Genomic DNA, 72,089 nt, shown 5'->3' with positions numbered 1-72,089 from the left:
AAAATTAATCACTGGGCTTGAAAAAATAACACAGAACAGCAGAGAATCTATTGCTACAGAGATTGAGGAACTAAGAAACAGTCAGGAGGAGTTAAAAAGTGCTATAAATGAGCTGCAAAATAAAATGGAGATGACCACAGCTCAGACTGAAGAGGCAGAGGAGAGAATAGGTAAATTAGAAGATAAAATTATGGAAAAAGAGGAAGCTGTGAAAAAGAGAGATAAAAAAGTCCAGGAGTATGAGGGGAGAATTAGAGAACTAAGTGAAGTGATGGCACGTAATAATATACATATAATTGGGATTCCAGAGGAGGAAGTGAGAGAGAAAGTTGCTGAAGGTGTACTTGAAGAAATCATAGCTGAGAACTTCCCTGAGCTGGGGAAGGAAAAAAGCATTGAAATCCAAGAGGCACAGAGAACTCCCTTCAGACGTAACTTGAATCGATCTTCTGAACAACATATGATAGTGAAACTGGCAAAGTACAAGGATAAAGAGAAAATTCTGAAAGCAGCTGGGGATAAAAATGCTCTAACATATAAAAGGAGACAGATAAGACTAGTGATGGATCTATCTACTGAAACTTGGCAGGCCAGAAAAGAATGGCAGGAAATCTTAAATGTGATGAACAGAAAAATATGCAGCCAAGAATCCTTTATCCAGCAAGTCTGTCATTTAGCATAGGAGAGATAAACGTCTTCCCAAACAAACAAAAACTGAAGGAATTCGTCACCACTAAACCAACTTTACAAGAGATCCCAAGGGGGATCCTGTGAGACAAAGTACCAGAGACATCGCTACAACCATGAAACTACTAACATCACAATTACTCTAAACTCATATCTTTCTATAATAACACTGAAGGAAAATGGACTAAATGCTCCAACCAAAAGACATCGGGTATCAGAATGGATAAAAAAACAAGACCCATCTATTTGCTGTCTACAAGAGACTCATTTGAGACCTGAGGACACCTTCAGATTGAAACTGAGGGGATGGAGAACTATCTATCATGCTACTGGAAGTGAAAAGAAAGCTGGAGTAGTCATACTTATATCAGACAAAATAAACATTATCTTAAAGGCTGTAATGAGATGAAGAAAGGCATTATATATGCCTATACATCAGGAAGAGCTAACAATATAAATTTCTATGTGCTGAATATGGGAGACCCAAATATGTAAAACAATTACTCACAAACACAAGCAACTTTATTGATAAGAATGTGGTAATTGCAGAGGACTTTATTACCCCACTTACTACAATGGGTAGATCATCTAGACACAGGATCAATAAAGAAACAAGGGCCCTGACTGATACATTTGATCAGATGGACTTGATAGATATATTTAGAACTCTTCATCCCAAAGCAAAAGAATATACTTTCTTCTCGAGTGCACATGAAACATTCTCCGAGATAGATCATATACTGGGTCACAAAACACCCTTCATAAGTATACAAGAATTGAGATCATACCATGCCTAATTTCAGACCACAATGCTATGAAGCACGAAATCAATCACAGGAAAAAGTCTGGAAAAGCTCCAAAAGCATGGAAGTTAAAGAACACCCTACTAAAGAAGGAATGGGTCAACCAGGCAAATAGAGAGGTAGTTTAAAAATATATGGAAACAAATGAAAATGATATGACATCAATCCAAACGCATTGGGATACAGTGAAGGCAGTCCTGAGAGGAAAATACATTGCTATCCAGGCCTATCTCAAGAAACAAGAAAAATCCAAAATACAAAACCTAACAGCTCCCTTAAAGGAAATAGAAGAAGAATAGCAAAGACACCCAAAACACAGCAGAAGAAGAGAAATATAAAGATCAGAGCAGAAATAAACAATATAGAATCTAAAAAAATTGTAGCGCAGATCAATGAAACCAAGAGTTGGTTTTTTTGAAAAAATAAACAAAATTGATAAACCTCTAGCCAGGCTTCTCAAAAAGAAAAGGGAGATGACTCCAATAGATAAAATCATAAATTAAAATAGAATTATTATAACCAATCCCTCAGAAATACAAGAAATTATCAGGGAATACTATGAAAAATTATATGCCAAGAAACTGGACAACCTGGAAGAAATGGACAAATTATGAAGCACCCACACACTTCCAAAACTCAAACAGGAAGAAATAGAAAACTTGAACAGACCCAAACCAGCAACGAAATTGAATCTGTTATCAAAAATCTCCCAACAAATAAGAGTCCAGGACCAGATGGCTTCCCTGGGTAATTCTACCACATTTAAAGCAGAGATAATACCTATCCTCCTCAAACTATTCCAAAAAATAGAAAGGAAAGGAAAACTTCCAGACTCATTCAATGAAGCCAGCATTACTTTGATTCCTAAACCATACAGAGACACAGCAAAAAAGAGAACTATAGGCCAATATCCCTGATGAACATGGATGCAAAAATTCTAAATAAGATACTAGCATATCGAATTCAAGAGCATATAAAAAGAATTATTCACCATGATCCAGTGGGATTCATTCCTGGGTCCAAGTCTGGTTCAACATTCGCAAATCATTCAATGTGATACATCACAGGAATAAAAGAAAAGATAAGAACCATATGATCCTGTCAATCGATGCAGAAAAAGCATTTGACAAAATTCAACATCCTTTCTTAATACAAACCCTCAAGAAACTCAGGATAGAAGGAACATTTTCAAACATCATCAAAGCCATTTATTAAAAGCCCACAGCTAATATCATCCTCAATGGGGAAACACTGAGAGCTTTCTCCCTGAGATCAGGAACACGATAGGGATGTCAACTCTCACCGCTGTTGTTTAACATATTGTTGGAAGTGCTCGCATCAGTAATCAGACAACAAAAGGAAATCAAAGGCATCAAAATTGGCAAAGGTGAAGTCAAGCTTTCACTTTTTGCAGATGACATGATATTATACATGGAAAAACCGATAGACTCCACCAAAAGTCTGCTAGAACTGATACATGAATTCAGCAAAGTCGCAGGATACAAGTCAATGCACAGATATCAGGTGCATTCTTATACACTAATAATGAAGCAACAGAAAGACAAATAAAGAAACTGATCCCATTTACAATTGCACCAAAACCATAAAATACCTAGGAATAAACCTAACCAAATATGTAAAAGATCTGTATGCTTAAAACTATAGGAAGCTTATGAAGGAAATTGAATAAGATATAAAGAAATGGAAAAATATTCCATGCTCATGGATTGGAAGAATAAATATTGTTAAATGTCAATACTACCCAAAGCTATCTACACATTCAATGCACTCCCAATCAACATGGAACCTGCATTCTTCTCGAAGCTAGAACAAGCAATCCTAAAATTTGTATGGATCCACAAAAGACCCCAAATACACAAAGTAATATTGAAGAAGAAGACCAAAGCAGGAGACATCACAATCCCAGACTTTAGCCTCTATTACAAAGCTGTAATCATCCAAACAGCATGTTATTGGCACAAAAACAGACACATAGACCAATGGAATAGAACAGAAACCCCAGAATTAGACCCACAAAAGTATGGCCAACTAATATTTGACAAAGCAGTAAAGAATGTCCAATGGAAAAAAGACAGTCTCTTTAAGAAATGGTGCTGGGAGAAATGGACAGCAACATGCAGAAGGATGAAACTAGACCCCTTTCTTACACCATTCACAAAACCAAACTCAAAATGGATAAAGGACCTGAACCTGAGACAGGAAAGCATCAAAAGCCTAGAGGAGAAAGCAGAAAAAAAAACCTCTCTGACCTCAGCAGCAGCAATTTCTTTCTTGACACAGCTCCAAAGGTACGGGAATTAAAAGCAAAAATGAACTATTGGGACCTCATGAAGATAAAAAGCTTCTGCTCAGCAAAGGAAACAATCAACAAAACTAAAAGGCAACCAATGGAATGAGAAAAGATATTTGAAAGTGACATATCAGACAAAGGGCTAGTATCCAAAATCTATAAAGAACTCACCAAACTCCACACCCAAAAAACAAATAATCCACTGAAGAAATGGACAGAAGACATGACTAGATACTTCTATAAAGAAGACATCCAGATGGCCAACAGGCACATCAAAAGATGGTCAATGTTGCTCCTAATCAGGGAAATACAAATCAAAACCACACTGAGATACCACCTCACCCCAGTCAGGGTGACTAAAATGAACAAATCAAGAGACTATAGATGCGAGGGGATGTGGATAAAGGGAACCCTCTTGCACTATTGGTGGGAATGCAAACTTGTGCAGCCACTCTGGAAAACAGTGTGGAGGTTTCTCAAAAAATTAAAAATAGATCTGTGCAATAGCACTTCTAGGAATTTACTCAAGGGATACAGAAGTGCTGATGCATAGGGGCACGTGTACCCCAATGTTTATAGCAGCACTTTCAACAGTAGCCAGATTATGAAAAGAGCCTAACTGTCCACCAACTGACAAATGGATAAAGAAATTATGGTTTATATTCACAAGGGAATACTACGTGGTAATGAAAAAGAATGAAATATGGCCTTTTGTAGCAAAGTGGATGGAACTGGAGGGTGTTATGCTAAGTGAAGTAAGTCATACAGAGAAAGATAGATACCATATGTTTTCACTCTTATGTGGATCCTGAGAAACTTAACAGAAGTCCATGGGAACGGTAAGAAAAAAAAGAGGGGAGAGAGAGAGAGCCAAAGCTTAAAAGATTCTTGAAAATTGAGAACAAACTGAGAGTTGATGGGGGGTCAGAGGGAGGGGCGGGTGGTTGATGGGTATTGAGAAGGACACCTTTTGGGATGAGCACTGGGTGTTGTATGGAAACCAATTTGACAATAAATTTCATATTAAAAAAAAACAACTGTAAATGGGATAGTTTCCTTAATTTCTCTTTCTGCTTCTTCATTTGGGTGTATAATAATGGAACAGATTTTTGTACATTGTTTTTCTATTCAATGAATGTGCTGAATTTGTTTAATTTTTTCTAGTAATTTTTATGGTGAATTCTTTCAGGTTTTCTATATATTGTACCATTTTATCTGTAACTAGTGAAAGTTTTACTTCTTCCTCACCAATTTGGTTGTCACTTATTTTTTGTTGTTGTATGATGACTGTTGCTTGGACTTCTAGTGCTATGTTCAAAATAAGGGATAAGAGTAGACATCCTTGTCTTTTTTCTGACTTTAGGGGAATGTTGTACTTTGTCAAAAAAATTTTCTGAATTTACTGAAATTATTATATAGTTCTTATCCTTTCTCTTATTGATATAATGTAACATGTTGATTGATTTGCAAATATTGTATGACTGTTGCATTCAAGGAACAAATCCCACGTGATCTTGGTGAATGATTTGTTTAATACATTATTGGATTGGGTAAACTAGTATTTTGTTGAGCATTTTTGCATCTGTACTCAGCATGGATATTGCCCTGTAGTTCTCATTTGTAGTGTTGCCTTTATTGGATTTTGGAATCAGGGTAATGATATCCTCATAGAACGAATTTGGAAGTTTTCTTTCCTTTTCTATTTTTATAATACTTTCATAATAATAGGTATTAAATTTATTTATTTATTTATTTATTTATTTATTTATTTATTTATTTATTTTCCATGTACAAATGGTCCCAGGCCCACCTCTTTTTTTTAAATATGAAATTTATTGTCAAATTTGTTTCCATACAACACCCAGTGCTCATCCCAACAGGTGCCCTCCTCAATACCCATCATCTACCCTCCCCTCCCTTTGACCCCCCATCAACACTCAGTTTATTCTCACTTTTTAAGGGTCTCTAATGCTTTGCCTCTTTCCCTCCCTTTTTTTTCCCTTCCGCTCCCCTATGGTCTTCTGTTAAGTTTCTCAGGATCCACATAAGAGTGAAAACATATAGTATCTCACTTTCTCTGTATGACTTATTTCACTTAGCATAACACTCTCCAGTTCCATCTACGTTGCTACAAAAGGCCAGATTTCATTCTTTCTCATTGCCAAGTAGTATTCCATTGTCTATAGAAACCACATTTTCTTTATCCATTCATCAGTTGACGGACATTTACGCTCTTTCCATAATCTGGCTACTGTTGAAAGTGCTGCTATAAACATTGGGGTACACGTGTCCCTATTCATCAGCAGTCCTGTATCCCTTGGGTAAATTCCTAGCAGTGCTATTCCTGGGTAATAGGATGGATCTATTTTTAATTTTTTGAGGAACCTCCACACTGTTTTCCAGAGTGGCTGCACCAGTTTGCATTCCCACCAACAGTGCAAGAGGGCTCCCTTTTTTCCACATCCTCTCCAGAATCTATAGTCTCATTATTTGTTCATTTTAGCCACTCAGACTGGTGAGAGGTGGTATCACAGTGTGATTTTCATTTTGTATTTCCCTGATGAGAAGCGACGTTGAGCATCTTTTCATGTGCTCTTTGGCCATCTGGATGTCTTCTGTAGAGAAGTGTCTATTCATATTTTCTGCCCATTTCTTCACTGGATTGTTTTTTGGTGTGGAGTTTGGTGAGTTCTTTATATATTTTGCATACTAGCCCTTTGTCTGATATGTCATTTGCAAATATCTTTTCCCATTCCGTTGGTTGACCTTTAGTTTGGTTGATTTTTTTCCTTTGAAGTGAATAAGCCTTTTATATTCATGAAGTCCCAATATTTCATTTTTGCTTTTAATTCCCTTACCTTTGGATCTGTGTCAAGTAAGAAATTGCTGCGGCTGAGGTCAGAGAGGTCTTTTCCTGCTTTCTCCTCTAGGGTTTTGATGTTTTCCTGACTCACATTCAGGTCCTTCATCCATTTTCATTTTATTTTTTGAGTGGTGTAAGAAAGTGGTCTAGTTTCATTTTTCTACATGTTGCTGTCCAGTTCTCCCAGCACTATTTGTTAAGAGGCTGTCATTTTTCCATTGTATATTCTTTCCTGCTTTGTCAAAGATTAGTTGGCCATACTTTTGTGTCTCGTTCTGGGGTTTCTATTCTATTCCATTGGTCTATGTGTCTGTTTTTGTGCCAATACCATGCTGTTTGGATGATTACAGCTTTGTAGTAGAGGCTAAAGTCTGGGATTGTGATGCCTCCTGCTCTGGTCTCCTTCTTCAATATTACTTTGTCTATTCGGGGTCTTTTGTGGTTCCATACAAATTTTAGGATTGCTTGTTCTAGCTTCAAGAAGAATTCAGGTTCCATGTTGATTGGGAGTGCATTGAATGTGTAGATGGCTTTGGGTAGTATTGACATTTTAACAATATTTATTCTTCCAAACCATTAGCATGGAATGTTTTTCCATTTCTTTATGTCTTCAATTTCCTTCATATGCTTTCTATAGTTTTAAACATACATATATTTTACATGTTTGGTTAGGTTTATTCCCAGGTATTTTATGCTTCTTGGTGTAATTATGAATGGGATCAGTTTCTTTATTTGTCTTTCTGTTGCTTCATTATTAGTGTATAAGAATGTAACTGATTTCTGTGCATTGATTTTGTATCCTGCGACTTTGCTGAATACATACATCAGTTCTAGCAGAATTTTGGTGGAGTCTATCAGCTTTTCCATGTATGGTATCATGTCACCTGCAAAAAGTGAAAGCTTGACTACATCTTTGCCAATTTTGATGTTTTTGATTTCCTTTTGTTGTCTGATTGCTGATGAGAGCACTTCCAACACTATGTTAAACAACAGGGTGATAGCTGTCATCCCTATCGTGTGTCTGATCTCAGGGGGAAGCTCTCAGTTTTTCCCCGTTGAGGATGATATTAGCTGTGGGATTTTCATACATGGCTTTGATGATGTTTAAGTGTGTTCCTTGTATCCCGACTTTCTTGAGGGTTTGTATTAATAAAAGGTGCTGAATTTTGTCAAATGCTTTTTCTGCATCAAGTGACAGAATCATATGGTTATTCTCTTTTATTAACGTGAAGGATAACATTGATTGATTTCAAATATTGAACCAGCCATGGAGCCCAGGAATGACTCCCACTTGATCATGGTGAATAATTCCTTTTATATGCTCTTGAATTCGATTTGCTAGTATCTTATTGAGAATTTTTGCACTTATACTCATCAGGGATATAGGCCTGTAGTTTTTTTTTTTTTTTTTTTTTTTTTTTTTGCTGGGTCTCTGTCTGACTTGGGAATCAAAATAATGCTGGCTTCATAAAATGAGTCTTGAAGTTTTCCTTCCCTTTCTATTTCTTGGAACACTTGAGAAGGATAGGTATTATCTCTGCTTTAAACGTCTGGTAGAACTCCCCTGGGAAGCCATCTGGTCCTGGACTCTTATTTGTTGGGAGATTTTTTAAGGACTGATTCAATTTCTTCGCTGGTTATGGGTCTGTTCAAGCTTTCTATTTCCTCCTGATTGACTTTTGGAAGCATGCGGGTGTTTAGGAATTTGTCCATTTCTTCCAGGTTGTCCAGTTTCTTGGCATATAATTTTTCATAGTATTCCCTGATAATTGCTTGTATTTCTGAGGGATTGGTTATAATACTTCTATTTTAATTTATGATTTTATCTATTGGGGTCATCTCCCTTTTCTTTTTGAGAAGCCTGGCTAGAGGTTTATAAATTTTGTTTATTTTTTCAAAAAAACCAACTCTTGGTTTCGTTGATCTGCTCTACAATTTTTTTAGATTCATTATTGTTTATTTCTGCTCTGATCTTTATTATTTCTCTTCTTTTGCTGTGTTTGGGGTGTATTTGCTATTCTGCTTCTATTTCCTTTAGGTGTGCTGTTAGATTTTGTATTTGGGATTTTTCTTGTTTCTTGAGATAGGCCTGGATAGCAATGTATTTTCCTCTCAGGACTGCTCTCGCTGCATCCAATGTGTTTGGATTGTTGTCTTTTCATTTTTATTTGTTTCCATATATCTTTTAATTTCTTCTCTAATTGCCTGGTTGACCCATTCATTCTTAGTAAGGTGTTCTTTTACCTTCATGCTTTTGGAGGTTTTCCAGACTTTTTCTGTGGTTGATTTCAAGCTTCATAGCACTATGTTCTGAAAATGTGCATGGTATGACCTCAATTGTTTTATACTTATGAAGGGCTGTTTTGTGACCCAGTATGTGATTTATCTTGGAGAATTTTCCATGTGCATTTGAGAAGAAAGTATATTCTTTTGCTTTGGGATGCAGAGTTCTAAATATATCTATCAAGTCCATCTGATCCAATGTATCATTCAGGGCCCTTGTTTCATTATTGATCTTATGTCTAGATGATCTATCTATTGTTGTAAGTGGAGTATTAAACTCCCCTGAAATTACCACATTCTTATCTATAAGGTTGCTTCTGTTTATGATTAATTGTATTATATATTTGGGGGTTCCCATATTCGGCACATAGACATTTATAATGTTAGCTCTTCCTGTTGGATAGACCCTTTACTTATTATGTAATGCCCTTCTTCATCTCTTGTTACAGACTGTAATTTAATGTCTAGTGTGTCTGATATAAGTATAGCTACTCCAGCTTTCTTTTCACTTCCAGTAGCATGATAGATCATTCTCCAACCCCTCACTTTCAATCTGAAAGTGTCCTCAGGTGTAAAATGAGTCTCTTCTAGACAGAAAATAGATGGGTCTTGTGTTGTTGTTTTTTTTTTTTTATCCATTCTGATACGCTATGACTTTTGGTTGGAGCATTTAGTCCATTTACATTCAGTTTTTATTGAAAGATATGTGTTTAGAGTCATTGTGATATCTGTAGCCTTCATGCTTGTAGTGATATCTCTGGTACCTTGTGGTCCTTGCAACATTTCACTCACAGAATCCCCCTTAGGATCTCTTGTAGGGCTGGTTTAGTGGTGATGAATTCGGTCAGTTTTTCTTTGATGGGAAAACCTTTATCTCTCCTTTTATTCTGAATTAAAGATTTTCTGGATAAAGGATTCTCGGCTGCATATTTTTCTGTTCCTCACATTGAAGATTTCCTGCCATTCCTTTCTGGCCTGCCAAGTTTCAGTAGATAATTCTGCCAATACTCTTATGGGTCTCCGTTTGTAAGTTACAGATTATTTATCCCTAGCTTCTTTCAGAATTTTCTTTTTATCCTTGTATTTGCCATTTTCAGTATGATATGTCGTGCAGAAGATCGATTCAAGTTATTTCTGAAGGGAGTTCTCTGTGACTCTTGGATTTCAATGCCTTTTTCCTTCCCCAGATCAGGGAAGTTCTCAACTACATTTTGTTCAAGTACACCTTCAGCACCTTTCTTTCTTCTTCTTCTTTTCTGGAATTCCTGTGATACGGATATTCTTCCGCTTGATTGCATCACTTAGTTCTCTAATTTTCACTTCATACTCCTGGATATTTTTATCTCTCTTTTTCTCAGCTTCCTCTTTTTCCATAATTTTATCTTCTAATTCATCTATCTCTCCTCTGCCTCTTCAGTCCATCTTATTGCCACCTGCATTTTATTTTGCACCTCATTTACAGCATTTTTTAGCTCCTCCTCACTATTTCTTAGTCCGTTGATCTCTGTAGCAATACATTCTCTGCTGTCCTCTATGCTTTTTTTCAAGCCCAGCGATTAATTTTATACTATTATTCTAAATGCTTGTTCTGTTACAGTGCCTAAATCGTTTTTGATCAATTTGTTAGCTGTCGCTAATTCCTGGAGTTCCTTTTGTGGAGAGTTCTTCCGTGTGATCATTTTGGGTAGTCTTTGCAGTGGCTCCCAACTGCAGGGAATTTCCCCTCTGCTGTTTGGAGTAACTTGTGTTGGTGGTTGGGACTGCGGTCAAACCAGATGTCTTCCTCCAGCCCACCGTTGAGGCCACAGTCAGACTGGTGTGTACCTTATCTTCTCCTCTCCCAGGGGCAGGACTCACTGTGGAGTGGGGTGGCCCCTGTCTGGGCTACTTGCACACTGCCAGGCTTATGGCCCTGCTTTGATGGAATCTGTTGTATTAGCTGGAGTGGATCCACAACGTGCATAGGAGCAGGAGGGGCAGTCTTAGCTTGCTTTTCCTTTGCTGATCTGTTGCCAGAGGGGCCCTGAAACACCGGGAGGGAGGCAGACCTGTTGGGGTGATGGATCCACAGAAGCATAGTGTTGGGTTTTTGCACGTTGCAAGCAATTTCATTGACGGGAACTGGTTCCCTTTGGGATTTCGGCTGGGGGATGGGAGCGGGATATGGAGCTTGCTGGTGTCTTTGTTCCCCGCTGAGCTGATCTGTATCTTCTAGGACTCAGCAACTTTCCCTTCCAATGTTCTCTCATCCTCCCTGCTCTCCGAGAACAGAGCTGTTGACTTTAACATCCCAGATAAGTCCTGCTGGCTGTCAGAACTCATGGTATCATGCCCTTCTGTTTTTGAAAGTCAGACTTTGGGGGCTCTGCCTTGATGGGCAGGTTGCCCCTCCACCGCCCAGGTTCCCTCCTACCAGTGAGTGTAGCAGGCACTGCCTCTCTGCCCTTCCTACCCTCTTCCATGTGCCTCTTGTCTACCCTTGGCTCCAAAGTGTCTGTTCTGCTAGTCTTCTGGTGGTTTTCTGGGTTATTTAGGCAGATGTGTGTGGAATCTAAGTGATCAGCAGGACAAGGTGAGCACTGAGTCCTCCTACACCTCCATTTTCCTCTCTCCCTCCAGTATCATAATTTTTGAATATGAAAATCCAGGCGTAGATTTTCTGAGTTATATGACTGCTGCATCATTTATAAGAAATATAATCTTGGTCCAGTTACTTCTGCTCCATGTGCCTCTGTTTCCTCATCCTACATGTTTTGAGTCCAGAAGGGGTAGCAACCTCAGGAGGCTTGCCAGGGATGCTGAAATGTCTTCAAATTTGTATTTCTTACTGCTTCAGTGTTGGTAGTTTACATGTTTTAATTAATTAAGAATTAATACATTTCTTCTAGGTTGTCCAATTTATTGGCATATATTTTTTGATCATATTCTCTTATGATTGTATTTCTGTGTTGTTGGTTGTTATTTTTCCTCTTTAATTTGTGATTTTATTTATTTGATTCCTTTCTCTTTTTTACACGGTAAGTCTGGCTAGAGACTTATAAATTTTCTTGATTTTTTCTGCAAACAAACTCCTGGTTTCATTAATCTGTTCTATTTTTGTTTTTTGTTTTTACAACATTTTTTCTTGCTCTAATCTTTATTATTCCATTCCCTTCTTCTGCATTTATGTTTGTTGTTGTTTGTCTAGTTCCTTTATGTACAATGTTAGTTTTTGTTTTTTGTTTCTTGCTTCTTTTTTCCCTTTATTCTTCAAAAATTTATTTATTTAAATTCAAGTTAGTTAACATACAGTGTAGTATTGGTTTCAGGAGTAGATTGCAGTGATTCATCACTTACATATAACACCCAGTGCTCATCCCAACACGTGCCCTACTTAATGCCTATCACCCATTTAACCCTGTATTGCTATAAACTTCCCTCTTTGCTGCATCTTAAAGGTTTTTTGACCATTACGTTTTAATTTTCATTTGTTTCCATGTATTTTTTTAATTTCTTCATTTATGTCCTGTTTGACCCATTCACTGTTTAGTAGCATGCTATTTAATCTCCATGCATTTGTGATCTTTCCCAATTTTTTTCTTGTGGTTGACTTCTGGTTTCATAAGGTTGTGGTTAGAAAATAAGTGTGGTATGAGTTCAGCCTTCTTGAATTGGTTGAGATTTGTGGGCTCGTATGTGATGTATTGTGGAGAATATTCCATGTGCACTTAAACATAATGTGTATTCTTCCATTTTAGAGTGGAGTATTCTGAATATTTCTGTTGAATTCATCCATTCCAGTGTGTCATTCAAAGCCCTTGTTTCCTTGTTGATTTTCTGTTTAAATGATCTCTCCATTGATGTAATTGGGCTGCCAAAGTGTTTATCAATATTTTTATAGGTTAGTTCCTTTATATTTGTTCTTGCTGTTTTTTATGTATTTATAAGCTGTATATTAGGTTTGTAAACATTTACAATTGTTTTCCTTCTTGCTGGTTTTTTCCCTTTATGATTATATCGTGTCCTTCTTTGTTTCTTGTTATAGTCTTTATTTTACAGTCTATTTTGTTCTATATAAGAATTGCTTGTTCAGCTTTCTTTTGACATCATTTGCATGATAACTGTTTCTCCGTTCTCTCACTTTTCATCCGCAGGTTTCTTTAGGTCTAAATTGAATCTGTTTTTAAGCAGCATATAGTTGGGTCTTTTTTTGAGAGAGAAAAAGAGAGAAAGAGAGAGAGAGAGAGAGAGAGAAGGGCAAAGGAAGAAGGAGAGAGAGAATGTTAAGCAGGCTTCATGCCCAGTGCAGATCCCAACATGGAGCTCAGTCTCACAACTGTTAGATCATGACCTGAGCTGAAATTAAGAGTCAGATGCTTAATTGACTGAGCCACCCAGGCATCCCATGAGTCGTGTTCCATTCAGTCACATTATATCTTGTGATTGGAGTGTTTTGTCCATTTAAATTCAAAATAATTACTGATAGATATGTATTTATTGTCATTTTATTACTTGGGTTTTTTTTTCTTTTTTTCTGAAGATGTTCCTTGATCTTATTCTTGTCTTTCTCTCTTTTGTGGTTTGTTGATTTTCTTAAGTGATATTTGGATTCCTTTCTCTTTAATCTTTGTATATTTATTAGTGAATTTTGATATATTATTACCATTAAGTTTGTATATAATTTCTTTTTTTTTTTAACATTTATTGTTGAGAGACAGAGGGAAGCAGAGCATGAGCATGAGAGGGGCAGAGAGAGAGAGGCACACAGAACCTCAAGTAGGCTGCAGGCTCTGATCTGTCAGCACAGAGCCCTATGAGGGGTTCAAACTCACAAACAGTGAGATCATGACTTGAGCTGAAGTCGGATGCTTAACCGACTGACCCATCCAGGTGCCCCTGTATACAACTTCTGAATTCAGCACTCTGCATTAACTTGATGGTCAATTAAGTGAACCCATTATTTTCTCCTCTCCTCCACACCTTTTAGGTGTATGTAATTATATTTTGTATCCTTTTTTTTTGTGAGTTCCTTGATTGATTTTTTACAGAAATATTCACCTTGACTGCTTTTGTGATTCCTAACTCTCTAATATCACTTTTGGTCTCTACTTTTCACTCAAAATGCTTCTTTTAATATTACTTTCTGAGCTGATTTACTGGTCATGAACACCTTTAATTCTTATTGGTCTCGGAAACTCCTCATCTTTCCTATTCTGAATGACAGCCTCGCTGGATAGAGTATTCTAGGCTGCAGATTATTCCTATTGATTACTTCCCTTCTGCCACTCCCTTCTGGCTTTCAAAGTTTCTGTTCAAAGATATTCTCCTAGTCTTATGGGTTTTCCCTTGTAAGTTACTGATATCTTTCATCTTGTTGCTTTTAAGATCTTTTTATCATTCTATTTTTCCAATTTAATTAAAATATGTCTTAGTGTGGATCTACTTATGTTGATTTTGATGGGACTTCTCTGTGCCTCTTAAATCTAGGTATCTGTATCTTTTCCAAAATTAGGGAAGTTGTCAGCTATCTTTTCTTGATATAAGTTTTCTGTCTCCTCTCTCTTTTTTTCTTCAGAGATTCCAGTAAAAAGAATGTTATTACGCTTGATGGAGTTACTGAGTTCCTGAATTTTACTCTCGTTTTGTGTAATTATTTTGTTCTGCTTGATTACTTTCCATTAATCTGTCTTTTGGGTCTCTAATTTGTTCCCCTGCTTCTTCTATCCTGCTTTTCATTACAATAAGCATGTTTCTAATTTCATTTACTGAGTCCTTTATTTCTGCTATGTTATTCATTGTCTCTGTGTTAAGATTCTCACTCATGTCTTCTGTTCTTCTAAAGATTCTAAATATTCCAGTGAATATTCTTATGATCATTGCTTTAAATTCCTATTAGGCGTGCTATTTATATCTGTTTCATTAGATATCTTATTGTGGCCTTTTCTTTTTCCTCATTTGGGATAAATTTCTATGTCTCTTCCTTTCATCTCCCTCTCTGTATCTATGTGTAAAGAAAGTCAGCTTTGTCTTCTACTCTTGAAAGTAGTGCTTTTATGAAGAAGAGTTCTTGTTGTCTCCCCCACCCAGTGCAGTGTGCCCTGTTCACCAGAACCTAACACTTTGAGAGAGGATCTTATGAATGTTCAGCAGAACCAGACACAAAGATAATCCAGATGTTGGGACTATGAGACAAATACAGTACATAAATTTTAATTTGGTGATATCAAGAGTAATGGTGGTGTAAGATCCTCCAAAATTCCTCTCCTCCTTAGAGCAATGAGATCAAAGACAAAATATGTCAGAAATCGCACTTTCAGATCTGTGTAAATTAACTAAATATTTTTCAGAAATCCAGGGAGTACTTTGAAAATAAAATACTAAATCTTGTCAGTATCAGTGAATTTCATGACATTTTGACATAAGTTACTCTCATCTCCTCACCTCATTTCCTCAGTAGCCTTGAAATACTACTACCTACAGTTGCAGTGAAAACAATCACCTTGGCAGCCACTGTAGGAGGCCGAATAGCTTTGGAGTTCCTGCAAAGTCTCCTTCCAAGTGAGCTGTCATGATTTGATCAATCTAGTGTTTCCCTGGAATAGTCTACTTACACAACTTATCTCTATTTTTCCTTACTATGGGTTTGTTCAATGCAAAGAGATTTTTCCATGGGGATGTTTGGTACAAAACAAAAGTTGGCCACAATTTTTTTTTTTATCACAGCCAAAGAGAAGCAACTAGTTATATAAATATACTTAAATGTTAGTATATATCAATATATACATACCTATTAATAATTACTATGAATGTAAATGGGCTGTATGCTCCAATCAAAAGACATAAGGTGATAAATTGGATAAAAAGCAAGACCTATCAATACGCTTCATACAAGAGACATATTTCTGATCTAAAAACCCATATAGATTGAAGGTGAAAGGTTGTAAAACTGTTTATCAAGTAAATGGAAATAAGAAGAAAGATGGGATAGCAGCACCTATACCAGACAAAAGAGATTTTAAAACAAAGACTGTAACAAAAGATAAAAAAGGACACTATATAATCATAAAGAGAAAAATTGAACATGAAAACATAGTAATTTTAAGTATTTATGCATCCAACGTGATAACACCCAAGGACACAAAATAGCTATTAACAAACATAAAAGAAGTAATCAGTAATACAATAATAGTAAGAAACTTTAGCACCCAACTTTCATCAATGGATAGATCATTCCAACAGAAAATTAACAAAGAAATGATGGCTTTGAATGACATATTGGACCAGACGGACCTAGCAGATATATTCAGAACATTTCAACTTAAAAAACAAAACAGAATACACATTCTTTCAAGTTCCTATGAAACATTTGTCAGAAAGGGATCACATATTAGGGCACACAAAAAATCTCAACAAATTCTAAAAGACTTAAATCATATCACACATCTTTTCTGACCACAACACTATCAAACTATAAATCAACCACAAGAAAAAAATCTGGAAAGAACACAAATACATGGAGTTTAAATAACATGATACTAAACAATGAATGGATCAACCAAGAAATCAAAGAGTAATTCAAAAATATGTGTAGACAAATTAAAATGAAAATACAAAATTCAAAAATCTTTGGGATGCATCAAAAACTATTCTGAGAGGGAAGGTAATGGCATTACTGGGCTACCTCAAGAAGCAAGAAAAATCTAAAATAAACAACCTAACTTTACACGTTAAGGAGCTAGAAAAAGAACAAACTAAACCTCAAACCAGTAGAAGGAGGGGAATAACAAAGATACGAGCAGAAATTTAAAAAATAAAAAATAAAAAAAACACAAAATAACCCAATAAAGGAAAAAAAAGACACATCAATGAAACCAGGAGCTGGTTCTTTCAAAAGACAACAAAATTGAAAAACTTTAGCCAGACACATCAAAAGGATGAGAGAGAGAGAGACAAGGAGAAAGAGAGGAGGGACTCAAATAATCAAAACCAGAAATGATTGAGGAGAAATAGCCAACCCCACAAAAATACAAAGGATTGTAAGAGAATATTATGAAAAATTATATGCCAAAAATTGGGCCATGTAGAAAAAACATATAAATTCCTAGAAACATATAATTTCCCAAAACCAAGTCAGAAGGCAGTACAAATTTTGAACAGACCAATTACTAGCAACTAAATTGAAACAGCAATAAAAATCTCAAAACAAACAAATGTTCAGGAAGAGATGGTTTTACAGGTAAATTCTACCAAACATTTAAAGAAGAGTTAATACCTATTCTTATCAAACTATTCCAAAACATAGAAAAGGAAAGAAAATTTCCAGATTCATTTTATGAGACCAACATTATCCTGATATTAAAACCAGATAAAGACATGACTTAAAAAAGAACTACAGGTCAATATCCCTAATGAACGTAAATACAAAAATTCTTAATAAGTTACTAGCAAACATAATCCAACAGAACATTAAAAATATCATTCACCATCATCGAGTGGGTCTTATTCCTGAGTTGCAAGGCTGCCTCAATATTTGCAAAACAAAACAAAACAAAAACGACATGATACAACACAGCAATAAGAGAAAGGACACCAAAAAATCATTTGATGAAATTCAACATCCATACACGATAAAAACACTCAACAAAACATGTTTAAAGGGAACATACCTCAACATAATAAGGCTGTATGGGAAAAAGCTACCATGAATACCATGCTCAATGGGGAAAATTTAAGATCTTTACTTCTAAAATCATGAAAAAGGAAAGGATTCCCACCCTCACCACTTTTATTTAACATAGTACTGGAAGTCCTAGCCACAGCAATCAGAAAAAAGAAAGAAATAAAAGGCATCCCAATTAGTAAGGAAGAAGTAAAATGTTTGCCATTTGCAGATGACATGATACAATATATATAAAACCCTAAAGACGCCACCAAAAACTACTAGAACTGATAAATGAATTCAGTAAAACTTCAAGATAAAATAATCAATGTACAGAAACCTGTTGCATTTCTATACATTCATAATGAAACAGCAGAAAGAAAAATTAAGAAAATAATCCCACTTAAAATTGCACTAAAAATAAAAAGGAAGAAACTTCACCAAGAAAGTTAAAAACCTATACTCTGAAAACTATAAAACATTGATGAAAGAAACTAAACATGACAGAAACAAATGGGAAAATATTTCATGCTCATGCATTAGAAATACAAATATTGCTAAAATATCCATGCTACCCAGTCTACCAATATAATGCAGTCCCTATCAAAATTCCAATAGCATTCTTCAGAGAACAAGAACAAACAATACTAAAACTTGTATGGAACCACAAAAGATCTCAAATAGTAAAAGCTATCTTGCAATAGAAGAACACACTTTTTCCTGTGGTTGATTTCAAGTTTCATAGCATTGTGGTCTGAAAGTGTGCATAGTATGATCTCAATTCTTTTACACTTATGAAGGGGTGTTTTGTGACCCAGTATGTGATCTATCTTGGAGAATGTTCCATGTGCACTCGAGAAGAAAGCATATTCTGTTGCTTTGGGATGCAAAGTTCTAAATATATCTGTCAAGTGCATCTGATCCAATACATCATTCAAGGCCCTTGTTTCTTTATATATTCTCTGTCTAGATGTTGTACCCATTGTTGTAAGTGGAGTATTAGTGTCTCCTGCAATTACCACATTCTTATTAATAAGGTTGCTCAACCACAGGAAAAAGTCTGGAAAACCTCCAAAAGCATGGAGGTTAAAGAACACCCTACTAAAGAATGAATGGGTCAACCAGGCAATTAGAGAAGAAATTAGTAGATAAATGGAAAGAAATGAAAACACAACAATCCAAACGCATTGGGATACAGCGAAGGCAGTCCTGAGAGGAAACTACATTGCAATCCAGGCCTATCTCAAGAAACAAGAAAAATCCCAAAAACAAAATCTAACAGCACACCTAAAGGAAATAGAAGCAGGACACCAAAGACACCCCAAACCCAGAAGAAGAGGAAAAATAATAAAGATCAGAGTGGAAATAAACAATATAGAATCTAGAAAAACTGTAGAGCAGATCCACGAAACCAAGAGTGGGTTTTTTGAAAAAATAAACAAAATTGATAAACCTCTAGCCAGGCTTCTCAAAAAGGAAAGGGAGATGATGCAAATCCATAAAATCATGAATTAAAATGGAATTATTTCAACCAATCCCTCAGAAATACAAGAAATTATCAGGGAATATGATGAAAAATTATATGCAAACAAACTGGACAACCTGGAAGTAATGGACAAATTCCTAAGCACCCACACACTTCCAAAACTCAAACAGGGAAAAATGGAAAATCCAAAAAGACCCATAGCTAGTGAAGAAATTGAATCACTTATCAAAAATCTCCCAATAGAACCAGATGGCTTCCCTGGCGAATTCTACCAGGCATTTAAAGCAGAGATAATACCTATCCTTCTCAAGCTGTTCAGAAAAATAGAAAAGGATGGAAAACTTCCAGACTCATTGTATGAAGCCAGCATTAATAAGATTTCCAAACCAGACAGAGACCCAGCAAGAAAAGAGAACTACAGGCCAATATCCCTGATGAATATGGATGCAAAAATTCTCAACAAGATACTAGCAAATCGAATTCAAGAGCATATAAAAAGAACTATTCACCATGATCAAGTGGGATTCATTCCTGGGCTGGTTCAACATTCGCAAATCAATCAGTGTGATACGTCACATTAAGAAAAAAAAAAAAAAAAAGATAAGAACCATATGATCCTGTCAATCAATGCAGAAAAACCAATTGACAAAATTCAGCATCCTTTCTTAATAAAAACACTTGAGAAAGTCGGGATAGAAGGAACGTACTTATATATCATAAAAGCCATTTATGAAAAACCCACAACTAGTATCATCCTTAATGGGGAAAAACTGAGACCTTTCTCCTTGAGATCAGGAAAACGACAGGGATGTCCACTCCCACCGCTGTTGTTTAACATAGTGTTGGAAGTTCTAGCATCAGCAATCAGACAACAAAAGGAAATCAAAGGCATCAAAATAGGCAAAGATGAAGTCAAGCTTTCACTTTTTGCAGACGACATGATACTATACATGGAAAAACCAATAGACCCCACCAAAAGTCTGCTAGAACTGACACATGAATTCAGCAAAGTCGCAGGATACAAAACTAATGTACAAAAATCAGTTGCATGCTTAAACACTAATAATGAAGCAACAGAAAGACAAATAAAGAAACTGATACCACTTACAATTCCACCAATAACCATAAAACACCTAGGAATAAACCTAACCAAAATGTAAAAGAACTATATGCTGGAAACTATAGAAAGCTTATGAAGGAAATTGAAGAAGATACAAAGAAATGGAAAAACATTCTGTGCTCATGGTTTGGAAGAATAAATACTCTTAAAATGTCAATACTACCCAAAGCTATCTGCACATTCAATGCAATCCCAATCAAAATTGCACCAGCACTCTTCTCGAAGCTAGAACAAGAAATCCTAAAATTTGTATGGAACCACAAAAGGCCCCAAATAGCCAAAGTAATTTTGAAGAAGAAGACCAAAGCGGGAGGCATCACAATCCCAGACTTTAGCCTCTACTACAAAGCTGTAATCATCAAGACAGCATGGTATTGGCACAAACACAGACATATAGACCAATGGAATAGAACAGAGACTCCAGAATTGGACCCACAAATGTATGGCCAACTAATCTTTGACAAAGAAGGAAAGAATACTAATGGAAAAAAAGACAGTCTCTTTAATAAATGGTGCTGGGAGAACTGGACAGCAACATGTAGAAGGTTGAAACTAGACCACTTTCTCACACCATTCACAAAAATAAACTGAAAATGGATGAAGGACTTGAATGTGAGACAGAAAACCATCAAAACCCTAGAGGAGAAAGCAGGAAAAAACCTCTCTGACCTCAGCAACAGCAATTTCTTACTTGACACAGCTCCAAAGGCAAGGGAATTAAAAGCAAAAATGAACTATTGGGACCTCATGAAGATAAAAACCTTCTGCACTGCATAGGAAACAATCAACAAAACTAAGAGGCCAGAGATGGAATGGGAAAAAATATTGGCAAATGACATATCAGACAAAGGGCTAGTATGCAAAATCTATAAAGAACTCACCAAACTCCAAACCTGAAAAACAAATAATCCATTGAAGAAATTGGCAGAAGACATGAATAGACACTTCTCTAAAGAAGACATCCAGATGTCCAACAGGCACATGAAAAGATGCTCAACGTCTCTCCTCATCAGGGAAATACAAATCAAAACCACACTCAGATACCACCTCACACCAGAGTGGCTATAATGAAAAAAATCAGGAGACTATAGATGCTGAAGAGGATGTGGAGAAATGGAAACCCTCTTGCACTGTTGGTGGGAATGCAAACTGGTGCAGCCACTCTGGAAAACAGTCTGGAGGTTCCTCAAAAAATTAAAAAAAATCTACCCTATTACTCAGGAATAGCACTGCTAGGAATTTACCCAAGGGATACAGGAGTGTTGATGAATAGGGACACTTGCACCCCAATGTTTATAGCAGCACTTTCAACAAAAGCCAAATTATGGAAAGGGCCTAAATGTCCATCAACTGATACGTGGATAAAGAAGTTGTGGTTTCTATAGACAATGGAATACTACTTGGCAATGAGAAAGAATGAAATCTGGCCTTTTGTAGCAACGTGGATGGAACTGGAGAGTTATGCTAAGTGAAATAAATCAGGCAGAGAAAGAAAGATACCATATGTTTTCACTCATTTGTGGTCCCTGAGAACCTTAACAGAAGACCAGTGGGGGAGAGGAAGGGGAAAAAAATAGTTAGGGAAGGAGGCAAACCATAAGCGACTCTTAAATATTGAGAACAAACTGAGGGTTGATGGGAGGTGGGCGGGAGGTAAAAGTGGGTGATGGGATAGAGGAGGCCACCCGTTCTGATGAGCACTGGGTGTTGTATGGAAACCAATTTGACAATAATTTCATATTAAAAAATATAAATAGAAGACCAGATCTTGAGGTATTACAATCTTTGATTTTACAATATAGTGCAAAGCTTTAGTAATCAAACAGTATGGTACTTGTACAAATATGGAACAGATCAATGCAACAGAATAGAGACCTCAGAAATAAATCTATGAATACATGGTCATTTAATCCATGCCAAAGGAGGCAAGAATATGCAGTAGTAAAAAGACCTCTTTAACACATGATACGGGGAAAATTGGATGGCCAGATGCAAAAGAATGAAACTGGATTACTTTCTTAAAGTACTACTTACTTAATCCATTAAAGTAAACCTAAAATGGATTAAAGACCTAATTGTGAGATCTGAAGCCATAGAAATCCTAGAAGAGAGAAAAGGTAGGAATTTGAATGACATTAGCAGTAGCAGCTTTTTTCTAGATATGTGTCCTAAAGTAAGGGAAACAAAAGCGAAAATAAACTTTTGGGATGACCTCAAAATAAAAAAAAAGCTTCTGCACAGTTAAGGAAACAACTAACAAAACTAAAAGACAGCCTACTGAATGGGAGAAGATATTTTATATAATATATCTGATAAGGGGCTATATCCAAATTATATAAAGAAATTATACAAATCAACATCAAAAGCACAAATAATTCAATTGAAAAAGTGCAGAAGATATAAACAGACATTTCTCCAAAAAAGACATTTAGATGGCCAACAGGCACATAAAAAGATGCTCAACATCACTAATTATTAGAGGATTCAAATCAAGTCCATAAGATATCACCTCACACCTGGGTGAATGCCTAAAATAAAAATAAATAAATAAACTCAGTAAACAAGTGCTGGTGAGGGGGTGGAGATAAAAGAACCCTTGTGCACTCTTTGTGGGAATCTAAGCTAGTGCAGTCACTGTAGAAGATAGTATGGATATTCCTCAAAACTTAAAAGTAGAATTACCATATGATCTAGTAATTCTACTATTTGGCATTTACCCAAAGAATATAAAAACACTAAATTTAAAAGATATATACATCTCCATGTTTATTGCAGCATTATATATATATATATATATATATATATATATATATAAATATATATATATATATATATATATATAATGCTTAACCATAAAAAGAATGATATCTCTCCTTTTCAAAAACATAGATGGATCTAGAGAATATATTACTAATTGAAATAAGTCAATCAGGGAAAGACAAATACCACATGATTTCAAACCTAGAATTTTTTTTCAATATGAAATTTATTGTCAAATTGGTTCCCATACAACACCCAGTGATCATCCCACCAGGTGCCCTCCTCAATACCATACCTGGAATTTAAGAAACAAAACAAATAACAAAGGAATAAATAGACAACCAAAGAGACAGACTTCCAAATATTGAGAACAAACTGGTTTTACCATAAGGTAGGTAGGTGGGGGATGGGTGAAATAGGTGAAGGGTATTTTAAGAGTACATTTACCATGATGAACACTGAGTAATATATAGAATTGTTGCATCACTATATTTTACACCTGAAACTAATGTAACACTGTACATTAATTATACAGAACTTTTAAAATAATGAAATAATTTTTAAAATAAATGGACTAAAGACTCCAAAGAAAAGGTAGAGATTGGCAGAATGAATATAAAAAGCCTGATCCAAATATGTGCTATCTACAAGTGGCATAGCATATATTAGATTTAAAGACTTTAGATTCAAAGACTCAAAGATTCTGAAAAAATGAGAAAAATCAAGATTGCTATAGTATCAATGTTCATGTCCTTCCCCAAATCATATGTTGAAATCTTAATTCCCAAGGTCATAGTTTTAGGAGGTGACATTTTTAAGGTTAATATGTAATGAAAGCAGTATTCTCATGACTGGGATTGATGCCCTTACAAAAGTTTAATGTCCTTTCCATTATGTGAGGATACAGTGAGAAGTCAACAGTCTCCAACATGGAATAGGGACCTCAACAGGTCCTGACCATGCTGGCACCCTGATCTTGAACTTTCAGTCTCCAGAACTGTGAACAAAGCCACCCAATCTATAATATTTTGTTGTATCATCCTGAGAAGACTAAAATAATGGTGCAAACCAAAACCGAAAGAGAATGGCAGTTGTTATATTAATATCACACAAACTAGAATCTAAAAGCAATTGTTTCTATAGGGAAAAAAGACATTTTATATTGATAAAAGGTTCAATCCATTAAGATTATAAAACAATTATGAACATATTTCCACCTAACAAGAAACTCTGAAATACACTTAGCAAAAACTGACAAAATTAAAGAAAGAAATAGACAATTCAATGATATTAGTTGGAGATTTCAATACCATACTTTCAACAAAGGATAGAACAACTAGACAAAATATCAACAAGGGAATAGAAGACTTGAAAAATAACATAAGCTAACTAGACCTAACAGACACTCCACCCAACAAGGGAAGAACATAATTCTTTTTCCCAAGTGCACATAAAATATGTTTCAGATAGTTTGTATGTTTCTAGGAATGTGTCAATTTTATCATGATTATCTAATTTAAGCCACATGGAATTTATCCCAAGAATACAAAGTTGGTTCAACATAAATAAATAAATCAAAGGAATTCACCATAATGAATAAAAGTCAAACCATATCATTGCAATAAATGAAGTAAAAAAACAGTTGAAGAATCCAATTATTTTTCAAGATAAAAACTTTGAACTCCAAAAATAGAGTTTTGATTTCTTTTTACATTTATTTATTTTTGAGAGACAGAGAGAGACAGAGCACAAGTGGGGGAGGGGCGGAGAGAGAATGAGACAGAATCCAAAGAAGCTCCAGGATATGAGCTGTCAGCACTGAGCCCAACACGGGGCTCAAACTCACAAACTGTGAGATCATGACTTGAACTAAAGTTGGATGCTTAACTGACTGAGCCACCCAGGCACCCCCCAAAATAGAATTTTGGAAAGGGAAATTCCTTACTGTGATAAAGAGCATCTTAAAAAACACAGATAACAGCATACACATGATTGAATTGTGAATAACTGAATGTTTTTCTTCTAAGATCAGGAAAAAGACAAGGATGTCCACTTTTATTGGTCCTATGCAACATTGTACTGGAAGTTTTAGCAAGAGCAATTAGGCAAGAAAAATAAATAAAATTCATCCAAATTTGAAAATAAAAGATTAAACTATATTTTCAAATGACATAATCTTATATATAGAAAATTTCAAGCAATCCCATCCCACCCCACGACACACACCCAAAACTGTTAGAGACAATAGAAAAAGGTCAGTAAGATGCAGGATACAAAATCAATATACATCTCAATTTTATTTCTATTCACTAGAAATGAACAGCTCAAATGTGAAATTAACAATACAATTTCACTTGCAATAGCATCAAAAAGAATACAATACTTAAAAATAAATTTAGCAAAAAGTGCAGGTCTTGCACATGACCACAAAATATCACTGAGAGAAATTAAAGACCTAACTCAATGGAAAATCATCTCATTTTCATGTATCAGATGAGTTAATATTTTTAAGATGGTAATACGCTCCAAAATGATCTATAGATTCTCTTCTAACTTTATCAAAATTCCAGGTGACATTTTTTGCAGACGTTGACAAGCCAATTTTAAAATTCATTTAAAAATGCAAGGACCAAAATAGCCAAAGCAAACTCAAAAAAGGAGGACAAAGCTGCAGGACTAACACTCCTTGATTTCAAATTTTACTATAAAACTGCAATAATCAAGATTGCATTGTATTGGCATGAAGGTATCTATATAGATTAATGGAGTGGAATTGAGAATCCAGAGTAAACCTATATATTTATGTTTCATTGATTGTTGACAAAGATATGAAGACAAGTAAACAACAACTAGTGCTTGAAGGATGAGGTTCACATGAAAAATGATAAATTTAGAAATCTATTTCACTTATTATACAAAAATTAACTCAAAATAGATCAAAGATCTACATGTAAGAACTAAAGCTATAAAAACTTTAGAGGAAAACATAGTAATAAAACTTCATTACTTTGGATTAGGGAATATTTTTTAGATAAAACACCAATAGCACAAGTGACCAAAGAAAAAGTAGATAAATTAGATGTTATCAAAATTAAAAATTTTTCTTCTACAAAGGACATTATCAAGAAAGTTAAAAGACAATCTGCAGAATGGAAAATAATTCCAAATAATATATCTGATAAGTCACTATTATTCAGAATATATAAAACTCTTCCAACTCAACAACCAAAAGACAAAAAGCTAATTGAAAATGGGCAAAGAATTTGAATAGACATTTTCTCAATGATTATATACAAACTCTCAATAAGCACATTAAAGGTGAATGCACAATATCATTAGTCAGTAGGGAAAAGGAAACCAAAAGTACCATAAGACACCATTTCATGCTCCTTTAATGAACAATTGAAACAATGAAAAATAACAAGTGTTAGAGAGGATATGATGAAATTGGAACTGGTATACATTACTTGGCAGGAAATGTAAACCATTTGGCAGTTCCTCAAAAAGTTAAACATAGAGTAATCATGACTTAGCAATTCCACTCCTAGGTATATACCTAAGGAATGCAATATATAAGTCTACACAGAACCTTAAACATACGTATTTACAGCAGTATTATTTGTGATAGCCAAAATTGGAAACAACACAAATGACCACAAACTGATGAATTGATAAAAAAAAATGTGGTAAGTGCATATAACAGAATTTTGTTCATCATAGAAAGGAATGAAGTTCTGATGCATGCTATAGCCAATTTATGCAAAGTGAAAGAAGCCAAATACAAAAGGCCAATCACTCATGATTCAATTTATATGAAGTGAAAAATCCAGGTAGTCTAATTCAGAGACATGAAGTATATTTGGTATAATATACAAAATAATAAAAAGTAATTTTGTATGAGTGAGATAGAGGTTGTCAAGGGCTAAGGGTAGGTGGGGAGGGAATACAAAATATTAGAGTTTCTTTTTGAGATGATGAACATGTCTTGGAATTAGCTAGTGATAATAGTTGAACAACTTTGTGAATATACTAGAAACCCCTGAGTTGTACACCTTAACAGAGTGAATTCTATGGAATATGAATTATACTTCAATTGTAAAACTGTGTGAGAAAAGTAACTATGAATATATTAAGGTATCTAGTGCAAAAGGTAAACAGCATACATTAACAGATGACTGATTTTACCAGAGATGGAAAGTATAAAAAAAGCCAAATTTAAATCCTCCAAACAAAACAAAACAAAACAAAACCTATAATGTCAAAGATTCATTCCTTCAGTGGACTTATCACTATAATGGACACAGTTGAAGAAAAAAATCTATAAACTTGATGACAGGTCAATGGAAATTATCAAAAATAAAACAAAAGAGAATAAATTCATTAAATATTTAATCTGAGGTTATGTCTACATATTTTTGTTGTCAACATTTTTAGTTTTTAATAAAATGATGGCTATTATCATCATTTCAACATTTTAAATTTATTTTTAATAAAATTATGGTAGCCCATTTGACAAAATATAAGCCCATTTGACAAAATATCAGTCTTAGAAGCCTATATAAGACTCCCTCCTTTTAAAATTCAATATAATTTTATTGAATTTTCACAATGTTTTATTGAAGAGAAATTTAAGGTTTAAGAGATTTTGTGACTACCTACAAATGTTACACAGCTAATAAAGTGTAGATGAGGGCCATGAATCCTGATAAATACTAGAGCCCAGGTGTTTGACCACAGTATATACTGTCTCCTGGTTTTATTTGGTCTACTATATCCCTTCAAAAAGAATGATGTTAGTTTCTACTGTTGAATAGTATTTATGGCCACAAAGAGGCAATTTGAGAGCTTTTATGTATGTTTCCACTCTTTACTCCTTACTTGCCAAAATATAAGTTTTGTGAGGATAGATTTCTTTCCTGTTTTCTGTACTAATAAATCACCATAAACTAGAATGTAGCTTGGATATTAAAGGCATTCAATAAATATTTATTGTTGAAATGGATGGATGAACCCTCATCTGAGCTCAATATATAATTTCAATTGTAATCAAAGAGTATAGCTGCCCAGCCAACCTCAAATTATAGCCAATGGTGACTGTGATGGCCTGTTTGATTCTATGGCCCAGATCTGGATTCTCCCCAAACTGCCTATTTTTTATTTTCCACTTTAAACTCCAGGAATAACTGATTTGACAAACGACTTTTACACTTTAGATGGAGAAATATCACATGGGTATGTGCCTTAGTATGTTTGCTGCCTTGGCCTTCTTAATGGGGACCCTGCACCTATTGAAAAAGAATGCTACTCACTGTTATTAGTGGAAGAGTAGTCTTGGAAATCTTTACTCCAATGACAAAGTTAAAATGAAGAAATGCTTCTGACCTTTAAAGTTGGAATTTTATACAGTTTTAAAACAACGTTATATATTAATCGATTTTAAATAAAAGTTAATAAAACAAATATTTACTAAGTATATACTATGTCCCAGGTATTGTGGTGGGACCTGAGGATGAATGATAATTAAGAAACTAATTTCTATCAAGGAAATCACAGACTCATGGGAGATAAAAACCAGAAGATGGTGAGTTCTTCCCTCTTCTATGTTAGTGCTAAAGAATGGCCAATAAACTCTGCTTTCAGGGTCAACAGAGTCGAGAAAAGTTTATAGAGAAGGTAATTTTAAAGCTGAGTCTGGAAGGAGGAGTAGGCATTTGCCTGGCAAATGAGTGGAAAGGGCATTACAGAGAAGGAACAGCAAATACAGGACATAAATGTTTAAAATGGATGTATTAGACAACATGAAATACTCAGAAAACTAAAGGAACATGAGACTGGAGGTAGGCAGAAATCTGCTCATGAAATATGTGGCATGCCATTTTAAAGAGAAGGAACTTTGTATTTTACCAGTGGGGAATTATTGAAGGGACATGGACATGGGAGTGGTATGTTTAGATTATTCATGCAGCAGGATGAAATGTTGAAGGCCAAAACTAGATAAAGCAGTACAGGAGAGGGAAGGGTGGATATGACATATGTAACAGAGATAGAAGCTACATGATGTAGTGATAATTTCTTAGACAGGAAAGGTAAGGGAGAAAGGTGAATTAAAGTTTCAATTTACTGCACTGAGAGATACAGAACGAGCACTTTTATGGAGTCTTGGGGAGGGAGTTAGAATGGAAAGGGAATGGAAACCAAGTGAAAAGGAGTTCATTTTTGGACATGTTGATGTTGAATTGGCTGTAGAATATTCAGGATTGAGAGCCACAGTAGGCAGCTAAAAATACAGGGTTGAAACTCAAGGGAGAGATCTGAGCTAGAGAGAAATATTTGGTAAGCATCAGCATATACATGGTGGCTGACGTTGTATGTGTGATGAGATCACTTAGAATATGTAGAGTGATAACGCAGTGGGTTGAGGGACTGCTTAAGACCATAATTACCACTTAGGGCCTGGTTTCTGTGGGACAGTGTTGCCCACAGTCCAGATGACCAGCTTACTTATTGTTTTTCTCCTGATTATAGGAATAAAAACAAAAACAACATAAACCCTAAACCCTTGTTTTCAATATAATTTTAGAGTTTGCAATCACTTTTATACTCATTATCTAATTTGATCATTATAACATACCTGAGGGGATAGGAAGGACAGAGGTTTTTCTCCCTCCCCATTAGTGATGGATTTGTATCTCCAAAACATAGTAACAAGCTTTTAGAGTACAGCCAGTTCAGAGGTTGAGGATAACCTATAAAAACCATAACTCCTAAGTATAATATACACTTTCTGGGAAATTATTTCCTTTGGCTATCCCAAGTAATCTGGGAAGAAGACAAGATGGTGAATGTTACATATTTTTATAGATCAAGAAACCAAGGTACAGAAGGTTATGCAACATGCTAAAGATGGCACAGTTCCTTGCTAACAGAGTCAGGGCTAGAAACAAGGTCTTATTAAATTCCCAATTCACCATTCTTCTCTGTACAAAACTACTTCCAGGTAAGAGGTAAAATAGAGCCCTACCATGAGAATGCTTTACTGATGTTTATTTTAAAAATCCCTATAACAAAAATATTAAGAAAGAAAATATCAAATCTCAAAATATATTTCATTTTAACAGCAAAAATATAACAAAATCATTTTTAGGTACAGCAAAGATAGAAGTGGCATCCCAACAATAATTCCAAAACAAATACCAAATAAGCATAAATCTCTTTTTAAAATGTTTGTTTATTTTGAGGGAGAGAGAGAGAGAGCAAGCAGGAGAGAGGCAGAGAGAGAGAGGGGGAGAGAGAGAATTCCAAGCAGGTTCTACACTGTCAGTACAGAGCCCAACGTGAAGCTGGATCTCATGAACCATGATATGAGATAATTACCTGAGCTGAAATCGAGTCAGATGCTTAACCGACTGAGCCACCCAGGTGCCCCTAAATAAGCATAAATCTTAAAAAGTATAGAAGTATATATTGAGTGACCATATTTCAGCTTACCCCAATTGCAGATGTGCGGGATAGTGTTGGGGATTAAATTAGTTGAGGAGCTAAAGATGAAATGGAGGAAGGAAGAATAGCCAGAGAGGCAGCCCCAAATAACTCATGGTCTGCATTCTGAAAGTTTACTATATTCTTTAGACGCTCAAAACTTAGAAATGATTTTTTTTTCTAAGAGCAGTATTTTACATCCACTTTTTTAAGTCTCTCAGGTTATACCCTGCTAGCCTTATTAGTCCCCATCATATATTAGAATTAGTGTTGCTCATAGATTTGGGCTTGAGTCAGGGCACATTTCAATAGATTAGGAGATATCCCTTCTTCCTCTTCTGGTGGGAGGCCTGTACTTATGCAAACTTTTTCAACGTGTGAAATTGCCCTTTGGTAAATTGAAGTTCTTTCCCATGATTCCCTGCTTCATTCTTCAGGCATCTGGTATCTTTGTGCTACTCTCCACAGAGTGGAGGTGTGGGGTGAGGAGAAAAAAGTAGATTTGCCCATACTTATGGTGTCTATCTTCCAGAATTCCATCTGCCCTTCTTCTGAATTTCATAATTTTATTCACAATTCCTTAACTTTTCTGCTCTCATGGTGGCCGAGCTAAGTGAAGAAAGACTTTGGGGGAAAGCAAAGTGATTTAATGCATTCAGGAATGTGAATAAATAAGGGACTGTTCTTAAACCTTCCCTGAAGTAACTGCAAGAGGATGCTTTGTTAAACTATATGACTTTTCAATTGGTAGACTTTCTGACTGTTTGACAAAATGAAATGAAAACAACAATGGGGTAGTGTGACAGAAAATATTTTTGGTTCAGGGTACAGGGTATAACCATTGGCAGTTCTGCCTTAGAGTGACATGCGCAGGCCAGGTCCAAGGGCCCAGAAGGGGTCCCACAGGACAAGCCTAGAGGGTCCTTGGCTTTTCACAGTATAGAAATCGAACAAGATCCAAGAGGAAGTGATACCAGAGTTTATTGGAGGTCAAGAGAGAATGAAGATAAACACAGAGTATCTGGAAGACAAGGAAAGGAAAGGAAAGGAAAGGAAAGGAAAGGAAAGGAAAGGAAAGGAAAGGAAAGGAAAAGGGAAAGGGAAAGGGAAAGGGAAAGGGAAAGGGAAAGGGAAAGGGAAAGGGAAAGGGAAGGGAAGGGAAGGGAAGGGAAGGGAAGGGAAGGGAAAGAAAGGGAGTCTCTTTTTTGCTTGAGGACTGGAGTTTTTATTGAGGATTGTGGTCTGGTGTACATGTCCACTCAGATATCAGGAACTGGTCAAAACAAAGATGAATGCCCAGGTGTCCTCCATAAGTCACTTATGCACTGGAGCCAGGGTTATGGCATCAAGATGTCTGGAGTCAGTGGTCTGGAAAATGCACATGATGACCTCACCCAGTCACTCCTTAGATGTTATGTATTGTGCTGGGAGACTCTGAAAAAATAATTCTTTGACTCTTAGAAGGAGGACACCCATTATTTGTACTATAAGGCATGGATGGTGGGGGAGCAGATCCTAGCAAGAATAGAAGTAGGAAAAGGAGCGAAAATCATTTCTACATGGAGTCCCTTCAGATTCCCTATCTTAGGAGTGAAACCCAGGCAACTCTTTAGCTTTTCCTGTTTTTCATAGCTTCCTCCTTTCTTTCCTTTTACTTCCCTCCCTGAGGACATATATATTCCTCCAAAGTGGTCAGATTTTTAAAAAACAATGGCAGAAAGCGGTCCTCCAGTGGAGTGATAATGTGCTAGGTCAACCCCACTCAAAATTTTGCATTTATCAGTCTAAAACAGGGTCCTTTGAAAGCACGCTGTAAAAATAAGGGACTCCAGTAGAGTTTTGGGGACAGTAGGTCTCTGGGTAAGTGGATTGGAAGACACAGTTGAATGACCTAGGTTATCCTAGGCATGGAGGTGAGGTGAATAGTAACTTTTACTAGTTACTTGACATATCAACATGATAAAACCACCTATCTATTCCAATTTCTGACAGAAGCGTTCAATTAGAGCCTTATATCCCCAAAGTCACAATACAGAGAGTTTTTTCACCATGATTAATCTGAAAAACAAAAACAAAAAAACATCTCTCAAACTGTTTTTTTAAGTTTGTTTATATATTTTGAGAAAGAGAGAGAGAGAGAGAACACAAGCAGGGGAGAGGCAGAGAGAAAGGGAGAGACGGAGAATCCCAAGCAGGCTCTGTACTGTCAGCATGGAGCCCAATGTGGGGCTTGAACTCACTAACTGTGAGATCATGACCTGAGCCGAGAAAACAAGAGTTGGATGCTTAACCAACTGAGCCACCCAGGTGCCCACCCCCAGCTGGTGAAAAAGGGAATCCTGTAGCTTGGGGAGGATGGATGCAGTCTAAAAGAGAGGATCAATTCACTTACATATATACTTTTTTAATAATGTTAGATGATAGCATTTCAACTTGAAAAGAGCAGCATTTAACATCACCCCACCCTCTATGTCCCCATATATCTTGCCTATTTAAAATTGCTTTTAACGTTTATTTTTGAGATAGAGAGAGAGAGAGATACAGAGAGAGAGAGAGAGAGAGAGAGAGAGAGAGCAGAGGAAGGGCAGAGAGTGAAGGAGACACAGAATCCAAAGCAGGATCCAGGCTCTGAGCTGTCAGTGCAGACCCCGAGCTGGGGTTGAACTCACAGACCCTGAGATCTTAACCTGAGCTGAAGTTAGAAGCTTAACCAACTGAGCCCCCCAAGTGCCCTTTCTCCTATATCTTGCCTATTTATATGAGAAAAGCACTCATGTAGAATAGTGGGTGGAGCACTGAACTGGGTGTCAAAAGAAACTGTTTCTTTTTTTGCTCTTCCAAATTTTTATTAAATACCATATATTTAACATACAGTATAATATTAGTTTCAGGCGTTGGAATTAGTGGTTCGCCACTTACATACAACACTCAGTGCTCATCACAAGAACCCTCCTAGTACCCACCACCTATTTAACCCATCTCCCCACCAACCTTCCCTCTAGCAACCCTCAGCTTGTCCTCTATAGTTGAGAGTCTGTTTTATGGTTTCTCTCTCTCTCTTTTGTCCACATGATCATTTGTTTTTGTTTCTTAAATTACACATATAGAAATGAAATGAAATGTAGTGAAATCATATGGCATTTGTCTTTCTCTAACTGACTTACTTCACTTAGCATAACACTCTCTAGCTCCGTTTATGTCCTTTCAAATGGCAAGTTTTCATTTTTATGGTTGAGTAATATTCCATTATATATCACACCTTCTTTATCAATTCATAAGTCAACAGACATTTGGAATCTTTCCATAACTTGGCTATTGTTGATAATGCTGCTATAAACATCAGGGTGCATGTATCTCTTCGAATTAGTATTTTCATATCCTTTCGGTAAATAGCTAGTAGTGCAATTGCTGGGCTGTAGGGTAGTTCTATTTTTAACTCTTTTATGCTAAGTTTATTAATTCATTTTTGAGAAAGAGTGAGGGGGAGGGGAAGAGAGAGAGGGAGAGAGAGAATCCCATGGGCCTTGAACTCAGGAATGCTGAGATCATTACCTGAGCCAAAACCAAAAGTCAGACACTTAACCAACTGAGCCACCCAGGTACTCCTATTTTTTTAAATTATTTGAGGAACCTTCACACTCTTTGTGCAGAATAGCTGCACCAGTTTGCATTCTCACCAACAGTGTAACAGGGTTTCTCATTTCTCTACGTTTTGCCAACACCTATTGTTTTCTGTTGTTGATTTTAGCCATCCTGACTGGTGTGAGGTGATTTCTAATTGTACTTTATTAAATATTTTCTTATTTTTATTTAAATTCTAGTTAGTGCAATATTTCATACAGTATAATACTGGTTTCAGGAGTAGAATTCAGTGATTCGTCACTTACATACAACACCCAGTGCTCGTCACAACAAGTGCCCTTCTTAGTACCCATCACCTATTTAAGCCACCTCCCACTCACCTCCCTTCATCAACCCTCAGTTTGTTGTCTATTTTTATATTTTATTTTTATTTTTTTTAAATTTACATCCAAATTAGTTAGCATATAGTGCAATAATGATTTCAGGAGTAGATTCCTTTGAGCCCCTTACCCATTTAGCCCATCCCCCCTCCCACAACCCCTCCAGTAACCCTCAGTTTATTCTCCATATTTATGAATCTCTTCTGTTTTCTCCCCCTCCCTGTTTTTATATTATTTTTGTTTCCCTTCCCTTATGTTAACCTGTTTTGCCTCTTAAAGTCCTCATATGAGTGAAGTCATTATTTTTGTCTATGACTGACTAATTTAACTTAGCATAATACCCCCCAGTTCCATCCACATAGTTGCAAATGGCAAGATTTCATTCTTTTTGATTGCCAAGTAATACTCCATTGTGTGTGTGTGTGTGTGTGTGTGTGTGTGTGTGTGTGTGTGTGTATAAAGAAGATGTGATATATATCACATCTTCTTTATCCATTCATCCATCGATGGACATTTGGGCTCTTTCCATACTTTGGCTATTGTTGATAGTGCTGCTATAAACATGGAGGTGCATGTGTCCCTTTGAAACAGCACACCTGTATCCTGTGGATAAATGCCTAGTGGTGCAATTGCTGGGTCGTAGGGTAGTTCTATTTTCAGTTTTTTGAGGAACTTCCATACTGTTTTCCAGAGTGGCTGCACCAGCTCGCATTCCCAGCAACAATGCAAAAGAGATCCTTTCTCTGCATCCTCTCTAACATCTGTTGTTGCCTGAGTTGTTACTGTTAGCCATTCTGACAGGTGTAAGGTGGTATCTCATTGTGGTTATGATTTGTATTTCCCTGATGATGAGTGATGTTGAGCATTTTTTCATGTGTCGGTTGGCCATCTGGATGTCTTCTTTGGAGAAGTGTCTATTCATGTCTTTTGCCCATTTCTTCACTGGATTATTTTTTGGTGTTGAGTTTGATAAGTTCTTTATAGATTTTGGATACTAGCCTTTTATCTGATATGTCATTTGCAAATATCTTCTCCCATTCTGTCGGTTGCCTTTTAGTTTTGCTGATTGTCTCTTTCACTATGCAGAACCTTTTTATTTTGATGAGGTCCCAGTAGTTCATTTTGGCTTTTGTTTCCTTTGCCTCCAGAGACGTGTTGAGTAAGAAGTTGCTGTGGCCAAGATCAAAGAGGTTTTTGCCTGCTTTCTCCTCGAGGATTTTAACGGTCTAATTGTAGTTTTCATTTGTGTTGCCATGATGAAGAGTGATGTTGAGGATTGTTTCACGGGTCTTTTGGCCATCTGTATATCTTGTTTGGAAAAATAGTTATTCATTTTTTTCTGTTCATTTTTTAATTGGTTTAATTGTTTTTAGGTTGTGAATTTTATAAATTATATATTTTGGATATTAACCCTTTATCAAATATGCCATTTTCAAGTATACTTTCCCATTTTGTAGGTTGCTTTTTAGTTTTATTGATTGTTTCCTTCACTGTGGAGAAGCTTTGTATTTTTATGACATCCCAGCAGTTTATTCTTGATTTTGTTTCCCTTGCCTCAGGAGATGTATCTAGTAAGAAGTTGTTACAACCAATGTTAAAGAGGTTACTGCCTGTGATATCTTCTAGGATTTTTATGGTTTCTTTTCTCACATTTCGGTCTTTCATCCATTTTGGATTTATTTTGTTTATTGTGCAATAAAGTGGCCCAGTTTCATTATTTTTCATGTTATTTTACTGTCCAATTTTCAACAAATGGTGTTGAAGAGACTCTCTTTTTCTCATTGGATGCTATTACATGCTTTGTGGAAGATTAGTTGACTATATAGTTGTGGGTTCATTTCTTGGTTCTCTATTCTCTTCTATTGACCTGTGTGTCTGTTTTTGCACCAGTACCATACTGTCTTGATCACTATAGCTTTGTAATATAACTTGAAATCTAGCATTGTGATGCCTTCAGCTTTGCTTTTCTTTTTCAAGATTGCTTAGGCTATTCATGGTCATTTGTGGTTCAACACAAATGTTAGTATTGTTTGTTCTAGCTTTGTGAGAAGTACTGTTGGTATTTTGATAGGGATAGCATCAAATTTGTAGATTGCTTTGGGTAATATAGAAATTTTAATAATATTTGTTCTTCTAATCTATAAGCATAGAATGTCTTTCCATTTATTTGTGTCATCTTCAATTTCTTTCATCAGTGTTCTATAGTTTTCAGAGTAGAGATCTTTTACCTCTTTGCTGTGGTTTATTTCTAGATATCTTATGGCTTTTCATGCAATTATAAATGGGACTGATTTTTGATTTCTCTTTCTGCTCCTTCATTATTGGTTTATAGAAATGCAACAGATTTCTGTACATGGGCTTTGTATCCTACAACTTTGCTGAATTTGTGTATCAGTTGTAGGACTTTTTTGGTGGATTCTTTTGAGTTTTCTATATAGGGTATCATGCCATCTTCAAATAATGAATGTTTGATTTTTTCCCTGCCAATTTGGATGCCTTTTATTTCTTTGTGCTATCTAATTGCTGTGGTTATGACTTCCAATACTATGTTAAATAACATTGGCGAGACTGTACATCCCTGTCTTTTTCCTGGCCATAGAGCATAGAGGAAAGACTTTCAGTGTTACCTCACTGAGGTGTGTATATATATATATATATATATATATATATATATATATATATAATGTTTTATATATGTTTTATTATGTTGAGGTATGTTTCCCATATCCCCACTTTGTTGAGGGTTTTATCATAAATGCATATTGTACTTTGAAAAAGTCTTTATCTTCATCTAATGAAAGGATCATATGGTTCTTATCCTTTCTTCTATTAATGTAATGTATCATGTTGATTAATTTTCAAATATTGAACCACCTTTTCAGCCCAGGAATAAATTTCACTTGTTGGTAGTGAATGATTCTTTTAATGTACTCTTGTATTTGGTTTGCTAGTATTTTATTGAGAATTTTTACATCCATATTCATCAGGGATAGTGGCCTTTTATTCTCTTTTTTAGTGGAGCCTTTATTTGTTTTTGAATCAGGATAATACTGACCTGATAGAATAAATATGGACGTTTTATTATCATTTAATTTTGTCAGAATAGTTTGAGAAGAATAAGTGTTAACTCTTCTTTAGGGGTGTCTGGGTCGCTCAGTCAGTTAAGCATCTGACTTTGGCTCAGGTCATGATCTCGCTGTCCATGGGTTAAATCCCCACGTCAGGCTCTGTGCTGACACCTCAGAGCCTGGGGCCTGCTTAAGATTTTGTGTGTGTGTCTCTCTCTTCACCTCCCTTGCTCACACTTCATCTCTCTCTCTCTCTCAAAAAAATATAATAAACATAAAAAATTTAAAAAGTTTTATGGCGTATTGTAAGTACTTTATGTGTTTTATGGTTCGTTAACATTACATTGAAGTAGAACATATATTAATGGCTACAGAAAGTTGAGTATGTTTATAGGACACATGGTAGGAGACAGGAAAGGATGAAAGACTGAGAAGAAAAGGTAGATTAGAAATATTGATAAGGCAAGGTCCAATTTCTGGTGGAGGATTTAAGGGGAAGAAGTTAAAAGCACAACTGAAAGATTAACTGTGAATAGGAAGAGGGTTGTTACTTCATTTTTTATGTATTTATTTAATTTTTGAAATGTTTCTTTATTTTAAGAGAGAAAGCACAAGTGGGGAGGGACAGAGAGAATTACAAGCAGGGGATGCATGGCGCTAACTCACAAACTGTGAGATCATGAGCTGGGCCAAAATCAAGAGTCAGACGCTTAACCAACTGAGACACTAAGGTGCATTGAGAGCTGTTTTAGATTTGGGAGAAAGTAGGTGAAGTGGTTATAGTCATAGATAAACAAATGTGTATATAGTAGTTACTTTGTGTTAGTTTTATTTTTCTCTGTGAAATATGAGGTCAGATTGTCTGCAGAAAGCAGGGTCCTTGGGGTTGTGGGAGGTTTTTGTTGATTCCCATTGTGATTAAGTGGGAACTGACATGTGACAATGAAGGAATATCCATTTAGCAATGAGTGCCCAGGTAAAATTAGAGACTGCACATTTTTAACAGCAAAAATGTGTACTCTGGTTGGTTTTCTCCAGCTTTAGGAGATGTTTTAGTTAATCCCATTGTGGGTGCTGAAAAGAGATGGTGAGGCAGAAGTTAATGAGATGAGACATTAGAGGATGTTGGCAACAAAGAGGATTGGGCTGAGTGGGGAAGGAAGTGAAACTCTGAGGATGGACAGGGAGAAACAGAGGGGCTAAGAGAATGGAATGAATGGGATAGTTGAAAAGCATGGATGAATAACTGACTAGGATCTGACACTAAATACCTTGTGACTTTGGACAAGTCAACTCCTTAATGGGACCCCAGTGTCTTTTGTTAAAATGAAAATGTTCGAGTATGGGATTTCTATTACAATCCTTTTCAGATTCAGAAGTCTACTTTTTTTCTTCTCCTATCGTTGCACTGCCACCTAGTGTATGTAAAGGATATAGAAGGGAGGTTATAAGGAAGAAATATGAAACAATCAGTTTAAGAAAAAAAATTACAAGCACGTGTGTTTAGGGAATAGTGAGGACAGAACTGGATAGGTTATATCTTAGATATTCCCATTACATTAAAATTGGTGGCACACATACTTTTGACCCATAAATCCTCTTCAAATCATCTTCTTCCCTAATGGGTAGCATTTATTCTACCTATGTTCGAAATTGGCAGGGATGCAGGTGTGAATCAGAGAAATTGAGAGAAGCAAACGAAATGAACATGACATCAAAAAGGCATTTTAAATAAATAAATAATAAATTTAAAATATTTATTAATTTATTAACACCATGTTAACAATATGGTGCAGTAAAAAAAGCTCACAGACTTTGGATCTTCCCATATTTGGGTCCAGTGCTTTAAGAGAGAAGGGATTTAGCTTAAGTGGTGTGTTGGAGGATTGGTGGGGGGACTTCTAGTTCAGGGATGGTTTCCTTCAGGGGTAAACCAGGATTTTGAAGCAAATCATACCTGTTCAAATTGGGAAGCCAAAATTTGTTTGGGGTTTGCTTTTAGCTCTATATTCAATTTTATTTTAAAGTAAGCGAGACTATCTCATGATTCTAAAGGCCTTTGTTCCCCTATTTTATTTATTTCAGTGCACACAAATCTCTTTAATTTACAATAATAAAAAATTGCATGAATCTGTTGTCCTGTTAACGTACTTTTGTTCATCACTATTCAGATATCAGAGTCTATAGCCATTGCTTTAATTTATTTACCAAACATATTATTAAACCTTATATCATTTTTTTTTAATAACAAAAATAGCCTTTATTTCCATCATGTTTGAATGCCCCTGAGGAAAGTCTACATAAGCATGAGTGTAAAGCAATTATAATAAATAACAAAACACTTGGAAATATGCTATAATATGCCAATGAGCAATAGACATAGCAATTAAAATGAATATACAATATGCATATGCTTTCATTTTAAAAGCTAACAACTGTAACATTTACAACAAATCAGAGGAAAAAAATAAGACAGAAGCCTTTATATGAAACCTTATATCATTTTAACGATAATAATTTCCCTGAAGTTTCTTTCCTGCCGGCTTTTATGCTAAATATATTTTTCTTTTTCACACTCTTTGACCTTTGTGTTTTGTTTTACAAAGCTGATTATCCTTGCCTTTATGAAATCTCCTTCTTCCTTATATTTCTTACAAATCATACATTCTTGATTATCCTATTTTTCTATGACCATAGCTCCTTACTTTTCTTTCCTAACTTCTCATTCTCCCATCACTATATCTAGATCTTATCATGATGCTTCTTTTTCACCACTCTTCTCCAGATGCCTTTATTCTCTTGGATTTTCAAAAATCTAAGAAACAAAATACATGAGCAATCCAATAAATACAATGTCTTCAAATAGTATATCTTTATTAATAACTTCAAAATTTCCATATCTGGTCCTAACCATTGGTCTGTTTACAGAAGCCTATATTTCTACTTGATTTAATTGTAATCAGAGTTACAACTGAAATTCTTAGCTTTTTCTTAAATTAGCTTCTCTTCCCGAATTTATCAATTTTTGCAGTCCTTAAGTTAAGATTCTTGAGATTATCTCCTTTTTTAAAGATTATCTTTGATTTTTTACTGTTTTGTATGTTCATGTAATCTACAATATCCCATTCACTCCATGCAGCAAACTTCATTTTTTTTTTTCCATTTGCTTTTGCTGGTGCCATTTACTTTTGAAAGTTCCTGTTGCCTCTGTGGTTGAAAGTTTGTCTCCGATTGCATCTATTTTGGGAAACTTTCCCCAATCACTCTAACTAGAAGTGTTCCCTCTTACCACAGATGATGTCTATAATGCCTGTATGTCATACATATGCATTAGTAAATTACTAATGCTTGAGAATATTTCTTATTTTTCAAACCAATTACATGTACCTGGGAAGCAATGATATTGCCTTATCTTTATTTGTATTTCCCATTTAGTCTAGAATTTTAATATGTATATATATATATAATATTATTATATATATTATATATAAATAAATATATATATATTATTTTGTGGGAATAAAAATTGCCGTATTTATAGCCAGCTATTACAATTAAAACACTTTCTCTATTTTTAAGATTTGTTTATTTATTTTGAGAGAGAGATAGAGAGAGAAAGAGAGTGGAAGAGGGGCAAAGAGAGAGGAAGAGATAAAGAATCTCAAGCAGATCCTAGTGTATATTATTTTTGAAGATTGCATGCAGAGAATCATCTTGACTTTTTTCATCATGAAAAGCAGTGACCTACTTTAGAAGAGGAATATAAATTAAACTGTCATAGCCACATTTCCTTACTCAAATATAAGAAGGATATATTTAGTTTTAAACTATTTTTGTATTACAAAGTAGTTTATGTTTGCTATATAAATCTAAATAATACAGAAAGGTGATCAAATTCTGATGCAAGAATCACGCAAAATACTACCGCCTTTTGGTGATTCTCCTAAAATCTCTTTAAGTGTGAACATAAATATTTGCATACATATATACATACATACATACATATCTATTTATTATTAAAGGTATTATATAATTCATGTGTTTTCAAATATTTTCAATCCATACTTTCTTTTGATTAACAGGGAAACTTATGCCCTCCTGGAGTGCTATTTAAAATTTCACAACACATTTAATAACATGGCCCAAATCAATTTGAGACAGAAGTCATTTAAGAAAGGGGAAGCATTTTGGTTTGTTCTTAAAAGTTACATTTATTTCTTTAATCTTGAGATTGACATGGTTTGTTTTCCATGAATTTATTTATCCTGGGTAATATGGAACATAGGGTATAGCATAGGTATTTAAAATAATTTGATACAATCGACATGATACATCACATCAATAAAAGAAAAGAAACACGTTATTCTCTCAATAGGTGCAGAAAAAGCATTTGACAAAATACAGCATGGTTTCTTGATAAAAGCCCTCAAGAAAATAGGCATATAAGGAACATAACTCAACATCAAAAAGTCCATATACAAAAGACCCACAGCTAATATCATCCTCAATGAGGAAAAACTGATAGCTTTTCCCCTAAGGTCAACAACACGACAGGGATATCCCTTCTCACCACTGTTGTTCAACATAGTACTAGCCTCAGCAATCAGACAGCAAAAAGAAATAAAAGGCATCTAAATCAGCAAGGAAGAATTCAAACTCTCACTCTGCGACCACATGATACTCTATGTGTAAAACCCAAAAAACTCCACTAAAAATCTGCTAGAACAGGTACATGAATTCAGCAAAATCTCAGGATATAAAATGAAGGTACAGAATTCAGTTACATTTCTGTACACCAATAATGAAGCAGCAGAAAGAGAAATTTAAGTTTACAATTGTACCCAAAACCATAAAATACCTAGGAATAAATCTAACCAAAGAGGTAAAAGAGCTTTATGCCAAAAACCATAGAGAACTTATGGAAGAAATTGAAGAAGATACCAAAAAATGAAAAAAAAAAAAACATTCCATGCTCATAGATTAGAACAAATAGTGTTAAAATGTCTATACTACCCAAAGCAATCTACACATTCAATGAAATCCCAATCAAAATAATAGCAATATTATTCACAGAGCTAGAACAAACTACCCTAAAATTTGTATGGAACCAGAAAAGATCCTGAATAGCCAAAACCATGCTGAAAAAGAAAACCAAAGATGGAGGCATCACAATTTTGGACTTCAAGCTATATTACAAAGCTTAATCATTAAGACAGTATAGCACTGGCACAAAAACATACACATAGATCAATGGAAGAAATGAATCCAGAAATGTATGGCCAACTAATCTTTGACAAAGCATGAAAGATTATCCAATGGAAAAAAAGACAATCTTTTCAACAAATGGTGTTGAGAAAACTGGACAGTGACATGAAGAAGAATTAACCTGGACCACTTTCTTACACTATACACAACAATAAACTCAAAATGGATGAAATATAAGACAGAGAACGATCGAAATCCTAGAGGAGAAAGTAAGCAACAACCTCTTTGACCTTGGCTGCAGCAACTTCTTACTAGACATGTCTCCAAAGGCAAGGGGAACAAACGCAAAAATAAACTATTGGGATCTCATCAAGTCAAAAGGCTTATGCACAGTAAAGGAAATAATCAACAAAACTAAAGGGCACCTGATGGATTGGGAAAGGATTTTTGCAAATGATGTATCAGATAAAGGGTTAGTATCCCAAATCTATAAAGAACTTACCAAACTCAGCACCCAAAAAAACAAATAATACAGTGACAGAATGGGCAAAAGACATGAACATACACTTTTCCAAAGAAGATATCCAGATGGCTAACAGACACATGAAAAGATGCAAAACATCACTCATCATAGGGTCAATACAAATAAAAACCACAATGAGATAGCACCTCACAACTGTCAGAATGGCTTAAATTAACAACTCAGGAAACAACAGACGTTGGTGAAGATGCAGAAAAAGGGGAATACTTTTGTACCTTTGGTGGGATTGCAAACTGGTGCAGCCACTCTGGAAATCAGTAGGGAGGTTGCTCAAACATTTTAAATAGAGCCACCCTATGACCCAGAAATTGCACTACTAAGTATTTATCCAAAGGATACAAAAATGCTGATTTGAGGGAGCACATGCATCCCAATGTTTATAGCAGCAATATCAACAATAGCCAAACTTATGAAACAAGCCCAAATGTACATCAACTGATGGATGGATAAAGAAGACGTGGCATATATATACAATGGAATATTACTTCGTGATCAAAATGAATGAAATCTTGCCATTTGCAACAATATGGAAGGAACTAGAATGTATTATGCTAAGTGAAATAAATCAGTCAGAGTAAGATAAATATCATGATTTCACTAGTGGAATTTAAGGAACAAAACAGATGAACATAGGGGAAGGGAAGGAAAAATAAGATAAAAATATAGAGGGAGGCAAACCATAAGAAACTTTTAAATACAGAGAACAAACAGGGTTGCTGGAGGGGAGATGGTGGGGGATGGGCTAAATGGGTGATGGGTACTAAGGAGGGCACTTGTTGGGATGAGCACTGGGATGAGCACATATGTAAGTGATGAATCACTAAATTCTACTGCTCAAACCATTATTACACTATATGTTAACTTACTTGAATTTTAAATAACATTTAAAAAAAGGAAAAAAAATAAAATAAAATAATTTGATAAGCATTTTGCTGGAGAAGCAGAGAGTGGCTTAAAAAACAAATATCTTGTTTATGGCAACTTGTCGTTCCTCTGTGGCTTCAAATTGTTCAGTTCTTGGTATCAAATTTGCATATTCTTCTCAACAAATCATAAATCTTATAATTAACTGGCCCCATTCCTCCTTTTAATGTGGATATGCTGTTTTCTTTTAAGAATTTTATTGTCCTAATTCCACACTAAGTAAAAGATATATCCCACAATACAGAACATTACCTCTAAAGAGAATTTGGTAAATATATTTTTCTTCTTCCTTTTTTATTTGTTGCACCCATTATCATTTATTTGTTTGTTTTTAATTTTAATTTTAATTTTTTAAAAATATAATTTTTTGTCAAGTTAGGTAACGTACAGTGTATACAGTGTGCTCTTGGCTTCAGGAGTAGATTCCCATGTTTCATCACTTACATACAACACTCAGTGCTCATCCCAAGTGCCCTCCTCAATGTCCATAACCCATTTTCCCCTCTCCCCTTCCCCCCATCAATCCTCAGTTTGTTCTCTGTAAGAGTCCCTTATGGTTTGCCTCCATCTCTGTAACTTTTTCCCCCCATTTCCTTCCCCAATGGTCTTATGTTAGGGGTTTAATGGTGCTTATAGATTAGGTAGCCCACCCGTTAGTTTTGTTCTGTTTCCATATAAGATATAAACAACATCTCAAGCACCACACTCTTAGTTTACCTTCTCCTTTTTCTTCCTTTCCTATCTCCTACATCAGACTTCCCAATTTCATAAATCCATCTTCATTCCCCACACAGCTACTCTAGTTCAAGTGTTCATTGTGCTTCCTGTCCAAAGTGGCTTCCTACTTGTTTCTCTGTTTCCATTTTATCTCCTTACAGTATATCTTTAAAATGGAGTGACATTTTAAAACCACAAAATTAAATAATATTACACTTATGTTTAAAATTATTCATTAACCTTGGAATAAAAACCGAATTGTTATTGCCTAAAATACCCTTCATAATCTGTCCTTTGCTTGCTACTCTGTCCAAATATTTTTAAAGAGATATAGTTGATATACCAGGAAATTTTCTCTTTTAAATTGTACAATTCAGTGTTTTTGAAAAATATTTTCATGAAGTTTTGCAACCATCACCGTTATTCAATTTTAGAACATTTTCATAACTGCCAAAAAAAAAAACCACAAAGAAACAAAACAACAACCTTGTGTCCATTCATGGTAACTTCCCATTCCTCTCTCTTCTCAGCTCCTAACAACCACGAATCTACTTTCTGTCTTTCTGGATCTACCTATTCTAGATATCCCATAAAAATTGAATCATAAAATATGTGGTCTTTTGGGACTGGCTTCTGTTACTTCTTTTACTCTAACATCTGTACAAGCAAGGATTTCCATTCTCACCATTTCTATTCAATATAATACTGGAAGTCATAACCACGCAAATAAGAAATAAAGAGAAATAAAAGCACCCAAAGAGGAAACGATGTTAAAATATTTTCATTTGTATATGATATAGTCATGTAATAAATAATGTGATGTAGAAAATCCTGAAGAAAAGAAAACTGTTAGAACTAGAAAATGAGTTCAGCTAAGTGTCAGGATACAGAATCAACATACAAAAAGAATAGCATTTCGATACACACATACACACAAACACACACACACACACACAATCTGAAATGTAAATTAAGCAAACAATTCCATACTTTGGCTGTTGTAAATAATGCTGCAATAATAAACATAAAGTGCATATATCTTTTTGAATTACTGTTTTCATTTTATTTGACTAAATCTCAGGAGTAAAATTATTGAGTCACATGGTATTTCTATTTTTAACTTTTGAGAAACTTGTATACTGTTTTCCAGAGTGGCTATGCCAATTTACATTTCTATCAACAGTGTAAAAGGGTTCCTTTTTCTCCACATTCTCACCAACATTTCCTATTTATTGTCTTTTTGATTTTAGCTATTCTGACCAGTGTAAGGCAATATCTCTTTGCGGTTTTGATTTTCATTTCCCTGATGATTCATGATGTTGAGTATCTTTTCATGTCTTTTTGCCATCTGTATATCTTCGTTGGAAAAAAAATGTCTATTCAAGTTCATTGTTCATTTTATTGCAGCATTATTTACAGTGGCCAAAATATTGAGGCAACTTAAGTGGTGTCCATTGATAGACAATGAATAAGGAAGATGCAGAGCACATGTGGGTGGGGATGGCAGAATATTATGCAGCCATATAAAAGCATGAGATTGCATCATTTGCAACAACATGGATGAACCTGGAGAGTCTTATGCAAACTGAAGCAAATCAGACTGAAAAAGATGCCGTATAATTTCACTCATATGTGGCATCTTAAAAACAAAGTGAATAAACAAGTGAGTAAACAAAAAAGCAGAATCAGACCTATAAATACAGAGAACAAACTGATGGGAAGGAGTGGGAGAATGAGCAAAATGGATGAATGGGATTGGAAGATATAGGCTTCTGGTTATGAAATAAATCGCTGGAATAAAAGTCACAGCATAAGGGATATATTCAATGAAATTTTAATAGCATTTTATGGTGACAAATGACAGTGACACTTGTGAACATAGAAAAATGTATAGAGAAGTAGAATCACTGCGTTGTACAATTAAAGCTAATATAGCTGTGTGTCAACTATACTCAAATTTTAAAAAGAAAGAGAATACAATCCCACTTACAATAGTAATAGAAAGAACTTAGGAATTAACTACAGAGGATTTAAGAAAACACTTTTGTACTGAAAATTACAAAAGATTGATGAAGGGAATTAAAAAAAAACATATACATGGACAAATATTCAAGTTCATGCATTAGATGAATTACTATTGTTAAAATGTCCACATTACCCAAAGAGATCTTCACAATTTTGCTGTGTTGTATGTTCCTACAATTTACTCATTTCTTCTAGGTTACTCAAATTGTTGGTGTATAATTGTCCATAGTAATCCTTATGATTGTTTTTATTTGTGAGGTATATATAATGTCTCCTCATTTACTTGAGATTATTTATTCGAGTGTTTTCTTTTTTCTTAGTGTAAGAATTTAGTAATTTGTATATATTTTTAATAACACTTGGTTTTACGTTTTTTTTGTTTCTCTATTCTCTAATTTATTTCTACTCTTTCCTTTTAATTCATTTTTATGCTAATTTTGGCTTTAGTTTGTTCTTTTTTTCAGTTCCTTGAGGCATAAATTCAACTTGTTTATATGAGATGTTTCTTTTTTGTTAACGTGGGTGATTATTACTATAGACTTCTATATTAATGTTTTTGCTATATTCCACAAATTTTAGTATATTGTGTTTTATTTTCATGTGTCTTGGCATGATTTGTTAGATTCCCTTTTGATCTCCTCATCAACAAAATGGTTGTTGAGAGTATGATGTTTACTATCATAGACACACAAAAGAGAAAGAAGAGAAAGAAATACAAGCACAATACTAAAGAAATCCATCAAATCACAAAAGAAAGAGATAACAAGAAAGGAACAGAGAACAACTACAAAAACAACCAGAAAAATTAACAAAATGGCAATAAGTGCATACCTATCAATAATTAATTGAAATGTGAATGGACTAAAATGCTCCAATCACTGAGAACAAACTGAGGGTTGATGGGGGGTGGGAGGGAGGGCAGGGTGGGAGGGAGGGCAGGGTGGGTGATGGGTATTGAGGAGGGCACCTTTTGGGATGAGCACTGGGTGTTGTATGGAAACCAATTTGACAGTAAATTTCATATATTAAAAAATAAAAAATAATAATAATAAAATGCTCCAATCAAAAGACAGAGTCACTGATTGGACAAAAAAAATCACCCATCTATATACTGCCTACAAGAGCCTTACTTCAGACTGAAGGACACACACAATTTGAAACTGAAGTGATGGAAAAAGGTATTCCATGCAAAATGGAAATGAAAAAAATGGCTCAGGTAGAAATACTTATACCAGATAAAATAAACTTTAAAACAAAGGCTGTAGCAAGAGAAAAAGAAGGTCATTATATAATGGCAAAGGGATCAACCCAATAAAAGGATATAATAATTGTAAATACCTATGTACCCAACATTGAAGCACCTAAATACATAAAGGAAATACTAACAGATAAAGGGAGAAACTGACAGTAATACAATAATAGTAGGGGAATATAATAGTCCACTTGCATCAATAAGTAGATCATCTAGGCAAAACATTGAATTACACATTAAATCAAATGGACCTAACTAATATATACAGAACATTTTATACAAAACAACAGAATACACATTATTTTCAAGTGAACATGGAATATTCTCCAGAATAGACCTCATATTAACCATGAAATAATCCCCAATACATTTAAGATTTAAATCATATCAAGCATCTTTTACGACAACAATGGTATGGAATCAGAAATTGATCACAAGAGGGGCAACTGGATGGCTCAGTCGGTTGAACATCTGATTTCGGCTCAGGTCATGATCTCACAGTTTGTTAGTTCGAGCCCCACGTCAGGCCCTCTGCTAACAGCTCGGAGCCTAGAGCCCGATTCGGATTCTGTGTCTCCTTCTCTCTCTGCCCCTCCCCTACTCGCACTCTGTCTCTCATTTGAACATAAATAAACATTAAAACAATTTTTTAACAAAGAAATTGATTATTAGAAAAAAACTAGAAGAAACAAAAACACATATAGGCTAAATCATACACTACTAACAGTCAAAGTTTCAATGAATAAATGAAAGAGGAAATAATAGATAGATAGATAGATAGATAGATAAATAAACAAATAAATATTTATATATACCTAATCAAGAAAAGAAATAAAACTCTCAAATAAACAACTTAAAGGTATACTTAAAAAAGGTAGAAAAAGAAAAACAAACCCCAAAGCTAGAAGAACAAAGAAAACAATAAAGATCATAGCACAAATAAATGAAACAGAGGTTGCAAAAAACAATAGAAATGATCAGTGAAACCAAGAGCTGGTTCTTTCAAAACATAAACAAAATTGGTAAAACTTTAGTCACACACATTAAAAAAAAAGACAAAGAAATAGAAATAAAAAATAAAAATCAGCAAAACATGAAAGGCAAGAAAGAATCATAGAAAATCTTCAGAAACAGCCATAAAACAAGGAATAAAATGGCAATAAATACATATCTATTAATAATTACTTTGAACGTAAATGGAATAAATACTCCAAGCAAAGAACACATGGTGGTGGAATGGATAAAACTAAGACCCATCTATATGATACTTACAAGAGACTCATTTTAGACCGAAACACACCTGCAGAATGAAAGTGAGGGTATGGAGAAATATTTATCATACAAGTGGATGTCAAAATAAAGCTGAAGTAACAATATTTATATCAGAAAAAAATTGACATTAAAACAAAGACTTTAACAAGTGACAAAGGACAGTATATAATAATAAGGAGAACAATCTAACAAGAATATATAACAATTGTAAATAATTATCCACCTAATGTAGAAACACTGGAATACATAAAATAGTTACTAACAAATATAAAAGAACTAATTGATAATAATACAATAATAGTAAAGAACTTTAACACCCAACTTAAATCAATGGACAGATCATCTAAACAGAAAATCAACACGGAAACAATGGCATTGAATAAGAGACTAGAACAGATGGACTTAACAGATGTATCCAGAACATGCCATTAAAAGAGTAGAATACATATTCATTTCAAGTTAACATGGAACATTTTCCAGGATAGATCACATAAGAGCCAAAAAATAGGTTCAACAAATTTTAAAAAATCGAAGTCATGCCATGCATCTTTTCTGAACACAAGGGACCTCGACAGGGCACAAATCTGCCTGACTTTAGAACTTAAACAAAGAGCCTTATTGACCATTGAGTCTGGTCTTTCCATCTTGGTATAAAGGGAAGCTAAGTCATACATAAACTTGCCCTCTGTTGAGTGTAAGACCCAACCCTGCACAACAAGAAAATCTTGTCAGAATACCTGGGAAGATGTGTACCTCAGCAATGCTTGATTGCAGAGCCCAGTAGGCAAAGCTAATCAGCAGAGCAAATTCAGGAACCTCATTTGGCCAGGAAACATGGGGTACAGGTTGGCTGGAGTCAAGAGCACAAAAACAGAGCCTTGTCAGCCTTGCAGTTGGTTCTTCCACTCCACCCAAGCACGGGGACTAATTTACAGCCCTACCCACTGCTGGGTATAGCTCCTATCCCCAATCAACCAAAAAGTTTTGGCAGAACACCTGAGAAACTGCTTGGAGCCCACTTTCTTGCTCCACCATGGGAGTGGTGTGCATCTCAGTCATGCATGAGCACCTGAGAAGCTCAACAGACCAGAAACACTTGAGTGGAGATTTTGGTTGGCAGCACTGCTTGTGTGCAGAGCAAAACTGGTGGCACCATCTGGCCAAGAAATTCAGTGCATGATCTTGCCTGATATGTTTCCTCAAACAATGGTAGTGCAGGACTTTGGGTTTGTTCTGATGCCCTGCTAGGGCATGGAAGCTAATTCATAGCTGCACTTCTGAGGACACTATCCATTCCAAACCATATAAGAAAGGACCAGAGAATCCAGCACCTGTAGAATCCATTCCACAACTTTGCTTGGGCAGGGAACTAAGCTAGCATTACCATCCAACTGTTTCAGCCAGGAGCACCTCTCAAACTCAGAGCACATGCAGTGGCCTTATGCCAAAAGAGACTCCATAGCAAGCCCCAACTGCCCAAGGACACTAGTGGTTGACACATCCAGAACCCTGAGCCAAGTAGACTGGTGAAGAGCTGACATTACCAAAGTGAAGCTGTAAAGCCTAGAAAAGTAGAGTACTTGCTCATATATACAGATGTCAATGTAAGTAATCAAGGATCATGAAAAAGCAGGCAACCCTGATACCACCAAAGGAAATTAATAAAGTTCCAATAACTGACCCTAAAGAAAAGGGGATATATTAACTGTTAGGCAAATAATTTACAATATTCCTCTTATTTTTTTTTTTTTACAAAATCCTATTTTTTTCTTTTTTTAAAAATTTTTTAACGTTTATTTATTTTTGAGACAGAGAGAGACAGAGAATGAACAGGGGAGGGTCAGAGAGAGGGAGACACAGAATCTGAAACAGGCTCCAGGCTCTGAGCTGTCAGCACAGAGCCCGACGCGGGGCTCGAACTCACGGACCGCGAGATCATGACCTGAGCCAAAGTCAGACGCTCAACCGCTCAACCGACTGAGCCACCCAGGCACCCCTACAATATTCCTCTTAAAGAAGTGTAGTAGACTATAAGAACACAGAAAAATCAAGGAAGTTAGGAAAATAATGCATGAAAAAACCCAAAAAGTTAAAAACATAATCATCAAAACAAACAAAAATCCCTGAAAACCTCAAACTGAAAAATACAATGACTAAACTGAAGAATACAATAGAGTGCTTCAATAGCAGACTCAAGCATGTAGAAGGAAAATATCCATGACCTAGAACACAGAACATTTGAAATTATACAGAGTGGTAAAAAGAATATAATAAAAAAAGAGTGAAGAAATCCTATAGGACTTATGGGACATAACCACAAGAAACAACATTCACATTATGGGAATCCTAGAAAGAAAAGAGAAACAGAAAGTGACAGAAGGAATATTTAAAGCAATAAAGGTGCAATTTTTCCAAAACTGGGGAGAGCAGTGGGTGTCTAAATATAAGGCCTAAAGGACCCAAAATAGGTTAAAACCAAATAGGGATGCACTAAAATACATTTAAATTGAACTGTCAAAAGTCAAATACAAATAAAGAATTTGAAAATAGCAAGAAAAAAAGAAACAAGTTACATACAAGGGAACCCCTAAGACTATAAGTGGAGAAAATTTGAGAAATAATTCAAGTCAGGAGAAAATAGAAAGATACATTCAGAGTATTAAAACAAATAAAAAACAGTCCATCAAGAAATCTATACCTGGTAAAGCTGTCCTTCTGAAAGAAAAAAAGAAAGTTTTCAAAAGAAGCAAAAGCTGAGGGAGTTCATTACGACTACAACTAACTTATAACAAATGCTAAAGCCAGTTATTTAAGTGGAATAAAAATATGGCAATTAAGTTCATAGAAGCATGTGAATGTAGAAAAAAATACTGGTAAATATGAATATATAGTCAATGTTAGATTCTGTAATATGGAAATGGCGGTAGATAATTCACTTACTACCACAGTTTGCTGGTTAAAAATTAGATGCACTGAAACAACCATAACTGAAATGATTTATTATTGTATACACCATAGAAAAACATTGGAACACTGATAACCTAAAATATGAGGGGGAGGGAAAATAAAAGTGTAAAGTTTATTTTTCTTTTTCTTTAGTTTTTATTGAAATTCCAGATACCTAACGTATGGTGTAATATTAGTATCAAGTGTAGAAGTATAGAATTTTGTGATTAATAACTTACAACACCTGTTTCTCATCACAACAAGTGCACTCCTTTATCCCCATCACCTATTTAATCCCCACATTTACCTCCCCTCTGGTAAATATCAGTTTCTTCTCTATAGTTAAGAGTCAGCTTCTTGGTTTGCCTCTTTTTTTCCCACATGAGTGTTTGTTTTGTTTCTTAAACTCCACATATGAATGAAATCATACAGTATTTGTTTCTCTGAATGACTGATTTCACTTAGCATAATACTCCCTAACTTCATCTACATTGTTGCAAATGGCAAGATTTCATTCTTTTTTATGACTGAGTAATATTTCATTGTATATTGTATATATATATACATCTATACATACTACTTCTTTATATTTTCATCAGTTGAGGGACATATGGGCTATTTTCATAATTTGGCTATTGTACATAATGCTGCTGTAAACATGAGGGTTCAACGTATCCCTTCAAACTAATATTTTTGTATTATTTTGGTAATACCTAGTAGTGAAAATCTGGATCATTGGGTAGTTCAATTGTCAACATTTTCAGGAACCTCCATACTGTTTTCCAGAGTGGTTACATCAGTTTGCATCCCCACCAACAGTTTAAGAGGGTTCCCCTTTCCCTACATTTTTTCCAACACCTGTTGTTTTCTGTGTTGTTACTTGTATCCATTCTGACTGGTGTGAAGTGACATCTCATTGTGGTATTGACTTGTATTTCCCTGATGATGAGGGATGTTGTGCATCTTTTCATGTGTCTGCTGACCATCTGTATGTCTTCTTTTGGAAAATGTCTATTCATGTCTTCTGTCCATTTTTTTAATGTTTATTTATTTATTTTGAGAGACAGAGCATGACTGAAGGAGAGACAGAGAGGGAGACACAGTATCTGAAGCAGGCTCCAGGCTTTGAGCCATCAGCACAGAGCCCAACATGGGGCTCAAACCCAAGAACCACAAGATCATGACCTGAGCCCAAGTCAGATGCTTAACCAACTGAGCCACCCAGGTGCCCCTCTTCTGCCCATTTTTTTTTAATTGGATTGTTTGTTTTCTGAGTGTGGAGTTTTATAAGCTCTTTATAAATTTTGGATTCTAACTCTTTATCAGATATGTCTTTTACAAATCTCTTCTCTCATTCCCTAGGTTGCCTTTTACTTTTGTTGTTTCCTTCACTGAGCAGAAGCTTTTAATTTTGATGAAGCCCCAATAGATTATGTTTTCTTTTGCTTCCCTCACCTTAGGAGACATATCTATTGAAAAGTTGCTACAGCTTATGTCAAAGAGGTTACTGCCTGTGTTCTTCACTAAGATTTTCATGGTTTCCTACCTCACATGTAGGTCTCATCCATTTTGAAATTATTTTCTGTATGGCGTAAGAAAGTGGTGTAATTTATTTTTTTAATGTTTTATTATTTATTTATTTATTTGTTATTTATTTATTTTCAGTGATCTACAAAATTTATTTTTTTAAGTTTTTATGTCTATTTTTAAAACATAATTTATTGTTAAATTGGTTTCCATACAACACCCAGTGCTCATCCCAACAAGTGCCCTCCTCCATGCCCATCACCCACTTTCCCCTCGCCCCCATCCCCCCATCAACCCTGTTTGTTCTCAGTCCTTAAGAGTCTCTTATGGTTTGTTTCCTCCCTATCTGTAACTTTTTCCCCTTCCCATCCTCAATGGTCTTCAGTTAAGTTTCTCAAGATCCACATATGAGTGGAAACATATGGTATCTGTCTTTCTCTGCCTGACTTATTTCACTTAGCATAATACCCTCCAGTTCCAACAATGTTGCTGCAAATGGCCAGATTTCATTCTTTCTTATTCCCAAATAGTATTCCATTGTATATATAAACCACATCTTCTTTATCCATTTGTCAGTTGATGGACATTTAGGCTCTTTCCATCATTTGGCTATCACTGAAAATGGTGGTAATAAACATTGGGATACATGTGACCCTGTGCATCAGCACTCCTGTATCCTTTGGATAAATTCCTAGTAGTGCTATTGCTGGATCATAGGGTATTTCTATTCTTAGTTTTTGGGGGAACCTCCACACTGTTTTCCAGAGCAGCTGCACCAGTTTGCATTCCCACCAACAGTGCAAGAGGGTTCCCTTTCTCCACATCCTTGCTAGCCTCTGTTGTTTCCTGTGTTGTTAATTTTAGCCACTCTGACTGGTGTGAAGTGGTATGCCAGTTTGGTTTTGATTTGTATTTCCCTGATTATGAATGATGTTGAGCATCTTTTCATGTGTCTGTTTGCCATCTGGATGTCTTCTTTGGGAAAGTGTTTATTCATGTCTTCTGCCCATTTCTTCACTGGATTATTTATTTTTTGGGTGTAGAGATTGTTAAGTTCTTTATAGATTTTAGATACTAATCCTTTATCTGATATGTCACTTGCAAATATCTTTTCCCATTCTGTCGGTTGCCTTTTAGTTTTGTTGATTGTTTCCTTTGCAGTTCAGAAGTTTTTATCTTGATGAGATACCAATAGTTCATTTTTGCTTTTAATTCCCTTGCCTTTGGAGATGTGTCGAGTAAGAAACTGCTGTGGCTGAGGTCAAAGAGGTTGTTGCCTGCTTTCTCCTCTAGGGCTTTGATGGTTTCCTGTCTCACATTTAAGTCTCTCATCCATTTCGAGTTTGTTTTTGTGTATGGTATAAGAACGTGGTCCAATTTCTTTCTTCTGCATGTTGCTGTCCAGTTCTCCCAGCACCATTGGCTAAAGAGACTGTCTTTTTTTCTATCAGATTCTTTTTCCTGCTTGGTCAAAGATTAGTTGGCCATAGATTTGTGGGTCCAATTCTGGGTTCTGTATTCTATTTCATTGGTCTATGTGTCTGTTTTTGTGACAGTAACATACTATCTTGATGATTATAGCTTTATAGTAGAGGTGAAGTCTGGGATTTTGATTTTGATGCCTCCCACTTTGGTTTTCTTTTTCAACATTCTTTGGCTACTTGGGGTCTTTTGTGGTTCCATAAAAATTTTAGGATTGTTTGTCCTATCTTTGAGAAGAATGCTGGTGCAATTTTGATTGGGATCACATTGAATGCATAGATTACTATTGATTGATATTTTGATATTGAGATTTTAACAGTATTTATTCTTCCAATCTATGAGTATGGAATGTTTTTCCATTTCTTAGTATCTTCTTCAATTTCCTTCATAAGTTTTCTATAGTTTTCAATATACAGATCTTTTATATTTTTGGTTAGGTTTATTCCTAACTATTTTATGGTTTTTGTGCAATTGTAAATGGGATTAATTACTTGATTTCTCTTTCTGTTGCTTCATTGTTGATGTATAGAATTACAACCAATTTCTTTACATTGCTTTTGTACCCTGAGATTTTACTAAAATCATGTATCAGTTATAGCAGCCTTTTGGTGGAGTCTTTCAGGTTTTCTACATAGAGTATCATGTGACCTGCAAAATGTGAAAGTTTGACTTCTTTGACAATTTGGATGCATTTTATTTCATTTTGTTGTCTGATTGCTGATGCTAAGATTTCCAACACTATGTTAAACAACAGTGGTGAGAGTGGACATTCCTGTCGTGTTCCTGATCTCAGGGGCAAAGCTCTCATTTATTTCCCCATTGAAGATGATATAAGTTCTGGGCTTTTCATATGTGATTTTTATGATGTTTAGGTATGTTCCTTTGATACTGACTTTCTTGAGGGTTTTTATTAAGAATGGATGCTGAATTTTGTCAAATGCCTTTTCTGCATCTATTGACAGGACCATATGGTTTTATCTTTTCTTTTATTAACGTGATGTATCACATTGATTGATTTGTGAATATTGAACCAGCCCTGCAGCCCAGGAATGAATCCCAGTTAATCATGGTGAATAATTCTTTTTATATGTTGTTGAATTCGATTTGCTAGTATCTTGTTGAGAATTTGTGCATCTGTGTGCATCAGGGATATTGGCCTGTAATTCTCCTTTTGTGTGTGGACTTTGGTTTGGGAATGAAGTAATGCTGGCTTCATAGAATGAGTCTGGAATTTTTCTTTCCATTTCTACTTTTTGGAACAACTTGAGAAGGATAGGTATTAACTCTGATTTAAATGTCTGGTAGAATTCCTCTGAGAAGACTTCTGGCCCAGGACTCTCATTTGATTGGAGATTTTTGATAAGTTATTCCATTTCTTCATTAGTTATGGGTCTGTTCAAATTTTCTACTTCTTCCTGTTTGAGTTTTGCTAGTGTAAGGGTGACTAGAATTGGTCCATTTCTTCCAAGTTTTCCAGTTTGTTGGCATATAATTTTTCATAGTATTCTGATAAATGCTTGTATTTTTGAGGGACTGGTTGTGATAAATCCACTTTAATCCAATATTTTATCTATTTGGGTCCTCTCTCTTTTCTTTTTGAGAAGTCTGGCTTGGTGGTTATCAATTTTGTTTATTTTTTCAGTAAAACAGCTCTTAGTTTCATTGATCTGTTCAACAGTTTTTTCTTTTCTTTTTTTTGATTCTTTATTATTTATTTCTGCTCTGATTTTTATTATTTCTCTTCTTCTCTTCTGCTGTCCTTGGGGTTTCTTTGTTCTTCTGCTTCTAGTTCCTTTTTGTGCACTGTTAGATTTTGTATTTGGGATTTTTCTTGTTTCTTAAGATAGGCCTGGATTACAATGCTGTTTCCTCTTAGGACTGCCTTTTCTGCTTCCCAAAGGGTTTGGAATGTTGTGTTTTCATTTTCATTTGTTTCCACATATTTTTTAGTTTTTCTTTAATTGCCTGGTTGACCCATTTATTCTTTAGTAGGGTGTTCTTTAACCTCCATGCATTTGGAGGTTTTCCAGACTTTTTCCTGTGGTTGATTTCACCTTTCATAGCATTGTGATCTCGAAATATGAATGGAATGAACTCAATTCTTTTATATTTATTGAGGGCTGTTTTGTGACCCAGTATCTGATCTATTTTGTAGAATGTTCCATGTGAACTTGAGAAGAATGTGTATTTTGGTGCCTTTGGATGAAAATTTCTGAATATATCTGTCAAATCCATCTGGTCCGGTGTATCATTCAGGGCCATGGTTTCTTTATTGATCCTGTGTCTAGATGGTCTATCCATTGTTGTAAGTGGGGTATTAAAGTCCCCTACAATTAACACATTCTTATCAATAAGGTTGCTTATGTTTGTGGTTAATTGTTTTATATATTTTGGTGCTTTCAAATTTGGTGCATAAACATTTATAATTGTTAGCTCTTCTTGATGGATAGACCCCATAATTATTATATAATGCCCTTCTTCATCTCTTGTTAGAGCCTTTAGTTTAAAATCTACTTTGTCTGATATAAATATGTCTACTCCAGCTTTCTTTTGACTTCCAGTAGCATGATAGATTCTTCTCCATCCCCTCACTTTCAATCTGAAGGTATCCTCAGGTCTAAAATGAGTCTCTTGTAGACAGCAAATAGATGGGTCTTGGTTTTTTATCCATTCTGATACCCTATGCCTTTTGGTTGGAACACTTAGTCCATTTACATTCAGTGATATTATTGAAAGATATTGGTTTAGAGTCATTGTGTTATCTACAGGTTTCATGCTTGTAGTGATATCTCTGGCCCTTTATGGTCTTTGCAACATTCCACTCACAGAGTCACCATGAGGATCTCTTGTAGGGCTGGTTTAGTGGTGATGTATTCCTTTAGTTTTTGTTTGTTTGGAAAAACCTTTATCTCTCCTTCTATTCTGAATGACAGATTTGCTGGATAAAGGATTCCTGTCTGCATATTTTTCCTATTCAGCAGATGGAAAATTTCCTGACACTCCTTTCTGGCCTGCCAAAATTCAGTATAGGTCTGCTATTTCCCTTATGTGTCTACTCTTGTAGGTTATGGCCCATTTGTCCCTAGCTGCTTTCAGAATTCTCTCTTTACCTTTGTATTTTGCCAGTTTCAATATGTTATGGCACACAGAAGATAGATTCAAGTTAAATCTGAGGGGAGCTCTCTGTGCCTCCTGGATTTCTATGCCTGTTTTCTTCCCCCATACTGGTGAATTTCTCACTAATTATTTGTTCAAGTACCTGTTCCAACCCTTTCTCTCTGTCTTCTTTTTCTAGAACTCCTATGATATGGATATTATTCTGTTTCATTGAATCACTTAGTTCTCTAATTCTCCCCCCGTGGTCCAGAAATTTTTTACCTCTTTTTTTTCTGCTTCATCTTTCTCCATAATTTTATCTTCTATTTCTCCTATTCTCCCCTCTACTTCTTCAATCTTTGCTATCACTGCCTCTAGTTTATTTTGCACTTCATTTACAGCTTTTTTTTTAATTTTATTTTTTATTTTTTTTTGAAATTTGCAGCCAAATTAGTTAGCATATAATGAAACAATGATTTCAGGAGTAGATTCCTTAGTTTCCCTTACCCATTTACCCCATCCCCCCTCCCACAACCCCTCCAGTAACCCTCCATTTGTTCACCATATTTATGAGTCTCTTCTGTTTTGTCCCCCTCCCTGTTTTTATATTATTTTTGTTTCCCTTCCTTATGTTCATCTGTTTTGTCCCTCAAAGTCCTCATATGAGTGAAGTCATATGATTTTTGTTTTTCTCTGACTGACTAATTTTGCTTAGCATGATACCCTCCAGTTCCATCCACATAGTTGCAAATGGCAAGATTTCATTCTTTTTGATTGCAGAGTAATACTCCAGTGTGTGTGTGTGTGTGTGTGTGTGTGTGTGTGTATCACATCTTTATCCATTTGGGCTCTTTCCATTCTTTAGCTATTGTTGATAGTGCTGCTATAAACATGGGGTTGCATGTGTCCCTTGGAAACAGCACACCTGTATCCCATGGATAAATGCCTAGTAGTGCAATTCCTGGGTCGTAGGGTAGTTCTATTTTTAGTTTTTTGAGGAACCTCCATACTGTTTTCCAGAGTGCCTGCACCAGCTTGCATTCCCACCAACAATGCAAAAGAGACCCTCCTTCTCCACATCCTCGCCAACATCTGTTGTTGCCTGAGTTGTTAATGTTAGCCATTCTGACAAGTGTAAGGTGGTATCTCATTGTGGTTTTGATTTGTATTTCCCTGATGATGAGTGATGTTGAACATTTTCTCATGTGTCGGTTGGCCATCTGGATGTCTTCTTTGGAGAACTGTCTATTCATGTCCTTTGCCCATTTCTTCACTGGATTATTTGTTTTTTGGGTGTTGAGTTTGATGAGTTCTTTATAGATTTTGGAAACTAGCCCTTTATCTGATATGTCGTTTGCAAATATCTTCCTCCATTCTGTTGGTTGCCTTTTAGTTTTGCTGATTGTTTCCTTCGTTGTGCAGAAGGTTTTCATTCTGATGAGGTCCCAGTAATTCATTTTGGCTTTTGTTTCCCTTGCCTCCAGAGACGTGTTGAGTAAGAAGTTGCTGTGGCTAAGATCAAAGAGGTTTTTGCCTACTTTCTCCTCGAGGATTTTGATGGCTTCCTATCTTACATTGAGGTCTTTCATCCATTTTGAGTTTATTTTTATGTATCTTGTAAGAAAGTGTTCCTGGTTCATTCTTCTGCATGTCGCTGTCCAGATTTCCCAGCACTACTTGCTGAAGAAACTGTCTTTATTCCATTGGATATTCTTTCCTGCTTTGTTAAAGATTAGTTGGCCATACGTTTGTGGGTCAATTTCTGGGTTTTCTATTCTGTTCCATCCTAAAATTTGTATGGAACCAAAAAAGACCCCGGATAGCCAAAGTCATCTTGAAAAAGAAAACCAAAGCTGGAGGCATCACAATCCCAGACTTCAATCTGTACTACCAAGCTGTAATCATCAAGACAGTATGGTACTGGCACAAGAACAGACACTCAGATCAATGGCACAGCTTTTTTTTTTATTTTTAATTCATCACGACTATTTTTTGGTTCCTTGATCTATAGATTATCTGCTGTCTTCTATGCTTTTTTCAAGCCCAGTGATTAATCTTATGCCTATTACTCTAAATTCTTGTTCAATTACATTGTTTGTGTCTGTTTTGATCACTTCTTTAGCTGTAATTTTTTCCCTGACATTCCTTTTGAGGAGAATTCTTCTGTTTTGTCATTTTGGCTATTATTCTGTCACTTATGTGTTTTAATAGTTTTATGTGTCCTGAACCTGTGACCACTACTATATTAAAGAAGGGTCATAGACTGCCCAGGGCCTGGCCCTTCAGGAGGTTTTTTTCTGGAGTGTGTTACTTGCTCTGTCCTGTGGCGACTCTGGTTACTTCATCTCCCTACTCATAGTAATGTTTTGGGCTCTCCACCAGGTGTGCTTTGATTTGTTCACTGAAGTAGCCCTTCAACGAGCTACAGAACTTCTCATCTCTGTGCCTCTGCCAGTGTTGCTCCTTTGCCTTCAGTGTTCTTCCTTCTCCTCCCTTCCCTCCTGCTCAAAGTCCTTTCAGCTTTCAAGGCTCAGCCAGACCTCAGATCAAGGAAGCCTTCCCTGACAGCCCTGGGCAGAATGACTGCCCTGCATGCATTTTCTCCAATGAGCAGTTACTTGTCATCCCTCATGTTCCAGTTCCCATCCACATTCTGTGCTCACTGAACGGCAGATATGGAACTTTTTTTACCCTGGTCTTTCTGAATCTGGTCTTTGCTCCTTCACACCAGATGCCCAGGATTCAGACAATCACACAGCTGTTTCCTGGGAATCTCTGATTGTTTTTTAACTATTTTATCCATGTGGTAAGGTCATCCCTGAAGTCTTTCATTGTTTTCTCAGGCCATGTTACTTATATCTGTTTTGCTTAGATCTCTGGCTGTGACCTTATCTTGTTCTTTACCTTGGGATGAATTCCTCTGCCTTGGCATTTTGTCTATGTCTCTGCCTTCTTCTCTGTGTTAGAAAAGCAAGTTATGTTTCCTGCTTCTGAGTGTAATGGATTTTTTAAGAAAAGGTCATATAGTGTCCAGGGCCTGGTGCTTCAGGAAATGTCTCTGGTATATGCTCTGTGTACTCTGCTTCTGTTTTGACTGCTCTAAGAATCACACCTGTGTTTTACAGAGGCTCTCTTTTCCTGCAGTGGATAGTGTTTGGTCCTTGACCAGAATGTGGTGAGTTTTAAGTAGGTGTACTCTTGTCTGCTTTTTAAAAATTTCCTAATGTTTTTATTTGTTTTTGAGAGAGAGGGAGAGAGAGACAGAGACACAGATTGAGCAGGGAGGGGGCAGAGAGAAGAGGGAGACACAGAATCTAAATCAGGCTCCAGGCTCTCAGCTGTCAGCACAGAGCCTGACGTGGGGCTCAAACTCATGAACTGGGAGATCATGACCTGAGTAGAAGTCGGACGTTTAACAGACTGAGCCACCCAGGGGTCTTGTCTGCTTTTAAAATAAGACCTGATATTGCTTGCAATAGATCTGAGCCCCTGCAGAATTTTCTGTTTGGGAGATGTGTTGTAGGCAGTAGTTTCTGCTGGTCTTCTGTGAAAGGGGCCCACTGCACTGGGACTGAGACAAGTTTAACTGAGATGGGCAGCCCTCCTAGAATACAGGGGCCCTGGGCTTGGTGTAGTAAGTTTAGACAGCCAGTGACAGTTCTGTGCTGCTTACCACATGTGTCTCTGTGTTTATGCTGAGGGATGGGGTAGGGAAATGTCACCCACCATCTCCTTTGTACACAGTGTGGTGTCTCCCTGAACACTGCCTCTCAGGGAAGCATTCTGAGAATAGTGAATAATATCTCCTGTGTGACCCAGGCATGTTTTAGATTACTGTTTCCACACTGTCTACCTCTGTGTTGTTTACCCTCCTTCTCTCCAGGAGCATCTCAGTGTCCTTGGATCTCTATCCCAGCCAAACCTGCTGATTTTTAAAACTCCAGGCATTAGGGATGTGGTGTGATCAGGGGCTTGGGCTGTCTTTTGACTTTCTGGAGAAGGGTCCCCACCCCTGCACTGGGACGGAGGCAAGCTTCACTGAAGGGCAGTCCTTCCAGAGCAAAAGTGTGTGGGAGTTGGTGTAACAGTTTAAGCAGCCAGTGTCATTGATGTGTTGCTTCCCACAGGTGGCTCTGTGTTTATGCTGAGGAGTGGGGGAGGAAAATGGTGCTAGCTTGCTCCTTTGTCCCCATAGAGGCATCTCCATGAATGCAGCTTCTCAGCGATACACTCCAAGTGGAATGAAGAATCTCCCCTCTGCATGCCCCAGGTATTCTTCAGATCACTGTTTCCATCCTGTGTTCCCCTTAGTTCTTTGCTGGTATTCTCTCCAGGCATAGGGCAGTGTTCTCAGGGCTCTATCCCAGCCAAGCTCACTGACCTTGAAAATCCTGTCTTTAAGCCCCACAGTTTGAATGAGATCATGAAAATCAGCCTCTCTAATTTTCCAAGCCAATAGCTTTGGAGAAATATTTTCCTTGTGTGTTCTCCTGTGTGCTACTCTCTATCTTGCCTTTTTCTGCAACCATAATTCCCTTTCCTCTGCAGCACCTGCCATCAGTTTTTCCCCTAAACCACATATCTGCACTTCCTACCTTCATCAGTGTGGTTTCTTCTCTCCCTTTAGTTGTGGAGTTTATTCTATTAGTGTCCATGTTGATATTTTTTTGGTATTTAGAATGATTTGATAGTTATCTAGCTGTGTTCAAATGACAAGCTTAGAGTCCTCCTACTCTGCCAACAGTTTCCACAATGTTTCTGTGATTTTTAACATTATTATTGTATTTATTTTGAGGCATCAGAAGTGACACCCATTTAAGATCACAAACAATGCATAAGTGTTGTGTATATTCTGACTGCTCCACGGAACAACTGTTTCCCTATTTTGCCCTCCTTGAACTTCCCTATTCCCTGAGACACAATAATGCTGAAATTAGGCCAATTAGTAATCCTACAGTGGTCTCTAATTGTTCAGGTAAAAGGAAAAGACACACATCTCTAACGTTGTTTTAATTTTTTTAATGTTTATTTATTTTGAGAGAAAGAGAGCAGAGGAGACGCAGAGAGAGAGGGAGACACAGAATCTGAATCAGGTTCCAGGCTCTTAACTGACAGCACAGAGCCCGATGCAGGACTTGAACCCACGAACTGTGAGATCATGACTTGAGCCAAAGTCAGACACTTAACTGACTGAACCACCCATGAGCCCCACATCTCTAATTTAAATCAAAGCCAAAAATACTTAACTTTAGTAAGGAAGGCATGTAAAAAGCTAAAAAGGGCAAATTTCTAGGCCTCTTGGACCAAACAGCTAATCAAGTTGTGAACTCAAAGAAAAATTCTTGAAATAAATTAAAGATATTATTCCTGTGAACACAGAAAAGATAAGAAAGTAAACAGTTTTGTTGCTGATATGGAGAAAGTCTTAGTGGTATGGATAAAATATAAAAACCGCTACAACATTCCCTTAGCCAAACCCTGATCTATACTAAGGCTCTAATTCTCTTTAATTCTATGAAGGATAATAGGATTGAGGAAGTTGTAGAAGAAAAGTTTGAAGCTAGCAGAGGTTGGTTCATGAAATTTAGGAAAATAAAGCATCTGCATAACACAAAATTGCAAGATGAAGCACCAGTGTTGATGTAGAAACTGCAGAAAGTTATCCAGATAATCTACCTAAGGTAGCTACATTAAATAATAGATTCTCAATGTAGAAGATACAGAGTTCTATTGCAAGAAGATGCCATCTAGGACTTTCATAGCTAGAGAAAAGAAGTCAATACCTGGCTTCAAAGATTCAAAGGACAGGCTGACTCTCTTATTAAGGGCTAATGTACTTGATTAAGTGGAAGCTGATGTTTGGTAGTTATGGCTTATCAAAGCCCAGTCCACTCTGGTGTCTGTGATAAGAGGGCATTTTTTTTTCTTTTAGACATGAAGCAATAGATCTCATTCCTCATACTTTTCTAAAGAAAGTTAAACAGAAGGGGTGCCTGGGTGGCTCAGTTGGTTAAGCGCTGGGCTTCAGCTCAGGCCATGATCATACAGTTCATGAGTTTGAGCCCTGCATTGTGCTCTGTGCTGGCAGTGCAGAGCCTGCTTGGGATTATCTCTCCCTCTCTCTGCCCTTCCTCCACTTGCACCCTCTCTCTCTCAAAATAAATAAATAAGTAAATAAACGAACAAACTTAAAAATTAAAAAAGTTAGAAGCCCACAGCATGAATGCAGTGTCCAGCTCATAAACTTCTTTTGGTCAGTGCTGACTCCACAACAACCTACAATGAGATTCCTTTCTCTGGTCAACCTTAGCCCTTGATGGCAGTTTAGAAACCTCCTTCTCACCTCACTGTTTCATGTTAGCTTTGAACTGGGTACTTGGCTTTGACCTTCTTGGAGGACTGATTCCACTTACTACTTAGCTCAGAACCTGACAGTTATTAGGCAGACATTACTGTCTGGAGAGTCTACCAAGGAACTCCCCCACACTGCCTGAGCTTAATTTATACTTTGGAAAGCACACAAGAGCTCTGGGAGATAGTCTTATAAAATTTAATTCACAAAATTCCTGTGAACTGTTTCCCTATTTTCAGTGAACTCCTACATTTCCCTGCCACTGATTCATAATGACACAGCACTGTTAGATTTTCAACCTTTACTGTTGTTCTCAATCTGGTTTCTGAGACTAGTACTGCAACTTATAGCCAGTGCCACACAAAAAAAGAATGAAATGACATGTTACTAGGCAAAAATTAAAAGACACAATGACTCTGGAACCTTATATTTTTTTGCAAGCTGAATCTCCATGCTTGCTTACTATGGGTAGTTTTTGTGGTTATTGTTCTTTTTTTTTTTTTGTATTTAATTTTATTTTTTTATTTTTTTAAATTTACATCCAAATTATTTAGCATATAGTGCAACAATGATTTCAGTAGATTCCTTAGTTCCCCTTACCCATTTAGCCCATCCCCCCTCCCACAACCCCTCCACTAACCTTCTGTTTGTTCTCCATATTTAAGAGTCTCTTCTGTTTTGTCCCCCTCCCTGTTTTTACATTATTTTTGTTTCCCTTCCCTTATGTTCATCTGTTTTGTCTCTTAAAGTCCTCATATGAGTGAAGTCATATGATTTTTTTCTTTCTCTGACTAATTTTACTTAGCATAATACCAAATCCTCGAGGAGAAAGCAGGCAAAAACCTCTTTGATCTTGGCGGCAGCAACTTCTTACTCAACACGTCTCCAGAGGCGAGGGAAACAAAAGCAAAAATGAACCACTGGGACCTCATGAAAATAAAAAGCTTCTGCACAGTGAAGGAGATAATCAGCAAAACTAAAAGGCAACCGACAGAATGGGAGAAGGTATTTGCAAATGACATATCAGATAAAGGGTTAGCATGCAAAATCTATAAAGAACTCATCAAACTCAACACCCAAAAAACAAGTAATCTTTTGTTTTGCTTTGTGTGTGATGGATGATTTAGAAAAAATAGGAGAAATTATTGTCCCATTCAATACAGCCTTCAAAAGCCATAATCTAACTACTTGAAGCTACCATATGCCTATGAATACAGATATCTTCACCAAGGCTAAACAGAGGTCATGTGAGGGTATAGCATCTGGTATGGGAACTAGAAAATCCTTAGCCAAACTTCATGCAGGATTTCTTCAAGGCCTCTTTCCAATGCTACATTAGTAACACTAAAGTACTTCTAAGTTCTTTTCTTGCAAGTCCCTTTCACAAATATTCCTTCAATTCTCTCTCAGTTGAACAAGTAATTCTTGTGCATATTAATTCATTCATATACACCCATGATAGATGTTTTAACTCGTGCCATCAGGTTTGATTAACTGTTCTGAAATATTTAGGACAGCTTCAGAGAGGAGATTACCTGTGTTGTAGGTCTTTATTAGATATGAGATTTAGATAAGATTACAGTGGAGAAAATGGAAAATAGATAGGGAGAGGAGCATTCAAAATTGAAGGGACAAACATAGCCCAAAGATTTAAAATGTCATTCTCCGAAATGTCTTTTCTATACCACAGTCTGTTGACTTTCAGAAAATTTGTATTTATTGAACTTGCAAAATGCAGTTTGTGGTTCAGACTGCTGGCTTTTTTCTGAGTTAACCATTAAGCTCTTACTCTGTATCCTTTGTAAAAAGATACAGTGACATGGTTGGCAACTGAGTTCTATGCCTGGAAGAAAGGTAGGGTAAGATGCAATTGAAAGGTTAAGGTGGGGCCAGAATATGGAGAAAAGTGAAGACTAACTTGAATTTGAGTCTGAGTTAGCAGCAAATGAGAAACCACTGAAAGGTTTTAATCAAGGGAATAACTTGATTAGACTTGCATTGTAACAAGATGACGTTGGTATCATTGGAGGGAATAAACAATTTGGAGGCTGTTGCAATACAAATAAATAATGAGGGGCTGATAATAGATTCTAACAATGAAAATAGAGGAAATGATGAATCTGAGAAACATTTTGAATATAAAGTTAACAGGACTTGGAGATTGTTTTTGTATGGTGAATAAGGAAGGTGGAAGCAATAAAGACAATTCTAATGTTTCTTATATATGTGGCTGGATTATGACGATGGTCTATTGAGCAACTACTATGTACAAAGTACATCATCCTTTGTTTCCTTTAACTTTCATAATATCTTTAAGTATCTATCTACCTATCAATCATCTACTTCTTTGACATATAGGTGATATACAATATTATATATTTCAGGTGTACAGTGTAGGGAATTGACAATTTTACACATATTGCAATACTCATAACAATAAATGTAGTTATCATATGTCACAATACAGTGTGATTACAATATTATTGATTATATTCCTTATGTTATAATTTTCTCCCTGTGACTTACTTATTTTATAACTGGAATTTTGTATCTCTTAATCCTGTTCATATATTTTGCCCATCCCTCTTACTTCCTCCCCTCTGGCAATAACCAATTTGTTATATGCATTTATGAGTCATTTTCTTCATTTTTGTTGTGGTTACCAATTTGTTTGTCTGATTGCTTGTTTTGTTTCTTAGATTCCACATGTAAGTGAAATCATATGGTATTTGTGTTTCTCTGGTATTTCACTTAGCATGATAAGGTCCATCCATGTTGTTGTGAATCACAAGTTTTCATTCTTTTTTTATGGCTGATATGTATATATTTCTGTTTCTATATCTATATCTACATATAATCACATCTTTTATATCCATTCATCTATCAGTGGGCACTTAGGTTGCTTCCGTATCTTGGCTATTATAAATAATGCTGCAATAAACATATGATATCATTCACATACAAGTCAATAAAGCAGTGAGTTATCAGAAGCCTGGCAGAACAAACTCCACAACTAAATATAGAGAAGAAGCTGCATCTGAAAGGTTAGGAAGGTCAGAAAGGTGGAGGGAAGCTTCCCACAAGAGGGAGGGAGCTGTGTACATAGAGAAGACAGAAATGAGCCCTCTCAGTAGGGAGCTCACACAGGGAAGACTAATCCCCAGAAAGTCTGAATTTGAAAACCAAAAGGGATGAATTTCATGAGTTTATATAACCAGTGGGACTTGGAGCCTGGAGATTTGAAAGTCAGCTGGCTCAGCCCTGGGAGAGCCAGGAGCGTGAGTAATTCCTGGGTCACTGCCTTAGGGGAGACAGCATCCTGTGCAGGGAGACAGTATAAAAATGGCAGTTTACACAACACCAGGGACAAACAGGAGACCGTTATGTTCATATTGATTTCAGAGTATGTTGGGGAACTTCTAAAAAAATGAGGAGGCTAGCAGGTGCCATTTTCCTTCCATGTCCAAAAGCATATACACAGTGCTATGTGTGGGAGGTGGCTCTGGACAGACACATTACCCCTACCCTGCTAGCAGTGGGCCACACCCAAGATTTCTTCTGAGGAGTCACCTACTGCATTCCTGCTAGACTGGGCCCTGGGCATAGAGAAAATTTTGTTAAAGGTGTACACGCACATCCTGCCCAGCTGCCAGGTGCACAGATGGCTTCTGTGTGCCATGACCAGTGGCTGTGCCCTGACCAGCTGCCACACCATGAAGAACCACCACTACCAGATGTTTCATTTAGCCATAGGTTTACAGCTTCCCCCAAGCATCACGCCTTACCACTGTGTAGTGCCCAGGTGCTGCACCATGTCCAGCCTTGAGCCCCCAGCTACCACCATGCTTTGGGCTCAGCCATGCCAGCCATCATCCTTAGGCTGTGCAAAGCATTTCATGCCCAACCATACCAACTTGTAGCTCCCAGCCACCACAGTGATTAGAAGATCCAACATAAAGTTAGTGATCCAGTGAATATTTTCCTAACACTACCACCACAATCCCAACTCTCAACAGGTATGGCCATTCATAGCTGACCTGCCTGGGTCCCCCTAACACCACAGAGAACATGCACACACCACAAAAGAGAGTCAGTGCATAAAACTCCACTGAAAGGAAAAGCAACTCAGAAACAACAGCAGGGCACAAGCAACACATATTGGATACTTTCCTAAGTGCCAGGTTCTGGTGAAAAAAAAACATTACGTAAACTGAGAATAGCTTTAGAGAGCTCAGTGACTCCATCAAATATAGTAACATTTTTATTATAGGAGTTCCAGAAGAAAAAGGGAGATAAAAGGGTGCATAAAATGTATTTGAAGAAATAATAGCTGAAAACTTTCCTAATCTGGGAAAAGACACAGATATACATATTCCAGAGTCACAGAGAATGCCAACAAAATCAACAAAAGCAGAACAACACCAAGACATAATATACTTAAGTTTCTAGGGGGCGGTTGGAAGATGGCGGCATAGGAGGAAGCTGGGCTCACCCCGTCCTGCTGATCACTTAGATTCCACTTACACCTGCGTAAATAACCCAGAAATCTGCCAGAGGATTAGCAGAACGGAGTCTCCCGAGGCAAGCACAGAAGAGAGGCCCACGGAAGAGTGTAGGAAGGGTGGCGAAGCAGTGCGCGCTCCACGGACTGGCAAAAGGGAGCCTGGGCGGAAGGGTGGCCCGCCGGCCAAGCAGAGCCCCCGAGTCTGGCTGGCAAAAGCGGAGGGGCCGGATGGAGTGTGTTCCCACAGCAAGAGCAACTTAGCGTCTGGGAGGTCATAAGTTAACAGCTCTGCTCCGAAAGCAGGAAGGCTGGAGGACAAAGGGAGCGAGAGCTGCTGAGCCCCCAGACAACAGAGGAACAAAGGCACTAGCCAGCTCCATCTCCCCCGTCCATCCCCCAGCCAAAATCCCAAAGGGAACCAGTTCCTGCCAGGGAACTTGGTCACTCCGCGCAAACACCCAACTCTGTGCTTCTGCAAAGCCAAACCTCTGACAGTGGATCTGAATCCCTCCCACTGCCACAGGGCCCCTCCTGAAGTGGATCACCTAAGGAGAAGCTAGCTAAGCCTGCCCCTCCTGCCCCCGTGCACCTTGCCTACCCACCCCAGCTAATACGCCAGATCCCCAGCACCACAAGCCTGGCAGTGTGCAAGTAGCCCAGATGGGCCACACCACCCCACAGTGAATCCCGCCCCTAGGAGAGGGGAAGAGAAGGCACACACCAGTCTGACTGTGGCCCCAGCGGTGGGCTGGGGGCAGACATCAGGTCGGACTGCGGCCCCGCCCACCAACTCCAGTTATACACCACAGCACAGGGGAAGTGCCCTGCAGGTCCTCACCACTCCAGGGACTATCCAAAATGACCAAACGAAAGAATTCCCCTCAGAAGAATCTCCAGGAAATAACAACAGCTAATGAACTGATCAAAAAGGATTTAAACAATATAACAGAAAGTGAATTTAGAATAATAGTCATAAAATTAATCGCTGGGCTTGAAAACAGTGTAGAGGACAGCAGAGAATCTCTTGCTACAGAGATCAAGGGACTAAGGAACAGTCACGAGGAGCTGAAAAACGCTTTAAATGAAATGCAAAACAAAATGGAAATGACGATGGCTCGGATTGAAGAGGCAGAGGAGAGAATAGGTGAACTAGAAGATAAAGTTATGGAAAAAGAGGAAGCTGAGAGAAAGAGAGATAAAAAATCCAGGAGTATGAGGGGAAAATTAGAGAACTAAGTGATACACTAAAAAGAAATAATATACGCATAATTGGTATCCCAGAGGAGGAAAAGAGAGGGAAAGGTGCTAAAGGGGTACTTGAAGAAATAATAGCTGAGAACTTCCCTGAACTGGGGAAGGAAAAAAGCATTGAAATCCAAGAGGCACAGAGAACTCCCTTCAGACGTAACTTGAATCAATCTTCTGCACGACATATCATAGTGAAACTGGCAAAATACAAGGATAAAGAGAAAATTCTGAAAGCAGCAAGGGATAAACGTGCCCTCACATATAAAGGGAGACCTATAAGACTCGTGACTGATCTCTCTTTTGAAACTTGGCAGGCCAGAAAGGATTGGCACGAGATCTTCAGTGTGCTGAATAGAAAAAATATGCAGCCGAGAATCCTTTATCCAGCAAGGCTGTCATTTAGAATAGAAGGAGAGATAAAGGTCTTCCCAAACAAACAAAAACTGAAGGAATTTGTCACCACTAAACCAGCCCTACAAGAGATCCTAAGGGGGATCCTGTGAGACAAAGTACCAGAGACATCACTACAAGCATATAACATACAGACATCACAATGACTCTAACCCCATATCATTCTATAATAACACTGAATGTAAATGGATTAAATGCGCCAACCAGAAGACATAGGGTATCAGAATGGATAAAAAAACAAGACCCATCTATTTGCTGTCTACAAGAGACTCATTTTAGATCTGAGGACACCTTTAGATTAAGAGTGAGGGGATGGAGAACTATTTATCATGCTACTGGAAGCCAAAAGAAAGCTGGAGTAGCCATACTTATATCAGACAAACTAGACTTTAAATTAAAGGCTGTAACAAGAGATGAAGAAGGGCATTATATAATAATTACAGGGTCTATCCATCAGGAAGAGCTAACAATTATAAATGCTTATGCGCCGAATACCGGAGCCCCCAAATATATAAAACAATTACTCATAAACATAAGCAACCTTATTGATAAGAATGTGGTCATTGCAGGGGACTTTAACACTCCACTTACAGAAACAGATAGATCATCTAGACACACGGTCAATAAACAAGGGCCCTGAATGATACATTGGATCAGATGGACTTGACAGATATATTTAGAACTCTGCATCCCAAAGCAACAGAATATACTTTCTTCTTGAGTGCACATGGAACATTCTCCAAGATAGATCATATACTGGGTCACAAAACAGCCCTTCATAAGTTTACAAGAATTGAAATTATACCATGCATACTTTCAGACCACAATGCTATGAAGCTTGAAATCAACCACAGGAAAAAGTCTGGAAAACCTCCAAAAGCATGGAGGTTAAAGAACACCCTACTAACGAATGAGTGGGTCAACCAGGCAATTAGAGAAGAAATTAAAAAATATATGGAAACAAACGTAAATGAAAAGACAACTATCCAGACACCTTGGGATGCAGGAAAGGCAGTCCTGAGAGGAAAATTCATCGCAATCCAGGCCTATCTCAAGAAACAAGAAAAATCCCAAATACAAAATCTAACAGCACACCTAAAGGAAATAGAAGCAGAACAGCAAAGGCA

This window comes from Panthera pardus, unplaced genomic scaffold, assembly GCF_024362965.1.
Source record: "Panthera pardus isolate Hobbes unplaced genomic scaffold, ASM2436296v1 HiC_scaffold_27, whole genome shotgun sequence".
In the NCBI taxonomy this organism is placed as follows: domain Eukaryota; kingdom Metazoa; phylum Chordata; class Mammalia; order Carnivora; family Felidae; genus Panthera; species Panthera pardus.
Note: the sequence above shows the minus strand (reverse complement) of the source record.